Source organism: Rhinolophus hipposideros (genome assembly GCF_964194185.1).
Source record: "Rhinolophus hipposideros genome assembly, chromosome: 19".
NCBI classification, from domain to species: Eukaryota; Metazoa; Chordata; class Mammalia; order Chiroptera; family Rhinolophidae; genus Rhinolophus; species Rhinolophus hipposideros.
Window position 1 is genome coordinate 50,386,342 of NC_138065.1, and position 62,020 is coordinate 50,448,361.

At 44.0% G+C, this 62,020-nt stretch overlaps 2 protein-coding genes and 1 pseudogene across 7 annotated transcripts in view; all 3 read left to right on the forward strand.

The window, feature by feature from the left end:
* The window catches only part of SELL (selectin L), a 19,934-nt gene extending 16,276 nt beyond the window's left edge, over positions 1-3,658 (forward strand). For 3 of the 4 annotated variants that reach the window (XM_081025406.1, XM_081025407.1, XM_081025408.1), the window contains one exon: positions 2,402-3,658. In XM_081025406.1, coding sequence (XP_080881532.1) covers positions 2,402-2,420 — 19 coding nt within the window. In that variant the 3' untranslated portion in view covers positions 2,421-3,658. The remainder of the gene's footprint in view (positions 1-2,401) is intronic. The other variant, XM_081025405.1, reaches the window with a different exon arrangement.
* A 10,598-nt stretch (positions 3,659-14,256) lies between these two features.
* Positions 14,257-14,744, forward strand: LOC308487149 (ATP synthase subunit d, mitochondrial-like; annotated as a pseudogene). The gene has a single exon. The product of its transcript is annotated as an ATP synthase subunit d, mitochondrial-like (transcript).
* An 11,048-nt stretch (positions 14,745-25,792) lies between these two features.
* Positions 25,793-60,661, forward strand: SELP (selectin P). 2 transcript variants are annotated; one of them, XM_081025924.1, is made up of 16 exons: positions 25,793-26,046; positions 34,918-35,008; positions 36,676-37,062; positions 40,171-40,278; positions 40,691-40,876; positions 41,361-41,546; positions 42,001-42,186; positions 44,397-44,582; positions 48,001-48,186; positions 52,876-53,061; positions 53,569-53,778; positions 54,812-54,997; positions 55,800-55,919; positions 58,238-58,268; positions 59,332-59,387; positions 59,959-60,661. In XM_081025924.1, exons 1-15 carry the CDS (start codon positions 26,044-26,046, stop codon positions 59,384-59,386), a joined length of 2,307 nt encoding a protein of 768 aa, XP_080882050.1. In that variant the 5' UTR covers positions 25,793-26,043; the 3' UTR covers position 59,387; positions 59,959-60,661. The 2 variants fall into 2 exon arrangements, with proteins under 2 accessions (XP_080882050.1, XP_080882051.1); XM_081025925.1 differs by lacking the exon at positions 25,793-26,046 and adding an exon at positions 34,704-34,821 and having other exon boundaries at positions 59,959-60,651.
* Positions 60,662-62,020: the final 1,359 nt, after the last annotated feature.

The window sequence follows — 62,020 nt, forward strand, 5'->3', positions numbered from 1 at the left end:
TGTCTATGTCATTGCCCTGTTTTCCATTCGACAGTGTAGATGGGGACCTAGACCCTTCTCAGGTTGGCCTCCTTATCTCTGTGGGCAGGAAATCCACAAGATGTAAAGCCTTCTTTCATGCTCACACCCACTGAGTGAAAGTTTTTCTGGCACATTCTACCCAGAGCTGTTTTCTGGCCACAGGAACCACTGGTGTTTTAATTACCACTAGATGGAAGCAGATCAATTCAACTTTGTAGATGTCCTTGGGGGACAGTTAGACATGCTGGCAGGAAGAAGAGTATTAGCATTCAGTTAATTACTATAGTAAACTAATTGCCACACCAAGTTGAATGGTTCATTGATTTCTACAATGACTCCACCAATAGTTGTTTATTGAACAGCCCTGTGTAGGAACAAGGCTAAGCTGGACCAAGACCAAGACGAGTAAATCCTTGTCCCAGACCTAAGTTAGGGAGCTGAGAGACAAATGTAGGGAAAAAAATCAGAAAAATATAAGAATGTGCCTTTGAATTCTGTGTTGAAGAAAAGACTCCAAGACAGATGATACTTGATGATCACAGAAAATCTTATAACTAGGGTAGAACCTGGGTTGGTTTTGAAGGATGAATAGGACTTAAGTGTGTGGAGAGAAGCAGGGAAGGCATTCTAGAGGGAGACGAGGTGGCCGGTATGGCAGTGGGACTACGAAAGCATGTGAAGCAGCCAATGGGTACAAGTGCCAGGAGCCCACAGTGTCCTGAGGAGCCGTGCCCAGGAGGTGAAGGGAACCATCAACACAGGTCCTTAATGCTCCACCAGGTGTTCTAGAAGGACCTAGCAAAGAAGAACTATTTGCCCAGCTGCCTTGGGACACCTCTCATTTATTGACCAAGGTGATTTTAATTCATAGAATCATAGAATTTTAGGTCTGGAAAGGATTTTGGTGGACACGGCATTCCTACTCTTGATTACTGAGCTAATTGAATAACTTCTCTCAAGGCCCTGAGCTAGTGACAGAGTTAGTTACAATAATAATACAATTTATCAAACGTGCTGTGCCCTGTTCTGAGTGTTTTACAGGCCTGAAATCATTAAATATTGCCCGCAAGTCTGTGTGAGCAGGGAGTACCCATTTTGCAGGTAAAGGAACAGAGACATGCAAAAGCTAGCCCGAGGTCACTGAATAAACGGAAAAGCTTAGATTTGTACCCGCCTAGATCCAAAGGTCATGCTGTTAACCTTGATGCGTCTAGAACTCAGGACTCTCGACTCCCAGGAGAGAGTTGGAAGTGCCAGATACCCTCCTCCTCCCGTAATGTAGTGTTTTTTTTTTCACACTGAAACCAGTGTGTGATGGCACTGAGGAAGGGTGGGGTGGCAGAAGTAGGGCAGGTTTCTAGAACAAGTCAAAAGTGAAATGAACAGTCTCGTCCTGAACACCATTATATCAATGTTTTTAATGCCCTTGAGTTGGTATTCATAGACCTTGGTGCTCAATCCTATTAGCTTTCGGTTGGTGAATGACAAACTCCTAGGGCATTTGTGGTTTCAATTCTTGCTGGGTTATTTTGACTCTTCTGCAAACTGGTTCTGTTTATCACCTCATTTGGTTTCCAGTGTCTAAATTCTGCCTGGGTAAAAGCTACACCCAACACACACAGGAAGGCACGATGCCAACCTCAGAGGAGGGTCTATGTGAAATTCTGTTTTCAGAAACATTTTTATCTCTGAATTGGCAAGCATGTTTGCAGCTGCGGAACTGTGGTTTGCTCTGCCAGTTCACCATGAGAACAGTCTCAGAATCTGATTCTCCTGTGAAACGTGCTAGGAAGACACACTGCACTGGGTTCTTTCCATCCTTTCTAATAATGAGACCACCGTTTCACACACACACACACAAAGTGTTTTTTATTTCATGGAACTAAATTTGTCACCATCTCCTTATACCATACCCTCCACTACCATAGCTTCCGTGGATCTTGATCGTCTCTGGTTTTCTCCTTCCACTTGACCTGTCTTCAAAAGTCTATCTCAAAGGCCCTCCTGCTCATTCAGTCTGAAGACCAAGCCTGTGACGCAGACACTGCTCCACGTGCGCTCTGTGGAGCAGCCAGACAAGCATTACCAGGGAGCTCATTAGACAGGGGTGGCCCCAGGCCCCACCCAAACCCTCGGAGTCAGAGCCTGCATTTCAACACCTCCTCTGGGTGGGGGGCACCTGACAGTGAGAGGAGGGCTGCTCTGGGGTTCTGTCCCTCAGTCCGCTGCCTCAGGGCACGTCCTGCATGTCACCTCACCCACTGAAGATAGTTGCTTTCCTTCTCACCTTGAGTAGATGTTCACCTTTCCCCCCGACACTTTCATTTTGCCAATTGTTAAGCTCCTTTGTTTCACCTCTGTTCTCTTGTTTTTCATTCAGCATGGACGACCCGTATTAAACCACCCTCCGTGAAAGAAAAGTCTCAGGATCCTAAAGCATCCCTGGGTCCTCCTAATTCCCCAGGAGAAGTTCCACACGCTGTGGTGTCTCCTCCCCTGAGATGACGTGCATCTCCTTCGGGCATCTGAAAAGATTTCTCCGCTCCCGTTGCGCCCCTCACCCACTCCCACCCCCAGCCCGCAGTTGTGTTTTGCATAGCTCAGTGTTGCATTCTCTTTTCCGGGCACAAACAAGACCACAGGGGGAAAGGCATACTGTGGGATGTTAAAGCATCCGATTTCCCTCTCTTGACTCTGGTTTCCAGGTTCAATGCAATGCTGTACCTGACGACGCATACTTCTAAACACAGTGAAAATTTGTTACATATGCCCACAGGTACAGCTGTGTCGCAGGTCACATTTGAACTCCTGGCCATCCAGTACCCTGTGGGGGTGGGTGGGTGGGGGGTACATTCTTACAGGAAGTTCATAAAATAGATGTCGTCGTGCCTTCCAACTCCAGCAAAGTAATGGAGCTCTGCTCCAAACAGGCAAAGTCCTTTTTGCACTGTAGCCCTACCTTCTGTAAATAGAGGTCGTCCTATTTCACCGCCTCTAGCCTCCCCACCTCCTTGGGTCCGCTCCTCTTGTCAATTGGCTGGCTTCCACCCACAGCATCTCAGAAGCACCAAACAGAAAAAGTGAGGAGAAAAGACAGCCAGCATTGCTTTTTTTTTTGAATTTGGGGTTTGTTGTCTCTTTTTATTAGGTCCACCCAGAGTTTTTTTTGAATGCAATGTTTCTTTTATAACCACTACATTGTTAATAAAGAAACATCATCACCAGAATGCCAGCTGTAGGCAACATCTCTTTGATGCCATGCAGAAGAGACAAGAAGAAGGAAATGCCTTCCCTCGAGCTGAAGCGCTCCCCCTCCCTGCCCCCAATTCTCTTATCCATCTGTCTAGATTGCATCTCTTCTTTAAGATTCATCTCAGGCCTTCCCACCCTCACCACTTCTTTTACAACTCCCCTTCCTGGCTTCCTACTGCAAGGTTTTTGAACTTAAGTACAGGTTTTGTTTTTTTTTTAATGTTACCTAGTTTGTCATTTAAAAAATTGTCGTATGTATATTGCCTCCCCAATGAAGTTCTATCCTCCCTAAGCGCAGAGATGGTGCCACATCCCTGGAGTGTCTGGTGCATTACTTGACGTTCAATAAATGTGTATTCAAATAAACCTGGAAGAATATCCCTCGCACTGTTGATGTAAGTTGCAGCAAACGTTCTCTCTCCATGGCGTGTGAGAACCTGAACGGACACTCATCTAAAGTCAAGGGCTGAATTCCTAGAACACAATAGGGCCCTATGCAAAAACTAGTCGGAAATACGTACGTGTCCCATGGCCAGTACAACTTCCAGACACATTTGTACATGCTAAGGGAACGACTTTTTTGTGATGGTTACATTTTCCTTTCTCCAAGCCATCTCAGATTCTGCATTACAACAAGGGCTGTTGCCAAAGAGTCTCCATGTTTCGCACTGTAAATCAGGGCTGTGCCGCTGACACTCACGTGGCTTAGGACACACCGTCCGAGTGCCCAGTGTACAACTGCCCAGACTCACCAGACTCACCGGGGCACCCTGATGGCGACAGCTTGTTTCCTACACATCAGGATACAAACAACCCAAGTGAAGGCTCCTTCCTGGAAGTAAGATGTGTATAGATTTTAAAACACAGTCCTAAGTTCCAGTCCTACAGCTACCATGTGATCCTAGGAATTATGTCATACAACATCCCGTAAAAAAAAGAGAAAGAAAGAAAGAAAGAAAGAAAGAAAGAAAGAAAGAAAGGAGGGAGGGAGGGAGGGAGGGAGGGAGGGAGGGAGGGAGGGAGGGAGGGAGGGAGGGAGGGAGGGAGGGAGGGAGGGAGGAAGATTCACAAGAAAAATTTTGCCAAAGATCTTAGGTTTAACGTCCCTGAGACTTACTTTCCTGTTTCCTTGCCTATAACATAAGAATGAAATATGCTTTTTCATTGTGTTTTTCATTATGTTTAACTCACAAGATTATTGTGATGATTGAGTCAGGTATGAAATCGCTTTGTGAACTGAACCTTCAGTGCAGATTTTTTTCCCCACCCAAATCCTGCCTCTCATGCTTTCCTGGTGTAGGATCCTTGGTGCAATGGCTTGGGCAGAAGCAGGTGTGAAGCCTTCTTCTAAGATTAGAAACCAGAGAGTCCTTCACTTGTGGTCAAGCAGAAACCCAGCACCCAGATTCTCACCACAGGTCAGCCCTGCTCCCTGCGCCATTGCTGGGATGGGATAGAAGGGCGCGGATTGGAGAGTCAGACCTGCCCACTTGGAATCCTGCCTCTACCTCTGTGTGACACTGCCAGTCAGCAAGCTTTCTGAATTGCAGATTCATTTATGAAATGGGGATATCATCGTCTTCCTCACACAGCTGTGCTCCAGATTAGAGAAATAACCCCTTTCTCTCATAACTCAGAATACCAGCCTTCGTGAAATCAACAGGCCAAGGGACACAGAATTATCCACTCCTCTGGATTTGTTCACCAGAGCTTGGTGGGCCTGGGCTATATTATTTTAGTTCACTGCAAAAATACTTCATGAAATGAATATTTAATTGTATGACCTTAGCTTAGATAAGGAAAATCTGTCCCCTGAGTGTCACATGCTTCCCATGTGTGACTCTAGCTTTCACCCCTCCTCCCTAAGACTGTTCTGTTCTCTGACACATGCCTGAAGCAGACCTGGCTCCATAATGATTTAATGAGAAATAGATGAAGCAAGAAAGAGGCTTCATATCCAAACCATATTGTGGAAAATTAATAAAGTTATCCTTCAGACATCTATGTCTTCCCCCTCGAAGTTCCCATTCTCAGCAGATAACTCATCTTTTTATTTCCCCTTTTCTCCAAAGTTCTAAAATTTCCCTCTTGACTCTAGCAATTTGAGTCTTCCTTCTGTTCACATGTCCCATTCTGGACAGAAAAGCTGCCACCACCAAAACAACACATAATCCAGGACAAAGGACAAGAAGAAATAATAAGATTTTCACTTCCCTTTGGCCTTGGCAGTCTTGTCCGATCTGGTGGGCTCTCGGCATTTCATGAGAACCACCTTCTCTGTGTGATCTGAAAAGTTTACCTGGAACTAAGGTTTCCTCAGCCTCTTGGTACAAAGCGCGGGCCAGGTAACAGATCTAGTAGTCGTGTTCCCAGTTCTAATAGTTCTAATAGCCCTAGCAGCCACGATGATGATAATAGTGACAGATGTATGCTTAAGTTTATTATTTTACACTGCTTTGGGTTGGCATCCAATTATTTTATTTAACATCAAAATCTTCTGTAAAGGTTCTTCCACAAACACAGACCTGTATTCAGGTGGCTTTGAAGGAGTTTAAGATTGAAAATAGCAGACATAAAGGAATAACCACAAAAAGGGAAGTTGGAACAAAGTATTTTAGCAGAAACAAAATATTTAAAAGAAAATCAGGAGCAAGGTGAGCATGAAAATTAAGCTCTGGGAATTCTGAGAACGCCTAGAGAGAGTTTTGGGCTTCCACAATGATCAGTGTACCTAGATTTTAAGGGGCAGAGAGATCCTAGCGGACATCTGAGGTACTTTCCTCATATTTAATCCTCGGTCATAGGTGTTATCCCCATTTCAAATTTCAGGAAACTCAGAGATAGTAAATAACTTGTTTAAGTCCACATGGCTTTCCTGTGTCTATTTAATACGTAAGGAAAGGTGGTATGAAAAAGATTTGTGCGTCTTAGGCTGAAGAGAAAAAGGAATAAAAATATATTCAAAAGAGATTTGATTTCAAATACTAACGCTGGGCCAGTTGGGCCGTCCAAAAGAATGTGGCCATTTCCCAATTTATACCAAAAATTACCCTTGAAAGCGACCTTGAGAGAACAGGTGGCATCTCTTAACCTCAGCCTCCTTCGAACTCACCCCTGTATCTGGAGGACAACAGATGCTCAAAATTGAGTGATAAACGAGGAGGAAATGTTTCGTGGGAAGAGAGACTGCAGGCATGGAATGGGAGCTTTCACGTAACCAATTAAACATCTACGCAGAATTTACTGCTGCAAGAAATGTCACCAGAGGCTTTGGACACGCAGGGGCAGAGTCCCGCCCTGAAGGACTTAGCAATGGAGATGCAAGGAAAGAAGCGCCTCTCGCTGCAAACCCAGGCAGTGTGCACAGTGGCTTCTGAGCATACGAGCTCAGAGATGCTGTGGCTGAGCAGAGGGAGGGGCCCCTGGGCAGAGGACCGCAGCATTGATAGATAAAATTAGATCCTGAGTGAGGTCCTTTCAGGAACCAGATGAAGTAAGTATCTAAGACAAAGTATTGACGTCTGAGAGATCCGACAGGTTTCATCAGCTTCCAGAGACCCAGCAACAAAAAAGGTATAGGGTAGCTTTCAACCCCAGACTAAATTAAAGCTTGGGAAGTTTATGCTGTAGTTTCTGGGAAAACTTGAGCAAAAGAGGGACAGGACCACACAGATATTCCGGGAAGATGAACACATCTGAGGGTTTAGGAGTGGAGAACCGGAAGCAGGTCAGTAAGTTGTCACTAATCAGGCCCAGTGATTCGGGTGGGGCCAGGAAGATTCCAAGAAACGCTGTCCAGCCTTTGGTCTCTGACCAGTTGGGGTCAGGGGACAGGGAGGGGGACTGTAAGGGAGTGTAACAAAACACTCAGAGAGGAAAAACATAAAACAAAGATTCTGGTTAAATATGGTTTATGCAAATGTTCTTTTTTTTTCAAAGATCTTGTAGGAAAGTCCCTCCTTTGTTATATTTCCTCTACATGAACAGATCTCCTTTATTCTTAATATAGGATCGAGTCAAGGATGTGGTCAAAATGGCTTGGGATTCACGAAGAAAAGTGGAAACTGAGGATGGAAAAAATCCCCAAACTCAGGGCGATTAAACATGTGGGTTTGAATCAGTTCTGACCCTTTAAATGAAAGCAATCTGAGTTTAGTGTCAGAAATGCAATTTTGACAGAGACACTGCTGCAGACTGGCCAACCTGTTTCCATGTGTGGGGGAAACTCTGAAAATGCCTGTCCCTGGGGCTCACCAGTGACTGATCAGTTTCTTGTGGACTTAACAGAGAAGTTAACAGGCAGGAGGCACATTTGATGGTGTAAATAACTTGTACAATTGTGTTAGTTATTTCTGGAGCATTGTATGAACATTCTAGAGAAATCGCTATCTCTTGAGAAAAAGCATAGACCCACAGGAGTCGTTTCAAAATTTTTCTATTATGAGGATCACTTATTAAAGTTTAACAAATTACAGGATAGTAGTTATTTTTACTACTCACAAATTGAGAAAATACAGATGTATGTATGGATGAGCAAAATAAAACTTCTTGCCTGGAGGTAAGTTAAGGCCCAGAGATTAGAAACGGCTGCTTATTCCCACGCTATGCAATAGCTTTAAAGAGCCCAACGTTAGAATATCAGGATTTTCATCTCCATTAGACTGTGTATTTACCAGTAATTCCCATGCAAAAAACACTTTTGCTTGATTTCATGGATGAACATATATGGAACACTTCACTTAACAATTAGCCAATTCTACTACCTGTGAAATATGTACAAAAAGAGACCAGATAATAGGTTATAAAGCAAGTGTCAATAACTTTCAAAGAATCAGACTCATGCAGATCAAATTCTCTTCTATATAAGTTAATAAGACACAATTAACTTTAAAAAAATCCCAGAATGCTTAATAATTTTTTAAAAATGTAATTCAAGTCAAAAAAGAAAATCACAAAGAAAATTTTGAATTATCATTAAATAATATTAAAAATACTATGTATCTGCAATTATGGAGTATCAAGGAAAATTTATCATTTTAATGCTTATATTAGAAAAGCAGTCTAAAAATTAAACCCCCAACTTAAGATGTTAGAGGGGGAAAAAGATAGAGTAAACCATAAGTAAAAAGTGGGAAATAATAAATTTAAGAGCAGAAGTTAATATGTAGAAACAAAGAACAATAGAGGATCAAAAATAAACACTGGTCAAGGAAAAAAATAGTTTAAATATACAGAATTAGGGGTACAAAAAAGATATATCCAAAGACATCACAGATTTTAAAAACAATTAAACTGAAAAGCTTCTACACAGCAAAGGAAACCTTCAATAAAACAAAAAGGCAACACACAGAATGGGAGAATATATATTTGCAAATGAAATATCTGATATGGAGTTGATATCCAAAATATATAATATATAACAAAATATATAACTCAATAACAAAAAAAAAATAAACAATCCAGTGCAAAAAATGAGCAGAGGACATGAAAAGACATTTCTCTAAAGAAGACATCCAGATGGCCAACAGACATATGAAAAGAGGCTCAACATCACTAATCAGGGAAATGCAAATCAAAACCACAATGAGATGTCACCTCACACCTGACAGAATGGCTATCATCGATAACAATCAACAAATAACAAGTGTTGGCGAGGATGTGGAGAAAAGGGAACCCTTGTGCACTGTTGGTGGGATTGCAAACTAGTGCAGCCACTATGGAAAACAGTATGGAGGTTTCTCAAAAAACTGAAAATAGATATACCATATGACCCAGCAATTCCACTTCTATATGCACCCTTATGTTCATGTCAGCATTACTTGCAATAGCCAAGAGGTGGAAGCAATCTAGGTGTCCACTGATAGATGACTGGATAAAGAAGATGTGGGTTATAATGGGAATGCCAAAAAAGGCATACACATTTTAGATAACATCTTTTAAAACGTGTATACTTTTTTTTGGCACCCTCTGTACATGCCATGGAATATTATGCAGAAATAGAAGAGAATGAAATCTTGCCATTTACAACAACGTGGATGGATGTAGAGGGCATTATACTAAGTGAAATAAGTCAGACAGAGAAAGACAAATACTGTATGGTTTCACTTACATAGGGAATCTAAAAACAAAATAAGCACAACAAAACCAAAATAGACTCATAGAAACAGAGACCAAATGGATAGTTATCAGGAGGGAGAGGGTGGGGGATGGGTGAAAAAAGGGAAGGGGGATATAGTCAATAATATTGTGATGTTTGCACAGTGTCAGATGACTAGTACAATTAGTGGGGTGATCCCCATTGTAAGGCATAAACAAGTTGCTTCACTATACTGTACACTTGAAACTAACCAATATAAGATTGTATATCAACTATACTTAAATTAACAATAAATTAAATTTAAAAAAGAAAACATTAGGAACAACTTGATGAAAATATATTTGGTAATAGACAAAATAAACAAATCTGATGAAAAAAATTTACTTGACAAATTTACTCCTGAAGAAACAGAAAGCCTGAACCAGGTCTCCTATAATCATTAAAGAATTTGAATGTGGAGCTAAAAACATCAGGCTCAAATAGTTTTACAGATGAGTTCTACCAATTAAAAAAATTTTTTCCAACTATATTTAACATTTTCTAGAGATATAAAGTGAAACACGATTCCCCAATTATTCTGAGGCCAGAATATCCTTGATTCAAAAACCAGACAAAGAGTTTGCAAGAAAGAGAACTTATAGTCCAATCTCACTTATGAATATATGTGAAAAAGTCTTAAACATAATATTAGCAAGCCAAAGATAGCAGAAAATAAAAAATATAAACTCATGTTCAGTTTAGGTTTATTTCTGGAATAAACATTAGAAAATCTCTAACTATAAATCACCATACTAATGAATTAGAGAAGAAAAACCATATAATCATCTCAAGATTGCAAAAAAAAAAAAAGAAGACTTCATGGTTTTAAAAAGGAAAAGGAAACCTTTTAGCAAGCCAGAAGAGGAAATTTATTTAATCAATAAAAGAAAGAAAAATAGATGCCTAGTAAACACTGCATATAACAAACATAATCCTTAATGGTGGATTGTAGAAGTTGTGCCTCTTTAATCAGAAGTCACTCATGACTGGTCAACAGTCATGAGCCACAAGTGATGTAGCCACAAGCATCACCACTCAGAGACAATCCCACCTGCTACCCCTCTGGAGTCACCACCACTTCAGGCTGAGGCTACACATAACTCAGGCTTCTCCCAGCCGAAGACTGGCAAGGTGTGTGACTAGTGCAAGCCCATTATACAGGTATGCTACTCCTTTAATGGACGACTTTGCCTCAAGGATTCCCTGTTGCCCTGACTGAAACTGTCTCAGGGCTTCCCTCCCTCCCTCCCTTCCCACTTTTCCTTTTATAGGGGTCCTGCTCACACCCCATTCTGTGCTTTGTTCCCTTTGTCCTTTACAGTGTTTCTCCCAACACAGCTCTTGACTGTCTATCCATCTAAGCGCCTGTTTGTTGAAGAATCCTAACTGACACACCATCCCTGCTTCTGGTCATCCTTGCGCTATGCCATGGAGGTCTGGCCAGTGCAGTCTCTGATCCTTGACTCAGGTCCCAGACACACTCCAGCAGTTGCCTTTCTTTGAAGTCCTCTATGCTTTTCTGCTTCCAAATCTCTCCTTGAGCTGATGCCTCCACTCCCCCCAATCTCCATTTACTTACGTCTCACCCATCCTAAGTTACGACCCAGCTCACGAAAGGGGATTTCTCCCAAATCCCCAAGTTGGAGTAATCTCTTCCTCTACTAAAACTCAACTGCACTTCATGGGATTCTAGCACTGGTCACAGTGAGTCACACATAGCTTATTTATGTGTATAATTCTTCTACCAGATGATTAACTCCTGAAATATTGACCATGGCCAGATAACTAACTCCTGAGAACTGCCTGTGGCAGTAAACGTTAGAATGAAATCAAGAACAAAACCTAGCCCACGGCCAAGATATAGAAACAACCAAAGTGTCCTTCGATAGATGATTGGATAAAGATGTGGTACATATATGCAGTGAAATATTACTCAGCCATAGGAAAGATGAAATACTGCCATTTGCAGGAACACGGATAGATCTCGAGATTATCATGCTAAGTGAAATAAGTCAGATAGAAAAAGTCGAGAACCATGATTTCACTCATAGGTGGGATGTAAAACTAAATGCAACAAATGAACAAACAAGACAAACAGAGGAAAACTCATAGACACAGACAACAGTATGGGAAAGGGGGTGGGGAAGAGGAAGAAAAGGGTAAAGGGGGTCAAATATATGGTGATGGAAGGAGACTTGACTTTGGATGGTGAGCACACAAATATACAGATGATATATTACAGAATTGTACACTTAAAACCTATATAATTTTATTAACCGATGTCTCCCCAATAAATTTAATGAAATTAGAAAACCTAATCTATCTATTTATGCTTCTAAGTAAGAATAGAAACATACTAATATACAGCATTTCGCTAATTCCACCACACTTCGTTACAGCGATAACAGAATAAGTCTGTGTGGCTCCAGACCCGCAGAACTTGTGGTTCACTGTAAGACCATTTCAGCTTTCCTTCTTCCAGAAGGACCCTGCCCTGTTTTCTGAACAAACAGTTCCAACAGATAATTAAATTAGTATTTAGGAAGCTCTTTCTTACATCTAGCTTCAATTCCTCTTGCTGCAACTTCAGTGTATTTTCTCTCCTTTAGGGGAACTGGTGCAGATGAGACTGGCCGTCTTCCACAAAGGGAAAGCCAATATTCCAGTCAAATTTAACCCAAGATCATTTATGTTTGCCAACATTTGAGTGTTCTTTCCATTTTTAGCAGGATCTGCCAGTGGTCCTGAAGTGTTAGGGGTCCGCTTCTCCTGGCTAGACACTGCATTTCTTCTCTGTCATCTGTCCTAGGCTGAGGCACTTCCTCAGCGCAGAGAGCCTGGGGATGTTATCTGGAAAAATTCCCTGAGGTTATAGGTCACACTTCCCTTTCCCGCTCTATTGAAATGCAGTGCTTGGGCTTGGCCAGACCTGGCCAGGCCCCAGGTGGAACCTTTTGTGTGCCAGCCTATGATGTCTCACCAAACACATTTTCAGATAAAACCCCTAAGAAAATTCCGGGGAAACCAGAATCAGGGATGAGATCCTGATTCATGCATCAGCAGCAACAATAGCAAATGGAAACTAGATATTTGGGCAGCAGCGTGTGCTGGTGTAAGGGAAGATGAATGTAGCTGCCAGCTTTGTAATGCTGACAAGGAAAATGCCAAGAAACTCATGTTTCCTTAGAAGCAACTTGTTATTGCCAAGTGACCCATGCGTCTCATTAGAGTGAAGGTTCTGTTTGTGTTCCGTAACGCACTGAACTGCTGTGGAAACCAGTTGACCTGAATCCATGCCAGGAGGCAGGCGAGGTTTGGGTGCAGAACTGACTCGATAGCCCTTAGCCGCAAAGCATCTACCTGGCAGTGGCTGGATGATTGGTAAACAGCACACAGCAACAACACCAACGCTACCTTGTTTATTCAGGGAGCTTACCTTACCCTTCTCCCTCTGTCACTGTATTTCCTCGGTTTTAGAGAATAGTAAACTGAGAATTCAAAAGGCTTGAGCTTAAACCCAGGTCCTGGTTTATAGCTATGTCTTATTTTCCATGGCTTCAAAATGAGAACATCACCTGCAGAGATCTCTGCAGCTGGTATCAACCCTAAATGGCTCTTATGGGTCTCAAGTAACTCAACCTTGAGAGTCTCTGATAAAGGGCTACTCTGTAATATTATAAACTGTGAAGTACACTGTGGGTACATTGGGACCCCAAACTGTATAATTTCAGGGGTCGCCATTTTTGTTGTATTCCACATGAATAGTATACCTTGGATTATACAAAGTAGTGCCTCTGGATACTATAATGTAATATTTGTACAAAAATATCTATTATTTATCAATAAATTAACACAATTATCTCAAGTCTACATAACAACATTGCAAGAAAGAATTGTTATCTCCATTTTATAGAAGGGAAATCGGAAAAGCTCAATAGCACACCTTTTCCCAAAATCAGTCCATACATAGTTAGGATAAGGAAATCAGGCTTTGAGATCTGTCTGCCTGATTCTGAAACTTGGGCTTTTCCCATCTATCTATCAATATCAAATAACAGAAAATGAGCATTCCTTCACCCATTCAACTAATATTTACCGAATACCATTAATCATAATAGTTAACAACTACTGAACACACACTGTGTACCAGGCTGAGGATATAATGGAGAAGACCTCCATTGTCCCTGCATAGGTGGAGTTTAGTGGAAAGAAGGACATTAGGGCAAATAAGACAATAGCTAACCATTTGGTCTTAATATGTGACACAGTGTTCTACAGGCTTCACACACATTCCTTTCAGGCTCACACCAACCGTCTGAGGTAGATATTATTTTTGTCTCCATTTAAGAGATGAAAAAGCTGAGTAACTTGCTCAGATTACACAACTGGTCAGTGACAGAGCTGGGACAGAAATCAAGGGAGTCCAGCTCCGGAATTCATGGACTTTCTTTGCAATACTAACAATGACCATGTAAATCATTATGCCATGACTGCTGGGATAAAGCCTGCAAAGGCATAGTGGTAACGCATCTAGCACTGTATTTATTTGTTTTTTACTCAAAGAGTGTTAATCGCTCCGTTTTTATTGAAATCTATATATGCATTTATACAGAGGAAGAAGTCTAGGAATTGTGTGCGTGTGTGTGCGTGTGTACATATGTACATATTTTATATCAAATTCTTGACCACTGTTATCTCTGGGTGGTAGGATTTCAAACTATTTTTAAACTTTATTATTTAGGATTTTTTTTGGTAATATCTAATTTTAAAAAACAAGAACCATGTATTAATTTCACCATTATAAAAAAGATAAAGCTGGTGAGCCACCGGGGTCGGTGAAGGATCTCAAGATGGCTGGGCGAAAACTTGCTCTAAAAGCCATTGACTGGGTAGCTTTTGGGGAGATAATACCCGAAACCAGAAGGCCATTGCTAACTCCCTGAAATCCTGGAATGAGACCCTCTCCTCCAGGTTGGCCACTCTACCTGAGAAACCACCTGCTATTGACTGGGCTTACTACAAGGCCAATGTTGCGAAGGCCGGCTTGGTAGATGACTTTGAGAAGAAGTTTAATGCACGGAAGGTTCCCGTGCCGGAGGACAAATACAGTCACCTGGTAGATGCAGAAGAAAAAGAAGATGTGAAAAGTTGTGCTGAGTTTCTGTCTATGTCGAAGACCAGGATTGAGCAGTACGAGAAAGAGCTGGAGAAGTTGAGGAACATAATTGCATTCGATCAGATGACCATTGAGGACTTGAATGAAGTCTTCCCAGAAACCAAGTTAGACAAGAAGAAGTATCCCTACTGGCCTCACACACCAATTGAGAATTTATAAACTTGAGTCGGGGAGAAAGCTCTGGCCCTCGTATTATAAACTCAACATTAAAACTAATTACCTAGTAAAAAATAAACACATAAAGCTATTTTCATTTTGGAAAAAAATACACCATGTGCTATAAAAACTAGGTTTTGATTTTAAAATTATCTTTCTGTGGGGCCAAGGGTTGGGGGAAAGCTGATATCCAAAAGGAAAGAAATTCGTAGTGAATATTTCCACGACTTATCTCTGAGGTGAAAACACATAAAAATTGAGAAACATCTCCACGAACTTTCTCAACTAAACATTGAATAAGAGTTCTTTGGCTTCAGAAGAGCTCACACTGTACTCAAATCTTTGATCATTTCACAGAAAATCTTAAATATTTAAACAAGTAATTGCCTGACTTAAATAAGAGAGACTCCACGAAGAGCTTACTTTTCTTGGGAGACCCGCTATAATGCGGAAAGAGCAAAGCCTTCCGAACTATGCACCACTGTGTCCAAAGCCTGACTCTTCCACCCCCTAGTGAAATGACTTTGCCCCGCTTATTAAGCACAAAAAGTCTAGGATGTACACACATACACACACAGCACACATATAGCACATGTGTGTGCATGTATGTACTTATTTATATATCAAATTCTTAAGTACTATTATCTCTGGGTGGTAGGATTTCAAGTGATTTTTCAGAAGTGCCTTCTTACTAAGGTGACTTGCATTTGCACTTGACTTAGAAGTATTGAGGTGACTTCCATTTGTGCTCCTGTGGGGAGCCTTCCCGGGCCCGAGCCAGGGATGAAGAATCAGCAGCCAATGAGACAATTTACAGGGACTTAGGCAACAGATCTGGAGAACACAGAAAGAGAAGTCTGGAACTTCCATCCAATGGCATACATTAATTTATTGTCAGACTATTTTTCCTTGGCAAGTTTTAAATACTTTCTGCTATATCTGACAGGAAATAGAATGATATTTCTCCTGCCAATACCTTTTCCCTGTTTACCGGGTGTGATAAATGCCTGTAGCAGGTGTTGGAGGCAGAGGTTATCTTCTTAGAAGAAAAACACAAGGGTTGGAATCAAGGAATAAACCCATGTTGCTATAATATGCAGAGAATAAACCTATAAACTTACGAGACCTATGACCAATAAACCTGTCTTCTGAATTTTTCACCCCACCCCCCCCAAATTTGCCCAGTCTTAAAATGATTGATGGTTTCTTTTCTGGAAAGGTGAAATCATGTTGAAGCCAGAATCCTAACTACTGTTTGAGCTTTTTTGAAGTACAAAACACACACGAAAAAGGGAAATATCAAGAATGTACAGCTTGATGAATTTCAACCTACGGAACACATACATGTAAACAGCACCCAGCTGAAAGCACAGATCAATACTACACCCCAGAAGCTTCCTTCATGCCCTTTTCCAGCCATTAACTGCCCCCTCCCCTCCAGGGCAACACCTGATCTGATTTCTAAGAGCACAGACTGGACTCACTGTCTCTGAACATCATCTACACAATCGTCCAGTATGCCCTCTTTTGGGAAGGGGGCTGGTTTCTTTCACTCAGCACTGCATCTACGAAACTCATTCACGTTGCTGTGTATAAACTGTTCACCATCATGGCTTTACAGCAGCAACCTGTTAAATGTGTAAATGCTTTGATCAGATACTCTTTGTCAACACATGAAGTTAAAAATACTTATGCACTGGTTGTTAAGAAGACTTTCTTTTCCCAATTTCCCAACCCCCCCCAAAATGGATCTTCCTAAGAGCTTGGCAAGGAAGCCTTTTACCCTGGAAAGGAAGATGTTGGATTCCTGTTAATTCTGGTTTGTTTAGATTTGTCCACAATGGGAGGTGTTAACAGGGGAAGAATAATGCTGCCTGGGAAAGGCATCCAGTGCTTATCTTCCAGCTTTGCGAGGGCCGTGTAACTGACTTCCTGTATGACTCTCTAGGTGCTTGATGACAGGAAGAGACAAGAGACACTGCCGTCTCGCGGCTCCTGTCGAGGTGCCCCAACCAAAGCTGGGGCCAGCCCCAACTGTGACCTCATTTAAACTGGTCTCTGATGATGTGCGCATTCTCCTTGCCACCATCTGCCTCTCCGATGGCTCAGTAAGGAACTGTGGCCCTCTTCTCACCAGTAGGTTCACACCACTTAGCCATGATTTAACTCAGTGGTTTGCCATGGTTCCTCCACCACTCATCAGCACAGTTGGGATCGTAGAGATCTATGAATAAGACTATTTTCTTAGAGCATGCCATGATGCTTTATATGTAGCTCCGTCTTTATATCAGAGATACGTGGAGATGAGTATCTCCTAAGGAGAGGAATGTGAGTTGACCAACCTAAGAAATGGATATGTGAATATGAATTTTCTACAGGCAATGGAAAGCAACTGGGGTCCCGTACTAAACAGTGGGGGCTGCTAGACCCACCAGCATTTCTGGCTGGAATTATGTGGCTGGAATGGTGAGGTCAGTCATGTGCATGGGAGTGAGGGGGAGGGGTGTGTGCCAGAAATCGGGTGCTTCCCTCAGTGTCGCCCTTGATTTAGTGTTTTTACGCTCACAGTGGGAGACTCAGCTTATCTCATTCTTACAAATGATCATCTCTTCCCCTTTCTTAGGTGGTTGTTTCATAAACTTGCCTTGTACAAGCAGGTGGCACCAATATTGATAATACTGTAATTCCACTTCTCGGCATTTTGACAGAGGATCCTGAGTGCCTAAATCCAAAGACTAAATGTCAAGTTTACTGGTTAGAATAAAAATAATAAGGGGCATCATTTGATGGGGCATTTGCTACATGCCGGGTACTATGGTAAGCACGATAAATGTATTATCTTGTTTAATCCTATTCTCATTTCGCGAATGAAGTGTAGGGCTCTAGTCAACTTCTCAAAATCAGAGAGCTGATAAGTGGCAGAACTACAATCAGAGACAAATCTGTCTGACTCAAGAGCCAAGTTGTCAGTCATTACAGCATAGAGACTGTCTAGTGTGTTGTACGTTTGCTTTTCTGCAGAAATAATTCTGCCATGATTTTCTTTGCTCTGTCACACATGTCATTGAACTTGCTTTTCTCTTCTCTGTCCCTGACGCCCTGTCCTCCTTTACCTCAGTGAGCATAGTAAATAGCCAGTTGTGTATTTTTTATTTTCGGATTTTTCAGATTCATGAAGTAAAATCCTCTCTGGAGAAAACCCTTTTCTCAGCTCGTGGCTCGGTTCTTCTTCATTATGAAGCATTTCCTTTCTTTACTATTTAGTCTCCACGATTTTGGCTTGCTGCTCATTGTCACTCACAAATTGCCAACCTGGGTGGTAACATGGTAAGATGAAGGACCAGGGGCTCTGAAGTCAGACTTCGTGGCCTTGAATTGAAGAAGCGGCTCCAGTTCTTACTTGCTCTGGGGTCTTAGACAAGGCAACCAACTTGTTTAACCTTCCATTTCACTACCTGTAAAATATCACTCCCACAACCTCTAATCAACGTTTCATGGACGCTTGTCTTATTGGGGAGACCACTTCACGGAAAGTGTAGATGCCTGACCACTGCGCTGTACTCCTGAAGTTAAAGCTGAATAATAACGAATGTCAACTATAATTTTATATATAGAGAGTCACAGGATGTGGAGGACAGCAGAGGGAATAGAGTCAGTATAACTGTAACAGCTGTATGCGATGTCAGAGGGGTAGTAGATCGGGGGAGGAGGGTTATCACTTTGTGAGGGATATAAATGTGTAACTATTACATTGTTTTGTACACCTGAAATAAAAAAAAAAAATTTCATACCAGCAATTCCTGATTTTAAGTCAATTTCTCCCACTACACAAAGGTTCATAAGAACTGGGACTTCATGCCTTGCTCCTTCTACAACCTACCATGCCTAGTACAGGTCTGGCAAGTACTAGGTTCTTAGCAAACGCGTGTTAATATAATAAGAAGCTCTATCATTTGGAAAAGCCTACAGGATTTTTATTAGAATTACATAAAATCTATAGATCAGTTTTAGGAGTACTTACATTTTTATGATTCATAAACATAGTATACCTTTATTTTATGTTTCTGTAATGTTTTCAAAATTTTATAATTTTTTGCCATAAAGGCACTGCATGCATATCTTTTGCTAGATTTATCCTTAGATAGCTGAAATTTTTGTAATACTGTAAAAGCCTTCTTATAAAAACATCACAGTTTCTAATTCTTTGTGTTGATGCTCAGAATTGCAACTTAATTCTGTGTATTGTTTCTTTACTGAGCCACTTTTTAAAGTTTTATTTTTATGAGTTCTAATAATTTATCTGTAGATTCTTTGAGGTTTCTACTCAATCATATTATTTGCCAATAAAGACCTTTATTTCTTACTTTCCAATCCATATATTGTTTAGTTTTTCCTTTCACTCCTTACTGCCTTGTCTAAGACAATTGGTACACAGAAGTAGAAATAGTGGGATTCTGACATGTTACTGATCTTAAAGGGAATGTTTCAGTGTTTCCCCATTAGTTATAATGCTTATTATAGACTTTCTTTATAGACACCATTTGTCATATCCTGGAAGGTTCCTATCATTCTGCTTCTTTGAATGAATGTTGGATTTCACTAAACATTTTTTATGTATTGAGAAGATTACATTTTTCTTCTTTACTCTGTTAACACGATTTTCTGTGTTGAGAAGATTAGATTTTTTTCTTCTTTAATCTGTTAGTATGATTTTCTAATGTTAAACCTATTTTGCATTCCTGGGATAAATCCCAGTTGGTCACAGAGCATTATGCAAACTTTTCATTGTTTACATAGGTCATAGGAGGAAAGTTAAACTCAGAGAAGTTGAATCACTTGCCCAAACTTATATGTTTACTAGATTTCCCCTCTTTGAATTTAACAGGTTTCTCGCCATGTGCTCTCTAGCACACAGTAGTGAGGCAGCCTTCTTTCCTAAAAATGAGCCAACTGACCAACCCTGCCGAAGCCGGGCGGGCAGAGCCGAACCACCACAAAAGTAACAGGACCAAAACCCAAGAAGCAGTCTCTGTTTGTGTCTTGAATACCTATCTTTTCACTTATTTTTCACCTTTGTTGAGCCTGTCACCTTTCATGCCTCACTGCAAGTGACTGTACCTAAGTCCCCAGGCTTCCAAAGTGGCCGGAGGTGACCTCTAAGGCGTATTTGTGCAGTGTCCTCATTTTCTGTGTTACTTCTCAAGACATTACAGACTCAGTAAACTCCATCGTCACCTAAGTCATAAAAATTGGAAAAATGAGATTTTTGTGGTGGTCTACCAGCTCGGCCAAGTTTCTTCAAACTGACAAAGCTGAGTGTTGGAGTAGGAGTATGGGAATGGGCATGCTCATACACCATTGGTGAGAGTTCAGATTTATGGTTTTATATGGAGGATAATGAAATAATATCTGTCGGCATTTTAAGTGTATACGTGTATACACTTTGGCCTAGTAAATTTACTTCTAGTAATTTTTCTAGAGAAATTATAGGAGAATGTAGGCAAGGAGAAGTGTCCTAGGATGTTTTGCAGAGCTGATTATGATAGCAAGAAATTACAAATAGCAAGATTTTCATCGATAGGAGCTATTTTAAATAAGCTATGGCGCATTATACAATAATATATAATGCAGCCATTATACAGACCAATGTAGACCTATATTTATTAACATGAAAAGATGACCTTAATATATGGTTTAGTTTCAAAAACTAAAATACAAAAATAAAACTTGCATCTATGTCGTTGAAAATTTAGTCGGGAGTATATGAATTCAAAAAATTCTGGAAGCCTACCAGTTAACAGTGCTTGTCTTTGGACGGGGTGACATAATGGATAATTTTTACTCCTGCTTTATGCTTTTCTGTAGGGCATGCATCTTTTATAAGAGAATATATTACTTTCATCTTTTCATTTTAGCAAAAAACTATTTTCTTGAGGAAATTTATTTTTTCTTAATCACATTGTCAGGTAAGCTACAGAATTTTAGTTTTATTGTAATAATGCTAGCTATAGAAAAGGAAAACACTTATTAAGCACAACTTAAGTACAAACAAGTCATCCAAATGAAACTCTCAAATGTTGCCTTTTCCTGTCTCTTCATTGTTAAAAAGAAAACAAATCCCTTAGAGGCTATCAAACCTCTGGGTAAGACAATTTCCTTTCATCAGGAGCCAGGATCACGGAATTATTTGAGAACTGAAAAACTGGACTTGATTTGATCACTTCCAGCTAAGTGACTTTATATGACTGCTATTTTTCTGATTATTTTATTATAATCTATTGTTTAATGTCACAGCTGGAGTTCCTTGTGTATTTCAACAAATTACCCATTTTGATAAACAAGAAAAGGAAGCAATTTTTATACATATATGCCAATTTTGAAACTGTTTAAAATTACCTGTCCACTTGTGGGACTCACTCAGGGGCCCTCAGGCCACTGGACGGTGCCATTAAACTTGAAAAGCCCCTCCTCTCCTACCTTTTGGCTTTGATGTGATCTGTAGCCTCTAGGTTTTGACTCTCAGATTTTCAGACTTTCCCCTCTTCCACTTTCTTCTGAGGGCCTCCCTCATTCAGTTCCCAGGGAACTGGCCCACACTTGGCCCCTTAAAAGGGTTCAGATCCTTCCTGTCAGTACAAGGCCAGAGTCTCAAAGGAGGTCTTATTTTTGAGTTTGAATTTAGGAACCTATAATAGGGGCAAATACTAAAGAAGATGGAAAAATTCTATATTCACCTGAACCACAAGAACTGGATTCTAGTTGAAAATAGTACTCTTTTATATTTTTTTAAAGAAGTGCATGTGCAGAGTATGTGTGTGTAGTGTATGTGTCTCGGGAGGAAGTGTAGGACACATTTCTCCCTTGTAGTTCCTTTGCCTACGCTGCTCGATGACAGAAGAACCTGCCCTGAGATGAGATGTGTTCCGACATGGGTGTGGGAAGTGGCCTGATTTTAGTTTTTCTCTTGATTCCTCTCCAATTACCAGAGCGTTTGAGCACAGACTACCCACCAGAAAACCAAGAGAAGGGGGTCAGAAGGACCTCTTCTTCTCTTTCCAGAAAGTACTGTTTCACGAGTTGAATAATAAAACCCAGGTGTTAGTGTAGTGTTGCTTCAGCTGGACTTGGAGACAAATTCCATCTTTTCTACTTATCAGCTCTGTCATGTCGAGCAAGGCATTTAACCCTCCAAGCCTCAATTTCCTTTTTAACAAAATGTATGTCGTGACAATCTCTAAGGAGATGGGCCAGTTGTGCAACTGGCATCGACCTCTCAAAGTTTGGGGAGAATTAAATGTGATACAGCTTCTAAAATGCTTAGCATAGGGCCTGGCCCAGGAATAAGTTCTCAGTAATATCTGCTTCACTTCCTCAGTGACTTTTAAATAGCCGATTCATGATGGCATTTCTAAGCAAGTCACCCATTTAACTGTGCATCTCGTGGTCTAGTGTAAGTGAGAACACTTCTGTGGTTATCAGAGCCTCTAGTAGTCAAACGGCCCCGGACACAACACGCTGTTGGATTAGTAAAAATACTCTAATGAGAAAAACCACTTCCTAATTCCTCCACTGCGTGCAGGGTATTTTCTGTGTGTGTATGTGTCACCACTGAGCTTGCACAGAAGAATCTGGCTCATTCCACTCAGCCGAAGGGTCATGTCCTCTAAGCGCCCTTTCCAACCACCTCTGCCCTGCCACCATCAGACGCAGCTGGCTGTCCTCTCGGGGGGGTCCGCCACAGGGCATGGGTTACACTGCCTCCTTCACACTGGCCATCATTATCTGTTTCAGCCTGTCTCTCCACTGGTCTTGGGGTTCCTTGAGAACCGGGATGTGTCTTCCTCACCCCTGTGTCTCCAGAGAGTAGCTTAGATGAAAGTACAGAGCACGCCCCCACAAAGACATGTAGGTTGCATCAACGAATCCCTGAAAGGGGCTAAGTGGGCGTGAGCACGGCCGTGTGGAGTGTGCCCTGAGACCCCAACCCCCACGTAAGGCCATGTGGGTGGAGAGTTCTGTGCACGTTCATATTTACTCAGCGGAGATGACTGAATCCCTGGCCTTTCCTTCCCCTTCAAACACTGGAACGCACAGATAGAGAGAAGAAATGCTTGATCAGAGCACCACAGACCAATTTAAATAGAATTGCAGCAGGAAGAGTTAGAAATGCACGAAACTTGTGTAAGATATCTTCCTAAAGCTGTATGGGGCGAGCTGACATCTTTGCTCTTGACAATGTCAGCCGCTAGGGGAGGGACAGAAACTTCAGCACATGGCCAAGAGGCTCCCATGTCTGGGACATTTTGATAAGGCCATTTAAGTCATGGGAAGGTTGGATTCATCCTTCATTCGTCTTCATGTTGTATCTATGTCTATACTGACATCTACATATAGAGAGAGGTTTTTTTCAGTTGTAACTTGAGCAGAAATATATTTTAAAACATCAGAAAGGTTTATGATATATTATCAAATGAAAAAAGCATTGCATTGAATATACAATTTAATTCCAATTCCAATTGGTGACAGTATTATAGGTGATGTCTTTCTTCTGCGTTGTTCTGAAATTTCTTTTCTTGTTTTCTTTAAACAAACATGTATTATATTAACAATAAGGGTGAATCTCTGTATGTTGTTTTGCTTTCAGTTCTAACTTGTTCATCCTAAAGCCTGTTACGCAGTGAGTTGCCTGGTCTCCTCTGAGTAGAGGCACCAGCTGTGTGGTGAGCTTCCCTGAGGAATCACCTGTCTTCTGTTTGATCTGATGACATACAGTGCAGAAGAAGACACAGCCCCAGCGTGGCTTGGGACACCCTCCCTCTCCAGCCTCCGTGGCTTTCAGGAGGCTCCCAGGCTGCTCCAAACCCTGCCAGGCCTAGAATGTCCCCCCATCCCCCCAATGTGGCAATGCTTATTTACATGAAGACCTCAGCTCTGAAGTCACTCAGGAATGGGGCGCCTTCCTTGGGTCCGGCTCCCATCGTTCCCTTTCACGGCACCACTTGTTTTTCTTCGTGCATTTACTGGTGTGATTTTTATTAATATCTTGATGCCCCACCCCAAAATACAACAACCGTGAGCGCCACGATAGTTTTGCTCACTACTGAGACCCCAGTGCTAGCACCTGCCTGCAGCTTCAAAGGCACTTAACTATTTCTTGTGTCTGTGAATGCACCACTGTAATCAGAGAAGCAGAGTGCAGAGGGAAGATGGAGGGGACACATTCGTTTTGCCTGCCCACAGCCAACAGTGTCATCAAGGAATCCACAAGTGTCTGCTCTCCGCTAGATGCTGGGGGAGAAGCAAGACTCACAGAGGAAACAGCCCTGCCTCCTGGGGATCTGTGGTATAATGTGAAGAGATGAGAAAACATCCGCGAGAAAGATAATGCCACTAATGAAACTCTATTGGAAGTACACTGTACGTTTAATGGCCACATAATTAGAAACTACCTAAGTTCTCTACATAGACTATATCCGGGTGAGCAAAGGGTGTTCAGCCTGCTGCTTTTAAACAAAGTCAGATGGTATTTTCCTCCCAATCCTATTTCTAGGAATCCTTTTCTACTTCCCTCAAAATCCCTAAAATGTAACATTATCCAACTTACAACACATTATCAATAACAACCTATGGTCTACATAGCACTTTCCCTCATACCCATCTGAGAAACTAAAGGGAAAAAAAAAAAGAACGAGGCGATGCCAAAAAGAGGGGCTGCAGAGTGAGAATAAGAACAGAAGAAGTGGGAGCAAGTCTTATAAAAAGAACAGCTAACACTGACATTGCACCCACAGTGTGCCACGTATTGTTCTGAGCACTTTACATGCAAATCCATTTAATTGTCCTAACGCGCCAATGTGGCGACTCTGGGTGACTGTTCCCCTTATTTATTAACACAGCGGAGGGGACTGAGTCACAACAATGACGGTAGGACCTTGCCCAGGTCACACAGCTGCTGGCTGGTGGAGACAGGGTGTCTGGCTCCCCGAGCCGGGCTCCGTCCGATGCCACATCACGCTGCCTCCAGGTCTCCCATCCTTTCCTCTCTCTCAGCGTCCCTCGTCCCCACTCTCCTTCCTTCATCGCCACGTCCTTTCTCCGTCCAATTATGTAACTCTTCCCTTCCTGTCGGTGCCAAATCCCAAAATGCACACGCAGCCCCACCCAAGCTCCTTAAACATCTTCACCTTTGGGCTTCCTTCCATTTTATTCCCTTTGTAATCTGTCTATGAGATGCCCACTTTCAAGCTGTAACAACCATGGCGTGGGTGAAGAATTGCACCCACGAGGGCACAACTGGAATTCCGAGAGGATGCACTGGAGTAATGGTTTCCCTGACTCGGCACGAACCATATGGACACGTGATTTTATTGTCAGACCATAAATCTGAACCGAATAATGGCTCACATTGATTCGCTGCCAGCTGTGTACCAGGTATTATGTTAAGCACCCCTCCACGGATTCACTCATTGAATCACACAACAAGGCTATCAGGTTAGTTCTGTTGTTGTCATTCTGTTTCAGTTGGAAAGTGGAGGCACAGAGAGTGTTGGTACTTCGCCGAATGCATCGCCACTCAGAGCCAAGACGGGGCTCAGGCAGCCGAATCAGCTCCAGTGCTCAGCCCTCTGCCACACGACCGTCACTTCCACACACTAACCCTTCCATTTCTTCATCTTTTTTTCTGATAAAGAAGCAGAAGTTCCTTTCTAATAGTGAGCCATGTCTGTTTCGTACTTCACATCAAAACTGTTTCTAACACCCGCCCTCCCCGCCACACACACACGCACACACATTGCCAGAAAACCCTCAGTGGCTTTTTCCTTTCCTACCTAATTATTCTTGTTGCTATTTTTTGCTCCTTTCCCTCAGAAGGCTGCTGAAATAGTCAACATCACCAAGATTTCACAATAACTGGAAAATGAACACTAGAATATTATGATTAAGACAAAGCATGTTTTCCAATGATCTGACCTTACATTGGGGCTCATATCAGAATCAAAGGAAGCGTGCCCCCTGGGGTGTGGGTGCGATTCCTGCACTGCTCAGCCTGAGATATCCAGGAGTGAATCACACTGACCCCTGGCCCCAGACCATCGCCCGTGGAACTGGGTGACCCCCCTGCCCCTCGGTGACTGCCAGCATTGCTCCCGTGTTATCAGCATTCCGACTTCATGGGAAGGGCTGTGGTAAATTTCTGGAAGGAAGTTGCTTTTCTAAACAGCCTGACATTGAGGGGAGGCAGCGAGAATATAAGAAGTCTGGGCTGGGTGGACGGCAGAAAGCCAGCCGAGTGTCAGAGGAGATGGTAAGTTCATTTCTCTTTCCTATAGGAAGGGGGTGAGGTGAAGTGGTTTGGGGCCGAGTCAGGCAAGTTCAGGTTTAGAAAATGAGACATAGCAGTAGTCAGGAAGCTTTACGTGGAATAGACCTTTAGGGTTTGCAAGCATTGAATAACCTACTGTCTTTCTGGCCCTTCCAACCGCCCTGTGAGCTGGGGTCATTTCTGGGTTGTGATGAAGCCCCTGTCCCCTCCAAGGCTGGGTGTTTCACCTAAGGCTGCATGGCAGGCTGGATGCTATCCGCCTCTGGACTCCTGTCTTCCTCTGGACTCCCATCTTCGGGCCCCCTTGGGACTCACAGGGACTCTCTGGGAGCAGATCTTGGTAAACCTGGACCCCCTTCTCCAGGGTCGCTCTTCTCTCTAGGTTGAATGCAAAGCTGAACAAGGGCCTGGAACAAGCCTAGGGCTGCCCAGTGTCTCACCCCCAGCCTCCTGTTCCTTCTCTGAGCCCCAGGAGCCTGCTGGGGCTGGTGCGGGGTGTCCATGTGGTTTCTCCATCTAAGCCTCAATCCTGTCGGTGACTCAGTTTCCTCATTTGTAAAATGGATATAATAAGAGCATTCTATTTTAGAGTACCATTGCGAGGATGAAATAATATTACACTGAAAGCATTTAGCTCTGAAGTTGGCACTTAGTGGCTGGTTAGTAAATGTTAGCTAGCATTGTTGTGAGAAAGAGAAAATTCTTGGGTTTAGAGGAATTTGGGATCCAAGGAAGAAGGCATTCTTGAATTCATCGATATTTTCCTAGATACTAAGACACACACAGCTTTACCCTCAGCTTACCAGGAGCATCTCACACAGGCCTAGGGTCCCAAATCCTGCACCCTGTGGCCAAACAGGAACCAGCTGTCTGTTTGTGAGTCTCTTTCTATGGGGTACCACTTCTACGTGACTCACCCACCTCTCTACCGTACTGTAGTGCACTTTTCCAATTCTTACAATAAGGATTTTCTGTGTCTGGAGAATAGGGGTAAGAGGATAATGAGGAGAAGAGGAAGGAGTTTGAGTCCTAATGACGTAAGACTATGGATTCCTGGTCTTATCTTTTGTGTATCACACTTCTCGACTGGTCAGCTTGAATCCATGAGCGGTGCTTCCCCTCTTCCTTCTGTTCTCTTTGGGGTCCTCCTCTATTTCAGGGCTATTTTGACCCATGGAGTCACAGAGTTCACTGAACATCGTCTTCCCAGATGAAAATGCAAACATCCCCTTAAACAGCAAGAGTCACAGACAATCATAGGGGGTTCCCCAACCTCCCTGTGGGTCCCAGATGAAAAGCCCACCCTGTCGTCATGTAAGCTTTCTGCTCAGAAGCTCTTGTGGCATCCTCAAATGAGGCTGGAAGTCTGCAATGAAGTGCTAAGGCCCCAAGCCCAGAATTGCTTTTAAATATTCCAAAGGCAAGATCTCTTCCTTTGCTCTTGAAGACAGTTCACTTTTGGGGATTGAGGTTGAGGAACCTCAACGCCTGTGTGCAATCAGGTTCAGAGAGTGGCTTCAATGAACCTCTAAAGCCAAAGGAAAGAAATTAAGGTTTATCGGTGGGGTTTTTCAATCAGGTAGAGTTGGGGGGTTGAGGAAAAGGGGAGCTCTAGACTGGGAACTTCCGGTAAAATGATGCCGGTATTAGTTAAGGTTTTAGGAGCTAAGGAACAGGTCGGAATTCTCTTCCTTTTATACCTTTAACCATCTTTAGGTCTGTGGCTTCTAGTTCTTACTCTTCCTCCTATTACATGTTTCTCAAAATGCAGTTAAATGGTTCTCACTCGCCTCTCACTAGCTCTTACAATGTCCAGCTTCAGAGTTCTGTAAATACTAGCTTATCAAGTGTATCCTCAAAGGTCAAAACGACTTACTGCGAAACAGACCTGAGAAAAGACCCCAGGCCTCACCCTAGAGAGTAGGCACATGGTGGTTTCCTAAATAACACTCATGCCATTGTCTTCTAGATGTTTCACTTCTCTGATTGAGAAGCAAAACAGAAATTTTATTACATCAAATACAAAACGAATCCTTTACATTTGTAGGGCTATCAACCATGATCCAACAGACTGTTAAAAACTTTTAGGCATCTTACTTTATTTTTAATGCTAATATTTCACCCTCAATAATGGGGACCAATTGTCTAATTTAAATATATGCTTTGATTCTTAGTGTTGATGCCCTGGGTTTCCTCCTGTCCCTATTTCTAATTTGCTGTTCAGCTTAGAGACCTCTGTTTTTTCCATTGGGTTTCATTTTCTATGTTTAAGTTGAGGCTACTAACATGTGTGCTAACCCACCACCACCACCACCCAGAAACTTCAGGGAAATAATAGTGTATCAGCTGTAATGCCTTGTCAAATCTGGCCTCTGCCACCACCAAGTTGTATAGTTCGGCTTCCTCAATGACTGTCCCATCTACCACCCCCTTTGTATCTCCATCGACTCCAGCTCAGGCCAGGTATCTTTAACTCCCTCTGGGATTAGGGCAGTAGACTGCTCTTTGGACAGAGCAGCCTCCATGCTTCTAATTCGTCAAAAACACCACTGTTAGATGCATTTGCTCAGATGCTTCTCTGTTCAGAACCCTGGCAGATGGATTCCCAACTGTGACTGTCATTTCAGACTCCCGAGATCTGGCCCCAACTTGCCTTTTCAGTTAACCCCTAGGACTCCCCCCGCCCCATTTCAACATCAATCAGACCGTGTCACCACCTCTCTTAAAATCCTCCCTACGTCCCACCCCTGAGCATCTCATTGCACTTAGAACAAAATCTCGTCCCCTTGTTTCAGTTCCCAAAGCTCAAAGTGATCTGTCACCAGGGTCATCTCATCTCCTTCCTTCCCTGTTCGTTTCACTTCATGTTCTTTGAAGACACCACATTTTGCTTCCACCTTAAAGCCTTCAGATTAGCTTTTTCTTCTGTCTTTAATGCTCTTCTTTCTGATTCCTACTGGCTGGTTTCTTCTGGTCATTCTGCTCTCAGCTTCAATGCCACCTCCTTAGAGAAGTCTGCCCTAACCCCCCTTTTCTATAACGTAACTGCCCAGTCACTCTATCACATAACCCCACCTTAATTTCCTACCTGTCACTTATAAATGTCTTATAACTGTTTTTCACATTTACTTGTTTAGTTCTATTATCTATTTATTGGTGTTCATTTCACTGTCTGTCTTCCTCAATAGAATGTAAGTCCCAAGATGACAGGAATTATGTCTGTTTTTATCATTTTGACATCGGTGCCTCAAACAGTGACCAGCACATTGCAGCATTTACTAACCCAATGGGAAGCCACACAGGCAGTAGTAAGCAAGCGCCTATCCTGGTGCGTGTAGGTACGGGGGGGAAGGGACAGGCGACAGGGCAGGCTCCTTGGAGGAGGAGATTTTTGAAGGAAAAAATACACAGAAGGAAAGGGTGCTCTGTGTATAAGAACACACCGTGTTTCCCTGAAAAATAAGACATACTCTGAAAATAAGCCCCAGTTCAGATCGTCAGCCAGATGGACACATTTAGTACGTTATGACGATGTTCCAGAAGATGACATGAACGTATTTGAATAAATGTAGATTGTTGTACATGAAAAAATAAGACATCCCCTGAAAAGACACCCTAATGCATCTTTTGGAGCAAAAATTAATATAAGACCCGGTCTTATTTTCAGGGAAACACGGTAGGGAACATACAGTGCGTTCTGGAAACTATAAAATGTTTTGTTATAAATGCATTGTAGAATTATGTGGTGGGGGGCATTGAATTGAGGGGTGATGGTAGGAGATGAGACTAGACAAATAGGAAGAAACCACGTCTAGAAGGGTCTTGCACGTGTCATCTTGAGGAGTTTGTATGTATTGCTCAGGGAGTAGGAACAGCTGACGGATATTAAGTGGTGAAGCAATCTGATCAGATGTTTGTGTTAGAAATATCATTCTGACTGCATTATAAAGATAGGAGATGGGTAATCTTGAGGAAAAGAGACACGCAGAGGACTGCCCTGGTCCAGAAGAGAAATGATGATGTCTGAGCTAGTACTCTAGCAGTAAAGTGGAAATTTGGAGAATGGCCAGTATCTCGTCAGAAGGTAAAGTCCAGAGGATTTGATGGCAGATTCATGTCAAGGGTTTGGACAAGGCAGAGATGTCTGGTCTTCCCTCCCTGGTCCCACTTCATGGAGGACTTCAGAGTCTCTGTGGGCAGGTAGGTTACGGGGCTTGGGTAGGTGACACAGTCTGGTAGAGAGCACATGTGTCCCTTTGATGAGCCCCCTGTGGTGCTAGAGATTTTCAGAGTCACACCCACTGCAGAGTGAATGTTGATGGAAATTTGCTTTCTCCTCCCCCACTTCTCAGAGCTGCTGTTATCTGATGCCCTTCCAGGCTTTCCTGAGACACACCACCTATGGTAACAGGTCTCGATTCCCACACGTTTCCTCCACTGATCCCTCCATCCCACTGGAGTGGAATTAAGAGAGTGAGTCCTACTCACTGTTCTCTCTCATGGGATATGAGCCTTCATGTCTCTTGTTTCTTTCGCACTCAAATAGAATGAGACAAAGGGCCAAGAACATTTTTTTTTTGCACAGCCAGTTTATGCTAGTCTACCTAATCATAATACACTTTTACATTTGATACAATCACAGCTGTAACCATAATATAGTTAGCTATACTTGCCACCCATTTTCCCAACATTTTCCTATCCAGCACATACTTCTATCTTACTTTCAGTCATTCCCCTGCTATTGTCATCCATTCATTCGTCCATAAAATAGTTATTAAACATTCGGTATCTGCTCTCTGCTACGATTGGGATTCAGACCCAAGTAAGTCAAACCCCTGCCCTTGAGAAGCCTCTGTAGCATTTTCCTCCAGCTGTCTGCTCAGATGTTTGCTTTGCATTTGGAATCCAGACCTCGTGCTCAGGAGGGAAGTCGGGGCTGGAGATGCAGACTGGGGGTCATTGGCAAACAAATGAGCATAAGGAGCCCCAGGAAAGCAGGTCATGGTATCTGGAACCCAGGGAAAACTTTGTCGCTGCAAGTGATGGCAGAGTTGAGGCAAATTTAGAGGAAAATCAGAAAAATTGCTCAAGATGTCAGAGAAAAATCAAAAGAAAAATTAAGGGAAGCATTTTAAGGAAGTGGTCAGTAGTATTTGTTGCGGCAGAAAGGTCAAGGAAGAGTGGAAAGTCTTCCTTGGATTTGCTAATTAGGATATTAATGGTAAAGTTAGCAAGGGCAGTTTTGTAGGCCGGTGGGGAAGCGGTGGGGCGGCTGGAGAGTAGAGAGGAGATGAGTGAAGAAAGCTGAACTATGGAGGAAGATGAGAAACAGGGCAATATCTTGGCCGACGACAAAGGGTTTGGGGAGGAACACTGTTCAGTTCTGTTTCTAAAAGCGCAAAGCTGTGATCTACAACATAGAACAAAATCTTTTTGGGTGGCACCATTTCTGCCAACCTTGTAAGGCACCTGGACCCTCGCAGCCACAGGACTTCCTACACTTCCAGCACTTCTTCCTATGCAAAGTGAGGTCCAGGGAAAAACACATGCTCCTTCCACTTTCTCTTCACCCTGCCATCACTTTCAGTTCTTTGGAAAAGTAAAAGGAAAGGTACCCATGGTGTGAAGCAGCCCTGATGATAGATACCTAGGCACAGGGTGTGATTCTAAGGACCCAATCTCTGATTCCTTCCCAGTTTGAAGTGGGCTGCCAGAGAACACTAAAAAGTAGAAATTAGCAGAGCCCAAGGCCGCTTCTCCTAGAGAGGGTTTCTTCTTGTTTCAACACTTAACTTGCTTAGTAACACAAGGTAGAGTGCTTAACTCTTCAGTAGCCTAGAGCAGCACTGTCCCAAAGACGACACTGTAGAGAGAGCAGGACCAGGTTAAGAGGCCTGCCAACCCCAAGGAACTTTTGGAGGAAATTATTACTCAGAACAAGATTTTTCAGCGTCATCCATCCTCCCCACCCATACACAAAACCCTTGTCAATTGCCAATGAGTCAAGGTGCTGCCTTATAGTTAACACAGAGATTTGAACTTGGGGTCCATTAAACATGGACAGACTTAGTGGGTCCATGAACCTTCTGAAATTGTCTAGAAAACTCTAAGTGTGCACTTTTTTTGAAGAATCCTGACTATGGCTTTTACCAGACTTTCAAAGGAGGTCATGGGCCCTGTGAGAGTAAGAATCACCATGTTAACCTAACATACATTCATTCAAGCAAGCGAGCCTGGGCAAGTCACCAAACTCACTGCATCTCAGTGGTGGGGAGTGGCAGTGGCCCAGCGGCCCGTGGGAGAGCTCTGGGGAAATGCCAAATCGACTGGGCATTTGCTCTTTAGGGTCTCTGACAGCTCTCCTCTCAAGTAATCTCTGAGAGGTGATCCTTGGTCTTTGGTGATTTTATAAAACAGAAAGTATGGTCAGAAGAAAGCAGGGGACTTGCGTTTCCCTTTCTTAGAGGTTGTCCTGGATCAGAAGCGCCTCTCCGTCCTCTAAAACCTTAGTGTTTAAAACCAGCTCACTTGCGTTCTCTCGCAATTGAAAAGATTCAATTTTCTGAAATCCCAAGTCTCTATGTGTTAAATGTTTTCCTTTTTGATGGTGTTATGGTGTGATGATTACTTTTAGCAAATAATTAAGTAAAATAGCATAAACACACTACAAATTTGGATACTTAGACTTTTAGATTTAAAATGCTGTTGAAGATGCAGCTCTAAATGAAAAGAAGGGCTTTTCCCCTATTTGTTCACGTAGTCGTGCATGGATATCATTGATCAACACAAGGTAAGTCCAGCATCAATCCTAATCCTATATTTCATTTTTAGAGATTTAAATATTGAGGAACTACATTTACATGAATAAGTCAATTCTTTGAACGCCTTCCAAGTTATAAGCCCATAATTACATAGTGATTTATCATCAACATTTACTCAATGGTTGAGCGTCTGACACACTAATTGGGTCCTCCATCAAAGTTGATGAAAGGAGAGGAATGGAAACCACTAGACTTGGAAAGGATTTGTCACACTATCGTTTGAAGCACTCATGGTCTCAATTCCTATACCAATATTTTGGACTGTCTCTTGGCACACTAGTGTTTCTTGACATACAGGGTCAGGGCCCCATAATACATAAGAGTCAGATCAGCAAAAGGTGTGGTTTCCTTTGTAAAATGGGAGATGGACACCCACATTCTCAGGCAAATTGGTTTTAAGAGAAGTATACTCTGGAAGCTGGAGATCTGAACAGAGACCGACTTAAATTTTCCATGTCTGTGTCCCACTTGGGAAGTCAGGCTCATCCTGGTTTAAAGATTTCAGCTGTTGCACCTGGCATGGTCCTTGGTGAGTACTGGGCAGAAATGTGGTCCTACTATTAGCTGGTGATACAACAGAATCCAGAGAGAACACAGTGGGATCAGTCCCCAGGAAGGGACTGTCAGCACACTTCCTGTGCAAATAAACAGGCCGTTCATCATAACATTATAATACTCTCGGTGTTTGACCAGAGGTCACGCAGCAGCCAGTTCATTACTGACCTTGCTCATGTGAACACAAAGTATGCCGACTTACCAAAGCCAGCGTTCAGGAACTCCTAGAAAGAAGGGTGCCAGGCTCCCTCATCTCAGATAACCCCAGGATCTAGGACACGTGCCGGCTTCAGTTATGTCTGCCCCACTCTCTGGTCAGGTGGCAGTCAACAGCACATATGCACGTGCACACACGCGCGTGTGCGCACACACACACACACACACACACACCACCCCATAAACCCTACATCATCCATCACTGGAGCATGGTGCATGGCAATTCAGAATTTCTCCACAGCAGGTAGCCATCTGGCTGGGAGAGGGATAAAGCCTCAATCGCAAAGCAAATGCACCGTTTTTATGTTGGTGGTTATGTTGGGGTGGCTTTGGAGGGGTACCTGTGAGGCAGCCAGGCTTGGCCATGTCACATACTCTGTCATCTCCAATGACAATGCATGGAATTGGAAGCCTGGAGGTTTAGGAAGGTAAATGAGTAAAGTGGAAAAAGTTCTAGCTTCAAAGTCAGGCTCTACAGGCTGCCGTTTGGAACATGTTATTTTAGACCCTCCAGCCTCAGTGTTCTCATGTGTCACAGGAGGGAGGCGGATAAGATGAGCATGTAAGAACTTACTTGTCTATAAACATTTTGTAAATGTTAATAGGTTTAATGGAATCTCTACAGAAGGGAACGCATGAGAAATAATACTTGCTATAGATGGGGGGGAGGGGACACGCTTATCATGTATGTTAATAAATATTACATATATAGGTGCACATTCATATATGCTAAACTTTGAATAGTATTATAGATACATGCGGAAATGGTAAAGCAAGTGGACAGCATGTGGATCGATAAGACAGAATAGACAGTATAACACACCTGGCATAATTAGCAATTTTCACTGTATAGGTCAGATGTTATCTGTGTGGGCCAGGGAGAGTTTCCATGTGACTTCCTATTATTCTTGGGTATGGCACACCAGTTCAAAAAGGGAGATTATTTCATAATAACAATGACAGTATTTTTCTTCCACGCATATTACAAAATGTACTATAGAAGAAAAGTGTTAGTGGCACAAACTAGTTACTCAATAAGTATCAGTCAGACGCATGAAGAAACAACACAGTGTTGGTGCAGTGTCCAACTAGGGGAGGACTCGAAGCAGAGCAGGGACAAACAAGAAGGGGAAAGAGGGCATGAGCTGCCCCTCCATGGAAACAGGCGGGGCTCTCACTCACTAGAATGATTAACTGAAATATTTTTGGCCATGTTGATTGCACATGAATACTAAAAGGAAGTGTCCTTTTCTTGTTCCAGGCTGGCTGCCTGAAAACCATCTGGAGCTGGAGAGTTCAGAGCGTGGTCTTCGGAACTGCCCAACTTCTTTACTTCAGTGCCCTGATCTCTGGTAAATGTTATGCTAACCCTTCTCGTGGCCCTGAGTCATTATGTCAATTTCTACCCATAGGAGAAATTAAGGATGGTAGCCGTTGTTGAGAGGCAGGGGAAGCTGCCTGAGCCCAGATTCCTGGAAGAAAAATGCACCCAACACCATCATGTTGGTAGAAAAGAATTCAAGAAGAAATTAAATGGATATATCCAGGGCTGACTTATCCATTATGGACAGGGGCACAGGTCTCCAGTACTCTCAGGGACCCACAAAAATGTTTTCATTTCTCTAAAAATGATTTCCTTCTAGGTCAAAGAAAATGTTTTACTATATAGTATTAATATATTCATCTTTACACCAATGCAGTTGTGAAATATAGTTTTTAATATATTATGATGGAGGAAGGAGCCGGTGAAGGCCAAATGACCTAGAACCCATGAAGGTCATAATCAGAGAAAGTCTTCTGGCAAAACAATGCAATAAATGTGTTGGTGAGGGAGGGACGGCCGTAAGTGATTCTCACGCAGACAGCTAAGGAGAGAGTTGAATAGGAAGAAGCCTTTATAAACAGGAAAGGGAGCCATTTCCAGGCCTGACTGCTGCCACTGTACACCTCTTCGTGTGGGAGCTGGCCTCTCCTGTCCGGGTGAGCTCCCACTGCCTCCGAAAGATGTACTGCACCATCGTGCATTCCTTGGATACTTCCGAAGGTCACATTCTTTGCTTCATTTGATATTACAAACCTCTCTTTAAAGGGACTCTTTAAAGCCCTATTCTAGCAAGGGACTAAGCAGAGATAGAGAAAGTAATTTATCAAAGACAAACATCCAAGAGCAGTCGAAGGACTGTACGATTGCAAACTGGGAAGTCTGATTTCTAACCTGCCTCTGCCACAGACTTGCTTTTTCACTCAAGGAGTATTTATTGAACAGCTGTTAAGTGCCACGCTCTATGCTCAGGGTTAAGGATCCAGAGCTAAAAAGAGACCATCATCAGGATTCACAATCTAGCAGGTGTGGACCATGTCATAGCCACAGACGTTACAATACACAGCACCAAGGGACGTGGAGGTGGGAGCATGGGGGAAGGAACACCAAGCCTCCCTGGGGAAGTCAGGGAAAGGAGAGGAGGGAACGTTCAGCAGGCATCAGAGGAGCGGGCAGCCAGAAGAGCTGAAAGAGCATTGCAAAGGCATGGAAGATGGAGTTCTGTTTTGCTAAGAAAGTAAATATGGCAGGTGATGAGGTTGGGTCAGCGGTAGGCTCTGGCTCATAAAGCACCTTATGCTCCATGTAAAGAGGCAGAACCCCTAGATATGACGCAGCCATCAAGACACTGTATGTGTCACTTGGCTAATTACTTACTATCTCCTCCATTTATAAAAGGAGGAGAAAATTAGATGACTTGGAAGGTCCCTTCCAACTCTGGTATCTTATGATTCCAAATCTTTTATGCCAAGGGTCCTCAGAAGAGGACATTTTCCTTCTGTGACTTCATGTACACTTTTAAGTGAAAGATGAAAACCACTCCTTTTCCTTAAAACAACTAGATGAGACATAAAAGAGTCGCGTTTGGGTATTCGTCTCCTGGTCAGAAACTCATCTGACTCCACAGAAGTATACTTAGGCTCACAGCCCCCCTTCTGGTTAGGGAAGCTAACCAGGTTTGCGCTCTCCTTTCCTTAGAGCTAATGAACCAGAAAGAAGTGGCTGCGTGGACCTACAATTACAGCAGCCATGCCTACACGTGGAATGTCTCCCGGAGTTTCTGCCAGAAGTACTTCACAGATTTAGTGGCCATCCAGAATAAAAATGAAATCGCCTACCTCAATGACGTCATACCTTACTATCGCTCTTATTACTGGATTGGGATCCGAAAGATCAGTAACAATTGGACCTGGGTGGGAACCAAAAAGACTCTCACTAAGGAAGCCGAGAACTGGGCTGACAATGAGCCAAACAACAAAAAGAACAACCAGGACTGCGTGGAAATCTACATCAAGAGTGTGTCGGCCCCCGGCAAGTGGAACGATGAACCCTGCGGGAGAAGGAAACGGGCACTGTGCTATACAGGTGGGGGCTTCTCTACTCTGACATTTCTCTGTTTAAAACAAATGCCATCCCCGGTTCGTTGACATAGCCACTGAGTCAGGAACAGGGAGTCACACAATCCGGGACATGTAAACAGGGCAAACTGTGAATCCATCAGCGTTCCTGAGCGCCTCGCAAAGCAGAAGGTCAGGATTAGAGGAAACGGGACTTTTGAAATGAGAAGGGAATTTTGACACCATCCAGCCCACTCTTGTCATTTGAAAGCTGATGAGCTAGAGGCTCAGGAGGTTTTTGTCTCCTAAAATGTATGTCCAGAGCTCTCTGTACCACTATGGCCTCGTATAAGAGAGAGCAGATGTTGAGAGGGAACTTGGCCCTACCCCAGGAGACACAGTTGTAACTGATACCTATTGGGCGTCGTTTTTAGTTCCCGTGTCATAAATCCATTTTGTATCAGTTCGTCCCCATGAGAACCTCATCGAGCACGTCCTTCCATAACTCTCATTTTGCAGATGAAGGAAAGGCTCAGAACTATTAGGAACCCTATCTGCCGAGGGTTCTAAGCTACTTGTTGGCGGAGCCAGTTTCAAACTCATATTGACTCCAGAGTGGGTGTCTTTGAGCCCCACAGGCTACCATACCCTTTGCTTTACATTCTCGTGAGACAATTTGAGAATGTGACCCAGGATCACAAGGGCCTTATAGATTACCTTCAATGGCAACACACCTTCAGGTCTGTTGGACTTTGGTGGGGGTTGGGGGTAAGGAAAAGAAAGAGGTAAATGAAGGTGTGATCCTGTGACTAGATTTGCTTCTCAGTCTGCCAGTTCCAGACTAAGCAGACGTGCACGAAGGCCTGCTCTTCCTGTGGCCACGCGCCTCGTGCCAGAACGGATGCCATCTTTCTGATGTGGCTTCCCATTTGGAAAAGCCCCTCCCACCCTGAGCAGCACCGGGACACGGTGGCTGCGGAGTACTGATCGCCCTGAGCAAGGGAGCCCCGAGAACTCTTCTGTAATAAGTCATCTTACAGATGCCACACTCTGCTATATACGTTTGACACTCTCTCGATTATAAACACCTCCTCTCAGAAGCCCTCAACAATAGGAAGCAGAATGCACAGTACAGAGTATTCCCTCCATTTTATCCCTCTTCTCACCCAGGCTCCTAGCTGAGGGAAAACACCCGTAAGTAGTTGTCATGTAGTCAGGTCTCATTTTATAAATAATTGATTTGTTATCAGATTAATTAATTAATTAACGACCTGTTCTGCAAAGGCCAGGATGGATGTTACCGGGATATTTGCTCAACCACCCGCTCTCCCAGTCAGCCCCCACCCTTCCTGGGCTATGCCTCCCTAGAACTGTCCCTGTCACATTATCTTGGCTTCCACTACATGCTCCAGCCATCGCTTCCAGTCCCCACCCAACCTTCAACATCCATATTGGCCAGACAGTCTTTTCCAATAAAGGGAGCAAACAGTTACCAGACAGAAAAGAGATTGAAATCACGGGCATGAATGGTGCCACTCTCACCTGCACCACTGGCAGACATCACTAATGGGCACAGTTTCACCCGAGTGGCTTCCATCTGCCCTAACACAACACCCCAGGCAGCCTGATTGGCTATCACTGATTGGCATCTGCCATTCAGGATATAAAGCGGGTGGAGAACCATCAGTTCTCTGCACGAGATAGAATAGAAGTAGAAATGTACACTGCAACAAGAAATTAAGCTGGAACAATTCCCTAAATGTCAGGATTTGTGAGACCTCAGAACAGGCAATCGAAAAAATATTTATTAATTGAATCATCTCTATATTCTTTCCCGGAATTCCAAAGGAATAGACAAGTGACTAACCTGCCTGGAAACCCTGAAATGGAGTAGAATACAGAACATAGGCTGTGTTTTTCAATCCTAGAGCCCCGGGCTCTTGCGAGAGCTACAATCTGAGCAAAATTTATGTGCACCGAGAACACAGGGCAGGCTGGTGCTGCTGCTGCAAAGCACTGGTGGGGTCCCGGTGACTGGGGTGGAAGGTGTGGACGAGACCTCTGTCTCCCACTCCTGCTCCTCCCACATGTGCTTTACTCAGACCCTTCCCAGTGCTCTGGTGCAGCTTCACCAAACGCTCTGGCTGTCACGGAACAACTCCCGCAGAACCGTGCATGACTTGTATGTTTACAGCGTCTCAGAGTTGAGAGTAAACACTACGTTTCGTCTAGTGAAGGCCTCTATGTGACCTATGCATTGCCTCTTGTAACAGAGCCCAAAGAGGGCCAACGTGTGGCGAGGCCTCCGTGCAGAGGACACCCCACGAGAACCCAGTGTAGACACCGACCCTGGTCCGGCTCTGACCTCACCAGTAAAAACGATCATGAAAACATTCTTAGTGCTCCGCCTCCCGCATACCGCATGCACCTCAAAGAGGCCCTTGCCGGAAAGAAGCGCTGGCCCTGCTCCCTCTGTCGTCACCCAAGTGGCACAGACGCAGTGAGGAGGGCCTGGCAGGCCCCGCACTTGCAGACCTGTGACACATCTCCTCATACGATTGCTTGTCCTTTACTGAGTGGCCCTTAAACAGCTCATTTGGCTCCGCTGCTCCTGCCTGGGGTACTGGGCATAGATTTGAAATGAAGAAAAGGTAGAAGGGCTTTGGCCCCAGCAAAGGACAGGGTGGGCTCGGCAGAGTCACTGGCTTGAGGTCACATACTTGTAGGCGGCAGAGGAAGGATGCTGATTACCTGTGTGTGGCCCCATGTCTGGCTCCTCACTGCTGTACTGTTCTGTCTGTCGGAGGGGCTTCTGGAGTAAGACGCCTCTGTGAGGAACCTTAGAAAGCCACACAGAGGCGTTTCTCTGTCTACACTGCCATCGGTAACTCCGTTTGTCCCTCTGTGTCCACACACAGCCATTCCTCCTTAGGTAGCCCTACATGCAGCCTAACGCGGAAGCCACGCAAAGCCCTTCATGGCCGATACGCTGGCTCTCCAGAGGACACTGGGTTCCGTTGTCTAGCTACCTCTGTCTCACCGCCCAGGGGCTGGGTCTGTGCTTGGAACAAGAACCCAGCTTTTCTTCACACGTCCTGGCAATGCGCCCGATCCTGACCCTTCTGTGTTTCGGCAGCCTCGTGCCAGGACACGTCCTGTAGCCAACAAGGAGAGTGCGTGGAGACCATCGGCAACTACACCTGCTCCTGCTACCCCGGGTTCTACGGGCCAGAGTGTGAATCCGGTGAGGCAACTGTCTTGTTGGTATTCCCGTGCGGGAGGTGATGCCGGGGAAGAAACCACGCTGGAGACGGCAGTGAGCAAAGGCTCGTCTTACGTCCTCGCAGCCATCTGTCAGTTGCTCCTAGACACACACTCTGGGTGGCAACACTTTATTCTTAGAGAGCCCGTTTGCTTAGAAAAATCTCAGAAGGGAAAAGGGGAATGTAAAGGAAGCAAAACAAAGGCCAGTTTCACTTGTTTGAGAGAAAAACCAGTGAAAGAACGATTATTTCCCAGGGTGCAGCCCATTCGAAGGGACCGGGATGACGGGTTGGTTAGAAGCCCAGGAAACCAGGGATGTCATAGTTCCAGCTTTCAGTGAACCTGACCTTGTCTCCAGGCTGCAATGAAAACGTCATCTTTTGTCCCTGCAGTCAGAGAGTGTGGAGAACCTGACCCCCCTCCGCACGGGCTCATGGACTGCCAACACCCTCTGGGAAGCTTCTCTTTCAAGTCCCAGTGCAGCTTCCACTGTGCTGCAGGCTACACACTGACCGGGCCCCGCCAGCTGGAATGTCTGGCTTCTGGAAGCTGGACCAGTCAACCCCCACAGTGTGTAGGTACGTACACCCTTTCCCTTCCATCCCACTGACAACTTGAACTTCAGAGGGGAGGATACGCTTTCTCCATCAAGAAACATGGGAAGCAGTGAGGATCCACATTATCTGAGGAATTCGGGTCGTTACTATTACCCGTCGATCAGGGTAACACTAGTTTTGATTTTCAAGGTATTGTGTATCTGCCGAGTGAGAAAATCAGTTTCAGTCTCGATTCTCGGGCGAAAACATCACATCCTCTCTCCCTTTGTTACTTGCAAAGCACACAAAGTACAGTAATGGGGACTTAGGTGTCGAGTGTTATTAATTCGATCATTTTGCCTTGCTTTTTTAAAAAGGTAAATATAAATAAGGGTGTTTGGCTCTTTAAAATAACAGCTACCAGAAGCACCCTCTAATCAACGAAGTTCATGGTCCTGCCTGCCACTCTGCTGCGCTGTCCTGAGGCTCCCAGGTCCTCACGCCATTGCTCTGTGGTTGTTTGTAGCCACCCAGTGCCCTGTCCTGAAGCCTCCGGAGCGGGGAAGCATGACCTGTCAGCCCCTTGCAGAAAGCCCCCAACACCAGCCCACCTGCAGCTTCCGCTGTGAGGAGGGGTCTGTCCTGGTTGGGTCCGCGGTGGTGCAGTGCACGGCTGCAGGCGTGTGGACAGCGCCTGCCCCAGTGTGCAAAGGTGAGTCTCAGGCCGCTGGGGATGTGGCATGTCCACTGCGTCCAGCTCGTGCTGGGAGTACACATGAAACCAGCCCGCTCACGGAGAAGCTGGCCACCCTCTGCCTTCCACTCAGCTGGATGGGTACAGCTGGGGTACGAAAAGCCTGTCAGGCTCTAGGGAAAAGGAGCTGATTTTACTACAAGTAAAATTGGAGAGTCGTCCCTTCCCCCAAATTCACAGCCCTCAGGCAGGTTCAGAACGACCTCATTCAGAAACTGCACATAAGTAGAAAAAGGGTGGTGTCCACATCTTTGGCAACTAGTTTCCTTTTGGAAAAGCGAGGTTTTGGGGTTCTGAACATCCTGGCAATGTGGGTAGAAAGTTGTAGATGATCTCTCTCTCAGGGGGGCTCTTTGGAGGCAGAAGTGAGCCCTCCGTTACCCAGTTTCAGATGATGCCTTTGTCCGTTTAGCCATTGCATGTGAGCCACTGGAGAGTCCGGTCCACGGAAGCCTGGCTTGCTCCCCGTCCCCGAGCGCATTTCAGTACAATGCCAATTGCAGCTTCCGCTGTGCTGAAGGGTTCGTGCTGAGAGGAGCTGACACAGTCCGCTGTGCTGACGGGGGACAGTGGACAGCACCAGCCCCGGTCTGTCAAGGTACGGTGACATCGTGACGTCCCTTCTGTGCCTCCCAGCCTATTAGAGGTGCCAGCATGTCTTCCACTTACTCATCAGACATTCACTAAGAATCCACCATGTGCCGCGCCCTTTGTGCTGGGCACTAGGGATGAAATGGGGAGCAAAGCCGGTCTTAGGCACGTGTCCACTACCACAGACTGGGCCTCAGGGTTGGGTTGCATTGATCGGCACGTGTGGGGTGGGTTGGCGTGAAGGAGAAGGGGGGACAGGGATTGGAATGGCGCATGCGGAACAGAGTCAAGGAAAAGATGTGGGGTCCAGTCCTGTCGTTTCCTGGCAACAAGTTTCTGGTCTCTCTGAGGCTCCGTGGCTTCTGTAACGTGGGAACACGATTTTCTGCCTTACTTACGTGCTCACGTGCTTGTGAAATAATGTGCGTGGAAACAAGCTTAAAACTGCTATGAGCTTTAGAAATGTAGATAAGGATAATAGCATTATCTTATAAATCCTACATCTGTGATCTGAGCTTACAAAACGATCTTTTAATGGTTCACGTTTTCAATTTGTTACTCTTACATGAGAACTAAGGCATAGGATTATTTTTTTACAAGGGGTGTCCCACACAGAAGCCGTGTCCCAAAGTATAATACTGGCATCTCGCGTTGCCATTTACTGGGATCCTTGGACAGTTTTTGTGAATCCCTTAGCTCTAAGTATACCCTGATTTAAAAGTGAGGCAATGGTTGACAGCAGGGTCTTGAAGAGACATTAGCACAGCGATGTTCATAACACATTATTCATAACAGTAAAAAGGTGGAAGCAACTAAAGCGTCCATCGACAAGTGGATAAGCAAAATGTGGTACATACAAGCAATGGAATAGTATTCAGCCTTAAAAAGGAAGGAAATTCTGGCACATGCTACAACATGAATGAGCCTCAAAGACATTATGTTGCGTGAAACAAGCCAGTCACGGACAAATACTGTGTGATAGCACGTGCATGAGGCAATTAGAGTAGTCAGATTCATGGAGACAGAAAGGAGATGGTGGTTGCCAGGGGGCTGGGAGGCAGGGAACCGGGAGTGTGTCTAGTGGGTTTGGAGTTTCTGTGTGAGATGATGAAAAAGTTCTGGAGACAGGCAGCTGTGATGGGTGTACGTAATAGCAATAAACTGCACACTTACAAATGGTTCAGCGGCAAATGTTATGTCACGTGTATGTTACTACAATGAAAAAAATCGGAAAACGAAAATGAGGCTTTGGAGGAATAGCTGACCACGCACCATGATGGCCAGGCTTAGTGAGGGTAATGGGATGGAATGGGGGCCATGGTCTGAGAGACAGACACCAAGAGCCCTCTGCCATGCTTAAAGGGCGGGGTCCTAAGGGATCGTGGAACCATTCTCGTCCCCAGGCAGGTAACCACGTCATCACCCAGAAGAGGTAGGTGGAGGCTCACGTGAACATCTGGAGATGGGTCTCAATAACGTCCTTGATAAGCCTTCCTCGAGTTTTCCCGTCTGAGACTCAGGGTCTGCATCTGACACGTAGCTCTAATGATGTTACTACTATCGATTGCTACGACTAATATTAATAATCAGAGCAGGTGACAGTGTAACTTCACGAGGTAGTCATAATTATTGTTCCCATTGTAAAGATAAGGCTTAACAGATATAGAATCCGTGTGTTCTTTCCACATGGGACCAGCTGTTTTGTGTGATGTAGAGCATACAATTTATATTCTGCTTTTTCACGTAACAGCATACACTACGACACCTCCCATGTCTTTCCAAAGTAAAATAGATCATTTTTAGTGACCTTTGCTATTCCTTTCATGGATCCACCATCATTTATTTTTAGCCTCTGATAAGTGGCATTTGTGTGTTTTGAGCATTTTGCTCTTACAGATAATGTCTTGATAAAAAAAAACGCAAAAGTCTCTGCACTCATATCCATCTTGATTACACAGCACAGATTCTTGGGTCCAAAAGTACGATGCTTTAAAAATGATTGACACATATTGTGAAAATACTTAATAATGGCTCTCAGCATTTTTGTCATAAAATCCTTCATGTGTCACTGTGATTATTTTGTCATCCCCCAGGTTAAACGTGCCCAGATCAGAAGTCCCCGTTCTGGCACTAGAATGGGTTAAGGGGACAGAATCAGTGAGTACTGTACATTACTGTCTCCTCACTCCCTTTCTTCCTCCCTTCTTCACCCTCTAGCTTTGCCGTGCCAGGGTCTCTCGGCTCCAAACAAGGCCCAGATGAGCTGCTCCCACCCCCTGGGCACCTTTAGGTACCAGTCCACCTGTCACTTCACTTGTGACGAAGGCTTACTCCTGGTGGGAGCGAGGGAGCTGCGATGCTTGGCGACTGGGAACTGGAGCTCTCCTTCTCCAGAATGCCAAGGTAAGACGGATTGTCAGTGGGATTTTAAAAGGCTGCATGTCAGAGGTGGTAACTATCTAGCAGCCAGAAACTTGAAATGGACTAGACGATGAATAAACACTTTCATCCTGTAACCCAGTGATTCTGAACGCAGCCGCCTTCAGGGCTGGGTCAATAACATGAGCAGCAGGGCATTGGGGGGTGGGAACAGCCCTGCCAACGATGGACCCGGGCCTGTAGCAGGACCTGCGGCTCCCTCCATGAGCAGGTGAACTGCTGTCAGTTGGCTGAACACAGTATTTGGAAATGCCAGAGTAGAAAAACAGCTTGAGGATGGCTGTCCCAAGGGAGACCTGGCACTGTCCTCCTGGGAACCACAGAGCATCGTATGGAATGGGGGCTCCCAAGGGGGTCATAGTAGAATGGGAGCGGCAAAATTTACACGTGCCTGCCTGCAAACATCCTCCAGTTCTGTGTAAGGCTGGAGAAACTGACTTAGGATACATGAACAAGTGATGAAAAGAGGAAGAAACTAATCTATAAACGCAGGTTAAAAATCTCGGAATAAAAAAAAGTACAGATTTCACTCATGTGGGATATAAAACTGAAAGCAACAAACAAACAGAAACTCATAGACGCAGACAACAGTTTAGTGGTTACCAGAGAGAAAGTGGGGAGGGAGGAGGTAGAAGAGGGTAAAGGGGGTCAAATATATGGTGACAGAAGGACATTTGACTTTGGGTGGTGAGCACACAATGCAATAGACAGATGATGTATTACAAAAGTATACACTTGAAACCTATATAATTTTACTATAATATAATTTTATTATATTTTTACTATATAAATCTACTTAAAATATAATAAAATGCATTGAAAAAAATGCATATTCAGCATAAGCATTTATATCTGCTTTGTACATGATGTAAAATAAAACCAGTGTGTTCTATCAATATCATATGAAATCCATTGGCTCTAGTCACCGTGTTTGGGGGCTGAAGGATGGGTATATGCTTTTCATTTCCCTTTCCTTTTTCATTCAATGTTTCCATTTTTGTTGGCAAATATTGCTTTTAAAATGCAAGATTTTCATTTATAAAAGCTAGAAAAAAATAAGAAAATAGGGAAATAAAAATCCTCTTAAATACCCCCACCTTAAAATATATAGAGTTAGCATTCTTGTATGAAGTCTTCTACTATTTCCCATCCACTTTCCCCTCCATGCAATTAGGATTTTTATGACACTTCCACAATTTTAATAAAATTAAACTGGTAAAATACCCGATAATTCTGCATTGTTGGCTGTTGCCTTTTACTTTGCTTAGGCTCTCAACATGGGCGTGAAAGCAGGCAGATACATGTTTTTCATGGAGAGGAAGACCACTTGCTATTCAGGTTACACACAAGCACACACACACATATGCACCACTGTTCAGTTAGGTCAGTGAATAAATGAGTGAGTGAGTGAATGACCTCAGCAGCACTGAATCTCCTTGATCCCCAGGGAGACAGTGCACAGAAAGCCACTGGAGCTGGGGTTGGGGACACCTTCTGAGCTGGGTCTGGATAGACCAGGGTGAGGCTTGTGACCTTGTCCCCTCAGCTCTCATCCTGGCTCCACTGAAGCCTGGATATGTGACAAAGTCCACACAGCTTTGGGGAAGAAGGTGGGGTCCCTGGAGAGGGCTAGTGCAGTGACCAGAATGCTCCTGGGCCACCTGCTGTGCGGGGCACAGATTACAGCTCATTGCCCCATTCTGCCCTGGTTGTGGGCATGTCACGGCAAGGAGGGTGACATGCACCACGGCTTCCTGTGAACTTCCAGTTCCCTTCTGCTTTTAGTGCTTTGTTTACTCTGATTGAACTTTCTCCTCTTGTTACTGGGTGAGCATCAAGTGAAATACCCACATGTGGGCTGGGCGGAGAGGTACCAGGAGGCGAGCAATCCACTAGCTGTTGTAATACTTCTGAGAGAGTGTATCAATTTCCCGTTTCAACGCCCCTCCCACCCCTACGTACCCACCCCAGCTATCAGAAGGCATGGCCACAACAGAGCTGGAAACGGACTCCTTGGCACAAGACCCTCCCAATTTGTCCTTACAGATTATATGCTTCTTGACTTGCTTCCCCCCATGCACCACCACACACACACACACACTGAATGCAAAAAGACTTTTCAAGTGGCAGAAACTAACTAGGTCTTCGGAGAAGTTGATCAGATTGGGGGAAATGTGGTTGGACAGGGGAAGTGATGAAGGGAAGAGAAAGGTATAGAAAATGCTTTCGAAACCTCAGGCCGTTCGTCAGTGGCTGAAGATTCAGCCATACTGCCACCATCCCTGGCCTACAGCCATTGCACTGCTCAGTCAGGTCAAACAGTGAGGAAGAAATACCCTACACCATGTGTTCTCTTAGTCTTCACTTTCTAACGTCAGCATGTTTAATCTGGGCTTCATCGTTGCATTAATTAGCAGAGGGTCATCTCACCAGCCATTAACATTTGCATGTAGTCTTTTCACTTCTGACCCTTGTAAAAATCCTGGGAGCTATGTAATGCTATTCTCCATATTTAAAGGGAAAGCTACAGAGGCTCTGAGAGGTGAAGTGACTTGCCAAAAGTCACAGAGCAAGTCCCCTAGCACCTCAAACTCTACAGGTATAAACTGTGGCAAAGAACTGGAAGATCTAATTTACCTTTTTTCGCAAGTCATTTGAGGCTGGTCCCTGCATGTAGGATAAGACGGATGGAAAGAGCATTTGCAGGTGGTCATTTCTATCAAGAGCCTACGTTGTGTCCATGAATTAAAAACTATTTTTAAATTTAATTTTTACATCATATTTAATTAGCTTATTTTTTAAAAAAATAAAACTAAGGATCCCTTGAAGGTAAGGATTATTATTTTCCCAATTTCCTACATGAAGCAACTGAGGCTCAGAAAACTCTTTGTGCAGAGACACACTGCTAGTGAGTAACAGAGCCAGGATGTGGACCCACGGTCATGACACCACTTGATTGGGGAAAGGAAATTTGGAGGGGAAGGAAAGCACTGGACTCCATTTTCCTCTTTCCAATCGCTTGTCTTTGGGTTCTGGTAAGGTCATGAGGTCTGTTTCCGAAGAAGATAGTAAGGAAGCAGCCACTTTCACTCCTGTCCAGAGGCCACTGAAATGAGCTGCATCACTCTTTGCAAACCAAGCACCAGCTCCCTTTTAAAATTACTGCAAAAGCTCTTTGAGGGTGAGCGTTTCAGGATATCAATCAACTGTAAGCTGCCTCTATGTTACATGACCTCGAACTGGTGATAAAGTACTACCAAATTCAAACAATGGTTTCTGACCAAATGCTGCCCTGTGTATGCAGCTCTCACACACACACTGATTTCAGGTTGCCGAGTCCTAAAACAACCCCTTTTCTCCTCCTCTGCCACCTCCATGGTAGCCATTACCTGCACACCTCTGCTAAGCCCTCAGAATGGAATGATGACCTGTGTCCACCCTCTGGGAGATTCCAGTTATAAGTCTACGTGCCAATTCACCTGTAATGAGGGATTCTCTTTATCTGGACCAGAAAAACTGGACTGTACTCCATCTGGCCTCTGGACGGGTTCCCCACCAATGTGTGAAGGTAAGATTTTGGGTCTGTATTTTCTCATGGCATCTCAGGTAACGCCATAGAATGAAGAATCATTAGGGATTTGTGTAAAACTGTCTGAAGCTTAAAGGAAACACACTCTCCACCAAGCATGGTAATCTCGACTGATAGCAGCTTCTCTCTCTCTCTCTTTCTCTCTCCTAACAACTTCAGTTAAACATTTCATAGTTTTATAAACTGCCTGCACGTCATATGGCATTAGATGGCTACCCCAATTCTGAAATAATGAGGAAAGGCAGTATCATCTCCATTTTACAGATTAGGAAACAGGTTCAGAGAGGTCGAGTAACCTCAAAATTTACACTATGAGTGAGTGATAACGCTCAGCTGTGTCACTGGGATTTCCATTTCCTTACAGAGTCTTTCTCGACTGCACTCTTCATCACTCATTCCTACATTCGCCTTCACCAAGCACACTAATCCCCAGACCCTGAGCCTGTTCAGGGTGGATGTGGTTTCACCCCAGGCCCTCGTGAATCTCACAGCCTAACCCCTGTGTACTGCTCTCCTTCCCCCACTTCCATACGGATTATAAGTTCCCTCGTCCTCGAGGGAATTTATAATTGCATTGAAGTTTACCACTTACTGGTGATACTGATTTAAGCACAAGCCCTACTGATAGTGAATTAGTGGAATTGTCAAAGGTGGGGCCTCGATCGCATCCGTCTTTGATTTCCCCAAAACATCTGGCTGACACAGAACCTAGCATACAGCATCCTCTGAAGTAGAAATGTACTGAATTAATTAATTCACAGCTTGTGTTAACTTTCAAAAAGCACCACGGTGCCAATGTATTGTTCAGGGTACTCAGCAATAATGGGACCAGCACAAACAGCTCATATTTATTGCTTGTGTAATAAATACTGGCTGTTTCATATACATCATCGCCTTCCATCCACACAACCGTCTTAAAGATGAAGACACCGAGGCTTTGAGAGGATAAACAGCAGGCACAGGTCACACAGCTAGGAAGCAGAGAGCTAGGATCCAAAGCCAGGTCTAGTCTGACGAAAGGGCTGGTATGTTTACCACTGTACTACGTTGCCACCCAGTGGCAGGGCTTCTAAATCCTGGGGCAGTCACTAGTCAATTTTCTCTTTTCCACTCCCTGGGGTGCAAATACAATTGCTGAAATGAGCTTTAGAAATAGCAGTGCCTGGTGATCAGACGAGAGAACGTGTTGATAGAAATTCATTAGCATCATATGAAAAACAGCTAAAATATTATATATTCTTCCGTGTGGAATGAGCACTAGATTAATATCCCAAGATCGGCATTGCTCTCCCCTACCATCATGTGTCATTTTAGAAAGTCACATCACGCCTTTAGATACCTGTTTTATTGGTTCCAAAAGGAAAGGAGTGGACAAGATTGTCTCCGGGGGCTCTTCCTTGGTCGAGAATTCTGAAGCTAACAGGGCATAAAATGCTACCATCTGCTGTCAGAAAGATAGATTACAAGCCGCCCCAGACAAACTCAGGGGTGACATGAGGTCTTCATCGCTCCCTCCCTCATGTTTCACTCAGTCATTTATTCCATCGACATTTATCTTGAGCTCCATTGTCCCACATTCTGCTTTAAGGTTAAAGGTGAAAATATCCCTAAGAATGATCTCACTACAGTTTTAAGTCGTATATGCAATCAACATGGTTGTTACATCTGTAAGCTTTGAAGCCCCTGTTCCCCCTTCTGCCTTCTGAGCCCCCCTTTCTCCACGAGAAGAGGCCCAGCTCCGCCCAGCGTCTAGAACCACCGCTGACCATGGACAGCGGCTTGAGCCAATGAGGGGCCTCAGCACTGTCAGCTGTGTCTGAGCCGATCTTGGGCGCTGGATTTTATACCTGTGCTTCTATCTCATTCTCCATTATTTGTTTCTTCACTCCAACATTTCTCTGACTCCATGGGGATTCCTAGTCTTGATTTTTAAAGTTTGAGTTTAGAACGCCCAACTTAAATTTATTAGTTACACCCTATCCTGTTTCCGAAAAATTCTCAACAAATCTGTGTTCAACTCAAGTAAAAAGAGACGATAAAAAGAAACAGAGAAGAGTTGACTAAATCTATTTACAATAATAGGAACCAATACTTTGTAAGTTGGTGGTGGAGTGCCAGTGAAGCCAAGAATTCACACCTACTTCAAGGATTATAGAAAAACACTAGTACAGACGCTGAAGGTAGACAGCACTGCCTTGAAAATCCATGAAAACAGAGCGCTAAGCATGTGATAAGAGCAACCCTCGTCTGTCTGCTATTTCTCTTATAGTTACTCAGTTTTTGGTAAAGTTTTACGAGAGGCTCACGGATATGACCACTTTTAAAAGTTACTCACAGAGCTCATGCCTTCATCAAACATCTCTTCCTCTATGGCTGCAGCAGGCCCCTCCACTCCAACAACTTCCTTGGTAAATCCACAAATTTAATTCAGCCCGTGTTTGCTGGGTGCCCAGCAGACACCACAGCTGAGTGAGTCTTCCATATACCTCACTTAGCAAGGCTGCCTCCTGGACGGGAAAATAGGCTTCCTTACATGACTCAATGTCAAACCCTTAAGGTTATTTAGAGGCCTTTGGTTGCACAAGGTTGGTTTTTACATAAGAGGGTCCAGAGACTTTCACAGATACAAAGGGCTGTATCTATAATCTTGGCAGAGCGAGACCGACAAAACTGAGACCAGAGAAGGATCTCCCAGGGGACTGAATGCTGTCATCATTCTCTCTGTGTACCAGGCGTCGCTTGAATCAGTTTTTTAAAACAGTAGCTGTTCTTGGTTCTTTGCTCACCAGGTAAAAAAATTTGTCAGAAGGCATCCAAATTAAGTTGTGCCCACTAACTTATTCGTTCATTTGACAAATATTGCTAGAAGTGCTACTATGGGCCAGGCCCTGTTCCCTGGAAAACAGTGTTGGAAAGAGCTGACAGGGTCCCCACTCTCAGGCAGCTAACGTTACACATTTTCTTGGGTTTAAATATGAAATCCTGGGAGATTCTTAAAAAGTCATTTTAGTGAGAATGTTCATAGATGGCTATGACTTACAACGACAGACATATTTAATAAATGTTTAATAAACGGAACTGATCTGCCAGATAAGGATTTATCAATGACTCAAAAATCTGAGACTACTAAACTGAAATTCAGTACATTACTTTGGCTTTTTGAATGGATTCACACCCCAAGCATCCACAATCCTTCAATGAAGAGCCTGTCACTGAAAAGCCCATGAGCCAGTAGATAAAAGCCAAACATATCACTTTTCTTTTTTCTACTAAGATTTATTGGGGTGACAATGGTCAGCAAAACTACATAGGTTTCAAGTGTACAATTCTGTAATATATCATCGATATATTGCATTGTGTGCTCACCACCCAGAGTCAGTTCTCCTTCCATCATCATACATTTGACCCCCTTTACCCTCTTCTATGTTCCCTTCTCCTCGCTTACCCTCTGGTAACCACTAAACTGTTATCTGTGTCTATGAGTTTCACTTTTCCATGAGGCCATGCATAGGACTTCAAGAAGTTTGTTGTGTTTTCAAAGCAAAATAGCTAGGGTTATCAATATAACAATATTGATATGTTTGTTATGTTTTCAATAAAGCAAAATAGCTAGGGTTATCAATAACCCTATATTTGTTGCTAAATAATAACCTTATGTCAGAGAATTTAATGGGGAGATAGATATGATGCTAAGAGAAATATGTAACTGCAATAATTTATAAAAGAAATTTGTGGGGGACATGGTAAGTAAATTAAGATTTTATTTATTCATCCACTTTGGCAAATGGTTGCGGAGCACCACTTGAGATCTTGCCGTGTGAGCTGCAGGACACACAAAGATTTATGGTTCTTGGGTCTTAGGAGCTTTCCAACTAGTAGCAGAGGGAAGAAAAGACATGTGATATGATAGCAAAAATATATATATATATATATGTGTCCAAACAAAAAGCTGATGTGCTCAGAGGAGAAGACCTCAGGCTGCGGTGGTCAGCAGACGCTTTGGAGAGGCTGTGTTCAGTTGGATCCTAATGGATGGGTGTGATTTTATTCAGGGGAAATAGAAAGGAATTAAGGGCAGTGTGAGCCAAGAACCCAGAGGCAAGAACCCAGGTCAGTTCGGGAAATTCCCTACACTGATCTAGCTTGGCTGGGAGCTTCTGAGCTTTCCTGCGCCTCGGAGTTGTGCTGGAAAGAAACAGCCTGGGGATCCAAGTGGAGGAAGCCGTGCAGGACAGAAGACTGCCGCTGTGGGTGTAGATGGGTTGGATTTGAGGAGACAGAAGGATACCTAAGAGAAAGTAGTGTCTGGCAGAAGTGAAATCCTGGACTGCACTCATACAGATAGGACAGTGAGAGCCAAGGGAGCACCGAGGTCTCTGGGGCACAAGGTGTATGGGCGAGAGGAGGAAACTGTGAGCTCCTGACTGCTCCAACCCTAAACCTCTTCACTGTTGCATCTCCTACCTGTACTCCCCTTGCCAAGCCCGCCATCCCTCCTCCCGTCCCCTGCAGTAAACGATCTATCGCATTGATTGTGGGATGCCTGCTGCCTAGCGAGACACCTGACAGTAGGTGCTCAATATTGAATATACAAAGGAATGAATTTGGTGTGAAACAAAGCTTCTGGATAAACTGGAAGACTCTGACATTCTTCGTTTGATTCTGCAGCCATCAGGTGCCCAGAATTATTTGCCCCAGAGCGGGGCAGCCTGGATTGTTCTGACGTTCGTGGAGAATTCAACGTGGGCTCCACCTGCCATTTCTCGTGTCACAAGGGCTTTAAGCTGGCGGGGTCCAACAATGTCAAATGCACAGCTTCCGGAAGATGGACAGCACCTCCACCAACCTGTGAGGGTATGTAATATACATCCACTAGGACAGCTCTTCTGGAAATTTCTTCCACAATAGTAACAAATAGTTCTTGCTATGTGACAGGTTTATATTACATTATATTATTGTTGTTGTTGTTGTTGTTGTTATTATTGTTATTATAGCACTAATTCTTGGTATGAAATAGGGTCCAGGGAACATAGAGTATGTATTTTAAAAATGGATAGGGAGCGACAAGACTTTTTATATTTGTGATAAAAGATACATTGATTCTTACGCAGAAATTTTCTTTCATGACTTTGGCCTCTTTTTCTGAAAGAGTTTCATTGGTAGATGGATTGGTCTCCATTGCTTCATTGCGAGGAGAGAGTACAGGGGTGGTCACTGGCCCAACTTTTCAAAGAACTGAAGTACAGGGAAGTCCTCTCTGTGTATGAAAGGAGTGGACGGCAGTTATTCCACGACAGCCCTCACTCTGTGATGCTCCTTTGAATTGGAAGCTCTTTAAATTGAAACATTTCCTCCCAACAGGTGTAGCACCCGCTCCTCCGGCAGAGGTGCGATGCCCAGCTCTTATCACTCCGGGCCAGGGAACAATGTCCTGTAGGCATCGCCTGGGGAGCTTTGGTTTGAATACCACGTGTTACTTTGGATGCAAAGCCGGGTTCACGCTCCTGGGAGACAGTGCTCTCAGCTGCAGGCCGTCAGGACAATGGACAGCATTCACCCCAGCCTGCAGAGGTAAGGTGAAGGAGTGGGGGAGGGTCCGATGCTAACTGCACAGGCGCATTCTAGTCATTGTACCTGCCTGCTGAAATTCCGCCCAGCCTCAGGGACCACCTCAAGTGTCAGCTCCTCTATGAAATCCACACAAATCCCAATTAGAAGTAATATATGGCTAGCACCTCGCTTCTCTCCTTTCTTACATCACAAACGAATGCCCTGGTACTCAAAGACCTAAGAGAGAAAACATCTGTAAATGCCTGACCATGTGTCGGAACAATAAGCATGCTAAACATTAAACCAGCTGCGTGCATTATGGAATACAAGGTGCAATTCTATTAATTATGTGACAGTGTAAGCATCCGTATTTTAATAACAGGAAGCTAAATGAAAAAGACCAAGCACGTGTGATACTCTGAAGAGCTCTGACCCTGCACGTGAAGTACCGTGTCTCTTTCACCTGTGCATTCCCCACAAAGCACCGCACAGTGCTTTGCAAATGTCACTGTTGCCCAACAATGTGTATTTGAATTAAGTTTAATATCCTGCGCTTTGGTTTCCTGTCCACAAATTAGGGAGAATAGCCTGAAGTTCCCTGAAAAATAGTTTAAAGAGGGTGGTGGTCTCTACTTCTTTCAAACTTCCAGAGTCCAGCTATCCTGAACACTTACTAAAATATTTTAATAAACACGTGCTGACATGCCAGAGAATTGCCAACTGTAGTAATAATAACCTTCAGAATAGTATTTTCGAGAAGGAAGTCTTTATCAATAGTGTTTTTGTAGACAAGATCGATCGATCCCTTAGCAGGTATTTGCTGGACGCCGCTTTGTGTCCACCCTAGGTCTTTGGCCGCCATGCTCTGAGTGGATGTCTTAGTCTGCGTGATGTCGGCCGAGCTTGAGTGAGTGTTGAAAGTCCCTCATCTCCTTTCTGACCTTTTCTATTCTACCTCACCTGCTGGCAAGGCTAGCCAGGTTACAAACAAAACCATAATCTCTTTTACCGTCACTCTACATGTTTGTTTTTCCTGCATTCTTTATTCCTGCAGCTGTCAAATGCTCCAAGCTGCACATCACTGAGCCAATAGGAATGAACTGCTCCAACCCTTGGGGAAATTTCAGCTATGGATCAACCTGCACCTTCCATTGTCCAGAGGGTCAACTGCTGAATGGCTCAGTGAGAACAGCATGCCAAGAGAATGGCCAGTGGTCAGCTACCATGCCAACCTGCCAAGGTATAGTTTTCATATAATTTAGGAAGTCACGCTTGGAAAATAACCAAAGCAGTGTTTTTTCTCTGTGTGTTCCTGACAGTGGTCTCATTTTCCATCACTGGGTTTTCCCTGCATTTACACATTTCACATGAATCGAGCAGAATCTTGCCTTATCACAGCAGAGGGAATGAAAATCAGTGACTCTATGCAGACGGTCACCACTCCTGTTTCCGAGCTTCAGATTTGTGATAAAAACCCTCTCATTTCTTTAAAGTCTGTGGGTAATACATCTTGAAGTTCCAAAACGCTTTCAACTGGAGGTTATTTCCTGCAGACCCCTAATTTATCCAGAACTTTGTTTAACACATCTCTAAAAACAGAGATCTTCCTAAATGAAGTTCCCTCTGTTTGTAAGGTTTCTTTTATCCTCCATCTTTCTTATTTTTTTCCTCATTTTTCCCCCTCTATAGCTTGTCATGACTACTTTTTGTTTTATAACTATATCTTTGATTGCAAAAAAAATTACCCATAGTTTATTTTATTTGCCCAAACTTCCATTTTTGTGTCTACCATTTAATCAGTTAAGTCCTTTTATTATACCCTTAGCATAACTCCTCTGGAAATTATGCTTACTATTTACATGTTAGGGATGAAATATAGTTTTTATGACCTTCTCTCATGCCAGGCTATCGGCAGTGCCAGGACCTTAGGCGATCCTACCTGATCTCACCGTTTAGAATTCTTAGCACCTTTCTGGGAGAAGGATGGCTTTTTCCACAATACACACCTAAGTCTTGCATGTGTGTGTGTGTTTGCTTTGCAGCAGGGCCACTGACCATCCAGGAAGCCCTGACTTACTTTGGGGGAGCAGTGGCCTCTACAACAGGTTTGGTGATGGGTGGTACACTCCTGGCTCTGCTGAGAAAGCGTTGCAGACAAAAAGGTAAATAGGAGAGCATCTTCTCCTTATTTTCTTCTTTCATGTGATTTGGGATGGGGTGGTGAAAACCCAGCTTCAGTTGTTCGTGTTTGAAAACATTTGCATTGGAAGAAAACAAGGCCATGAGAAGTGATCTTGAGAACTGACTGCCCATCAGAATCACCTTTGTTAAAATACAGGGAGATCTGGAGATGGGCCTGGAAGTCTGAACTTGTCAGAACCCTCCCATTCATATGCACCTAGGCATTTGGGGGCCTCTGGTGTGGGAACCCTTAGTTAGTTTAGTCACCCAAACTAATTAAAATAGTGTCACGCTGCTCTTCTTCAGGCATTCTCTCCACCATTCTTTCATGTATCAGTCACTTATTGACCAGGTGTGTTAGGTAGTGGGACCGCGAATGACGGTACCTGAAATGAAGGAACAGATAACCCAGGAGGGGCGCATACACACATGAAATCAATGCTAATATTGAAAAGTGATACTGTGTTAGGACACAAACACAACCTGACTGTCACTGGAACATAAACTAGAGGTGTCCCAACCAGACTGATAGGTCAGAAAGGGTCTTGTAAGCTTAACTTTGAAGCATAAGAGAGATTTTGCCAAGGGAAAGAAAAAGAGTGGAAACAGAGTTTTAGCAGAGAGAACGGTATGTAAAAAGGCCTAAGAGGGTGCAAGAGCTGGGAAAGTGCTGTGTGCAGCAGTCTACTGCGTCTGAATCAGAAAAGGCTTGTGGAGGAACCGAGCAAAGCAGCGAGAGGTGTGAAGAGCTGCTGCTTTATTAATGACTTGGTGTGAGACGCTAAGAGACATGCATGTGCTCATGCAAACGTCTGCATCCAGTGTAGGACGAAAGCAGGGAAGTGACTAAAGTGGACGAAGACCCTGTAAGGGAAACTGTGCTTATCAGACTGTTCCTCAAAAGCACGCTAGCCAACGAAAGAGGGGAACCACGTCTTTGGGGTTAAAACATCCTTAGCCTGTCTGCCTCACATGCTGAGCCTGTCCGTAGTTTAGAAACTTCTCATAAGCAAACGGGGCTGTTCTTTGTCATTCCTCATGGAAAGTAACCAGGGGCCTCAGCGGGGTGGGGGATGCGGCTCTGTCAGAAGTCGGCGACACAGTTGCCATGGAGTTGAGGAGCACCTACTCTTAACTGCTCAGGGTGGAGCCACTTGCTCCCTTCCCTTGCGCTCGGACCACTTACGAAGCCACCATTGCACGGAGGCTGGTTCTCTAAAGTGTCTCCATGGACTCTCCTGGGAGGGGGTGAGTAGCACAATCAACAAAGAGTGACACTGTTTAAACACCCAGGAGCCACAGGCAGCCCCTCCATGCAACATTTGTGGTTGCTTCACCCAATCCCAAAGGCAGAGGCAGCAGCTCCAAAGACAGGGATCCTACTCTCCATCAGCAAGCATGAATTATCCTGTCCCTGCATTTCCCCCCAGCTCTTTCTTTCATCTTAAGACATTTCTAGGGAAGCCTCTGAACCATGAAGAGGGACCTGCTGCCACTATCTTTCCTCATGAACAAATTCATTTGTGAGGATGGGTAATTTTTCCCTTGTCCTGTCCCAATTGGATTTTAATGTTTCTTGGATTCTGTGGTCAAATAATAAGGAAAAAACTGCCTACTATGTCCTTCTCCTGCAAATCCAAACTGCACATTCATTACCACTTTAAAGGCTCAATAATGCCCTGTAATAAATATACTTGTTCACATTCATTTGACCTAATATTTTAAAACGTTTTTACCCACGAGACACTTTGACCGGCAGGCCTGCTGCCATAGTTTAAGTGTCCACTCTCAGAGTTCATGGTTTGGATTAAGACAGGACACCCCTCATCACGTATGTCACCAGGGAACGAAAACTCCACTGTCACGTTGGTATGGACTTGATCATGAGGGTAAGCGTGCCCAACTGATGGCTGAGGGAGTGTGACACAGGATCCACCTGAGGGGACCTCAAGGGCCAAAGAAATGGGTTTTGAGAACCAACGATCTCAACAACAACCAAACATAGCCAAGAAGCTGAAGGCAGGGGCGTGACATAGGAGGAGATGCTGTGATTGAACAGGAAGAGGAGAAAGATGAGAGGACTCTGGATTACACATTGTCACATGCTTAGTTTAGCCCAAAACAGGATCTACCTCTCAGGGAGAGAGGGTTCCCAACACACCGCTTCTAACGAGCCCACCTGAAAACCAGTCTACCTACTGACTTTCCCCAATGATTCCTATCACAGATGACCTTTCTCTTGTATCTTGTTTTTTTTTTTCTTTTAAATCAATCATTTGTGTCTTCTTGCTTATTTCAGATGATGGGAAAAGCCCCTTGAACCCTCACAGGTAAGAGGAAAATGTTTTATGATTGAGTACATTTTTCTAGTTTGACTTTTTACTGTAACGTGTCAGGATGATTATACATAACGCCCCTTTTTTCGCAACAAATCTTTTGCAATGTCCCCTTTACAAATTCTGAAGTAAAGCACAGATAATATATCCTCTCTACACGTTTTTCAAAATCAGTGTGCCCTAATGATACATAAAGGAGAAACAAAAGGGACAGTGGTTTATAATAGAAACAGAATCCTAAAGCTGGCACACTACACTAGAAGACGCTACGAGGCCATCCCAGCTTGCACCTTTGGGTGGAATCTCTACGCAGCCAACAGCCACCGAGGCCAATTGACAGGAATGTCGTATCAGTGACCGCCAACAACATCAGAGGCATTGCCAATCTGATTTTCTAAAATCATTAACAACTCCGATCAAGAGTTGGAAATCCTGTTACAATCATCCCTCTCAGTTCACATGACAATTGCATTTTAAAAGATGCAAAAGCAAAATACTTAACGGTGAAGTTCCAGGCTCAGAGATTTGTCGCCTATCTAAATACTGAGTAGATAGATATTCTAAGTTGTATGGCATGTAGGACAATTCTTTTGCATTCGTGCCTGTTGTTAGGACATGGAGCACCCTGGTCCCTGCCCATAAATGCTCACCTAACTCCTGATAATTATGAAAAATCAAACACCGCCGGGAGGGGGCAGTACTGCCACTCTGTGAAAACCACTGCCAGATAATCAAGTATATAGGCTGGGCATTCTGTAAGGACTTCCTCTCACCAAGAACAGGCTGCAGCCCCATAAGGGCATGGCAGGTATCCAGTCCCTAGAGTATCAGCAATAACGTAAGTTGGGCGTAAAGTGCAATGCAAATTTCCCAGAACTGGTAAGTGGGATCTAAAAAACTCTGCTTGGCACAAACTCTGCTTCTCCTTCCCTTTTTAAAGCAGAATTCTGGGGGTGGGTGGTAATCCGTGGTCCTGGAGGAACTAAGTGCTGGACTGGGGCCAAGAACTAAGTGCTTTAAGGACTAAGTGGGTCATTTTTGTGTTTCTGTTCTTTAGCCACCTGGGAACTTATGGAGTTTTTACAAATGCTGCATTTGAACCAAACCCTTAAGGTAAGTTACCTATGAAGATGTTTTTAAAGGAAGTAGGACAGAAGGGGAAAGGGGGAAGATATAAAACGTGAGTTTTCTTTATATAATCATGAGTTAAATTTTGAGCAGGTATTAAACTTTAAAGCCGTGAAAGAAACTGTTGGCGTAGGACATAGCTCTGGCAGCAGAGTGACAATACAAAGTGAGTTCATGTGAGGCTCTCCTTTTCCTCCAGAGTAGAAAGGTTCTAATGGGACCTAACTTACTTCAGGATGTTTGACATCCCCACTAATGGCTCCTAGATAATGTGACACTGGCTTGATAACCAGAAGTCACCACTGCTGGAAAAATTTTACAAACTTTACGGAGCCGATTCCCTGCATGGCCTGCTGGGAAAATAAAAATATTCCTGACACCTCTCTCCCACAAAGCTCAGTGAGTAGTTGAGCTTCCTAAGAAAGGTAGCGTAGATGGCGGACTACCTGGAATCTAGAAAGAGATTATGCTGAAGAGGGGATGGGTATGATGCCCCTTTCTTTTTCTCCTTTTTAAGGGAATGAGATCATTTTCATTTCTTTTGGCTCATTTTCAGAGAGCTGTCCTCCTGGTCACCGCACTCAACCTCAGGATTCTATTGTTGAACATCAGGCTTCCTGTTAGACTTGACGTTAACTGGAGTGTATCTACTGCAGTTTTCTGTAAATACTTGTGAATAAAAGACCTGGAATTTCCTTTAGATTAGCTCTGGAGCAGAGCAGAAGGATTATACCACAGTCTGAGCACAGACTCCCCACCCACCACCCCTTCCTGCTCCACCTCTCCTCTTCTTCCAACACCACTTCAGCACTAAATGTTTCTGCGGTGGTCTGTGGGCTCTGGCTCGCCTGTCACTTGAAATCCTAATTAGCCAGAGACTGGAATGTCTGACTCACCAGGAGCCTAGACTGTGGAGGAATACAAATGCCTCTCGTTTTGAACTGGGGGAAGGCATCCTCTCCTTTGTAGAAAGGCACGTGGTGTCTCTGACGTGACGGAATTTCTGTAAGATCGCTGGGGTCTCTGTGTATGAGGGCTACTGTATACACAGGGCTACTGTGTATGAAGCCTGTGAGCCCTCTGCTGTGGAAGCTTCCAGAGAGGCCTCTGGATGGCACCAGAGGCTGCAGAAGACCGAGAATCAAGACAAGAAGGCACATGATATCATTGTGGACAGTTCCTCCACTGGTCACTCTCCCCCAAAATTCAATATTCAAATGAGTAATTAAACGGACTCCTTCCAAATGGCATATTCCATTATTTGATGTTTTGTTTACTAAGGTCTGCATGCATCACTTTGTTTACGTCCACGTGATACACAATTACTGTTGCCCCAGTCACAGGTCTACCTTTCAACCAGTCAGCAAATACATGCCATACCACCTTTCCACAAGGAGAGAGTCAGAGGAGCTGAAAGAGTCTTCACCACCCATTTGACATCGAAGAACAGATGTCTTTTACACGTTTCATAACTAGGTTGTTGAAAGTTACACAGTAGTTACCTGGAGCTAATACAAAAATAGAGAACCAAAGAATACGGCTGCCCCGTGTCTCTGCAATGTGAGGTAAGGAACAGTCACGCAGACTGAATGACACATAGGCAACCGTGCAAATAAACATGGTGAAACAGTCTCACTAAAGGTCACAAGAATTTTGCAAGAATTTTGGTGGTAGCCTTGGGATTTAGGGACACAATGCTTTTTAAAAGGTTTCTCTGATACACTGTCAAGGACCCCTCTGACTGCCTGTCACTGGACAAGGTATGACAGGACGACGGTTATCACCCTGGCTCCTGAGACAGAATCTACATTTCGTAAAAGCTTCCCAGGGAATTTGGAAGGTTTACTAACAGACACTGGAGATTCAGGAGAGTGAAGCACTGTCCTCTCCTGAATAGCTCACAATCCAGGGGGGGAGACAATAGACACCCAGCCAGTCATCAACGTGAGCGTATTGTTTGAACAGTGTTGTAGGAGTTCACAGAATGGGAAAGCCCGCGTGGGCCCAGGATCAAGGAGACAGGTAGGACTCTGGGTGGACCTGAAAGAGTGGACAGCAATGAGGAAGAAAACGGGGAGTTGAGAGAATAATGCCAGCAGAGGAGCAACGACGGAAGCTCGTGCGTAGGGGAGGAAGCTACTGACACCTTATAGCAATGTGACCTCCTGGGATGGGCCAGGTGCCACTGTGGAATCTACTGAACAAATCCTAAGACAGAAGCGTGGAGGCGTATAGGTTCAAGAACCCTGGGACACGTCACCACAGTGCTTCAGACAATATCCTTCCTTCTCAGATTCTCTAGGAAAAGCAAAACAAGATCTTAAGGCACGGTGGGACAAGCCAGACCCCCCGAGAGACATAGGGGGCCCCGGAGGCAGGAAAAACACACTCACAATAATGTACACGAGGTGCTCAGTGCTTTCCAGCTGCTAGGAGGTACACACTTTACAGTATTATTTTATCCACCCCAAACCCCTATCACAGATAACTATTATTATCATCCTTATTGTGCAGATGTCAAAACTGAGCTCCAGAGAGGTTGAGTAACTTGCTCAGGACCACACAGCTAGCAAGTGGGATGGGGACCTGGTCTGGTTTTCCCAGCCCGTCTCTAAGCC

Excerpts from the sequence above, each read along its gene's own strand:
- SELP (XM_081025924.1), top strand. Across the intron at positions 53,779-54,811 it reads ATTCACCCCAGCCTGCAGAG|CTGTCAAATGCTCCAAGCTG; the intron begins GTAAGGTGAAGG and ends TTATTCCTGCAG. Across the intron at positions 58,269-59,331 it reads AGCCCCTTGAACCCTCACAG|CCACCTGGGAACTTATGGAG; the intron begins GTAAGAGGAAAA and ends TCTGTTCTTTAG.